This window comes from Cetorhinus maximus, chromosome 9 (genome assembly GCF_964194155.1).
Source record: "Cetorhinus maximus chromosome 9, sCetMax3.hap1.1, whole genome shotgun sequence".
NCBI lineage: Eukaryota > Metazoa > Chordata > Chondrichthyes > Lamniformes > Cetorhinidae > Cetorhinus > Cetorhinus maximus.
This window is the reverse complement of record NC_135887.1, coordinates 67,815,100-67,885,388: the sequence shown is the minus strand read 5'-3', so window position 1 is coordinate 67,885,388 and position 70,289 is coordinate 67,815,100. Positions and strand designations below refer to the sequence as shown.

The 70,289-nt window shown below is 47.4% G+C and overlaps 1 protein-coding gene across 1 annotated transcript; it reads right to left on the bottom strand.

Annotated features, from left to right (window-relative positions):
• Positions 1 to 35,081: 35,081 nt before the first annotated feature.
• On the bottom strand, positions 35,082 to 36,388 carry c1qtnf4 (C1q and TNF related 4). The gene has a single exon (XM_078547849.1). It carries the CDS (start codon positions 36,384 to 36,386, stop codon positions 35,217 to 35,219), a length of 1,170 nt encoding a protein of 389 aa, XP_078403975.1. The 5' UTR covers positions 36,387 to 36,388; the 3' UTR covers positions 35,082 to 35,216.
• Between the last annotated feature and the right edge of the window lie 33,901 nt (positions 36,389 to 70,289).

Genomic DNA, 70,289 nt, shown 5'->3' with positions numbered 1-70,289 from the left:
AGTGAGGTAACATTAACCCCTCAGTGAGGGAGAGTCTGTAAGTGAGGTAAAATTAACCCCACAGTGAGGCGGAGTCTCTGAAAGAGGTAACATTAACCCCTGAGTGAGGGGGAGTCTCTGAGTGAGGTAACATTAACACCTCAGTGAGAGACAGTCTCTGAGTGAGGTAACATTAAACCGTCAGTGTGGGAGAGACTATGAGTGAGTGAACATTAACCCCGAGTGAGGTAACATTAACACCTCAGTGAGGGAGAGGCTCTGAGTGAGGTAACATTAAAACCGCATTGAGGGTGAGACTCTGAGTGAAGTAAGATTAACCCCTCAGTGAGGCACAGTCTCTGAGTGAGGTAACATTAAACCGTCAGTGTAGGGGAGTGTCTGATGAGGTAACATTAACCCCTCAGTGAGGGAGAGACTATGAGTGCATAAACATTAAACCGTCAGTGTGGGGTAGTGTCTGATGAGGTAACATTAACCCCTCAGTGAGGGAGAGATTTTGAGTGAGTAAACATTAACCCCTTAGAGAGGGGGTGTGTCTGAGTGAGTTAACATTAACACCTCAGTTAGGGAGAGACTCTGAGTGAGGTAACATTAACCCCTCAGTGAGGCAGAGACTATGAATGAGGTAACATAAACCCCTTAGTGAGGGAGAGTCTCTGAGTGTGGAAACATTAACCCCAGAGAGAGGGAGAGGCTATGAGTGAGTTAACATTAACCCCTCAGTGAGGGAGAGAATCTGAGTGAGGTAACATTAACCCTACAGAGAGAGAGAGTCTCTGACTGAGGTAATATTAACCCCGCGGTGAGGGAGAGTCTCTGAGTGAGGTAATTTTAACCCCTGAGTGAGGGGGATCCTCTGAGTGAGGTAAAATTAACACCTCAGTGAGGGGGAGTCTCTGAGTGAGGTAATTTTAACCACTCATTGAGGGGGAGTCTGTGAATGAGTTAACATTAACCACTCAGTGAGGGAGAGACTCTGAGTGAGGTAACATTAACCCCTTAGTAAGGGGGAGTCTGTGAGTGAGGGAAAATTAACGCTTCAGTGAGGCAGAGAATCTGAGTGAGGTAACATTAACCCCACAGAGAGGGAGAGTCTCTGAGTGAGGTAAAAAAAAACCCTCATTCAGGGAGAGTCTCTGAGTGAGGTAACATTAACCCCTCAGTGAGGGAGAGATTCTGAGTGAGGTAAAATTAACCCCTCAGTGAGGGAGAGTCTCTGAGTGAGGTAACATTAACCCCTTAGTAAGGGGGACTCTCTGAGTGAGGGAAAATTAACACCTCAATGTGGGAGAGTCTCTGAGTGAGGTGACATTAACCCCTCAATGATGGGGAGTCTCTGATTGAGGTAACATTAACCCCTTAGTGAGGGAGAGTCTCTGAGTGAGGTAACATTAACCCCTCAGTGAAGGGGAGTCTGTGTGAGGTAACATTAACACCTCAGTGAGGGTGAGATTCTGAGTGAGGTAACATAAACCCCTAAGTGAGGGAGAGTCTGTGTGACGTGATGTGAGAGTGTGAGAGTGTGAGAGATTGTGTGAATGTGAGAGTGTGAGAGTCGTTGTTTGAGTGTGAAAGTGTGAGAGTGTGAGAGTGATTGTTTGAGTGTGAGAGTGTGAGAGTGATTGATTGAGCGTGAGAGCGCGAGAGTGATTGTTTGAGTACGAGATTGTGAGAATGATTGTTTGTGTATTAGAGTGTGAGAGTGTGAGAGAGTGTGACAGTGTGACAGTGATTGTTTGAGTGTTAGAGTGCGAGAGTGATTGTTTGAGTGTGTGAGTTTGAGGCTGATTGTTTCAGTGAGAGAGTGTGCGAGTGTGAGACTGTGAGTGTGATTGTTTGAGTGTGAGAGTGTGAGAGAGTGAGAGATTGTGAGAGTGTGAGTGTGTGAGATTGATTGTTTGAGTGTGTGAGCGTGAGAATGTGAGAGTGATTGTTTGAGTGTCTGATTGTGACAGTGTGAGAGTGTGAGAGTGATTGTTTGACAGTGAGGGTGTGAAGTAATTGTTTGAGTGTGAGAGTGTGAAAGAGTGAGAGAGTGTAAGAGTGTGAGTTTGTGAGAGTGATTGTTTGAGTGTGAGATTGTTTGAGTGTGAGAGCGTGAGAGTGATTGTTTGAGTGTGAGTGTCTGAGAGTGATTGTTTGAGTGTGAGAGTGATTGTTTGAGTGTGAGAGTGTGAGAGTGATTGTTTGAGTGTGAGAGTGTGAGAGTGAATGTTTGAGTGTGAGATTGTGAGAGTGATTGTTTGAATGTGAGAGTGTGAGATTGTGAGAGTGATTGTTTCAATATCTGAGTGTGAGAGTGATTGTTTGAATGTGAGAGTGATTGTTTGAGTGTGAGAGTTGAGAGTGATTGAGTGTTTGAGAGTGTGAGAGTGTGAGATAATGTGAGAGTATGAGAGTGATTGTTTGAGTATGAGAATGTGAGAGTGATTGTTTGAGTGTGATAGTGTGAGAGTGTGAGAGAGTGAGGCAGTGTTAGATTGTGAGAGTGATTGTTTGAGTGTGAGAGTATGAGATTGATTGTTTGAGTATGAGAGTGTGAGAGTGATTGTTTGAGTGTGAGATTGTGACAGTGTGAGAGCGTGAGAGTGATTGTTTGAGTGTGAGAGTCTGAGAGTGATTGAGTGTGAGAGTGATTGAGTGTGAGAGTGTGAGAGTGAATATTTGCGTGTGAGATTGTGAGAGTGATTGTTTGAGTTTGAGAGTGTGATAGTGATTGATTCAGTGTGTGACAGTGCGAGAGTGTGAGAGTTTGAGGGTGATTGTTTGTGTGTGAGAGTGTGAGAGTTTGAGATTGTGAGGGAGTGTGAGAGTGTGAGATATTGTGAGAGAATGAGAGTGATGGTTTGAGTGTAAGAGTGTGAGTGTGTGAGAGTGATTCTTTGAGTTTGAGAATGTGAGAGTGTGAGAGTGATTGTTTCAGTGTGTGAGAGTGAGAGTGATTGAGTGTGAGAGTGATTGTTTGAGTGTGAGAGTGATTGTTGAGTGTGAGACTGTGAGAGTGATTGTTTGAGTGTCAGAGTTGAGAGTGATTGTTTGAGTGTGTGAGAGTGTGAGAGTGTGAGATAGTGTGAGAGCGTGAGAGTGATTGTTTAAATGTTAGAGTGTGAGAGTGATTGTTTGAGTGTGAGAATGTGAGAGTGATTGTTTGTGTGTGAGAGTGTGAGATTGATTGTTTGAGTGTGAGAGTGTGAGATTGATTGTTTGAGTGTGAGAGTGTGAGAGTGATTCTTTGAGTATGAGAGTGTGAGATTGATTGTTTGAGTGTGAGAGTCTGAGAGTGATTGTTTGACTTTGAGAGTGTGAGAATGATTGTTTGAGTGTGAGAGGGTGAGAGTGTGAGAGTGATTGTTTGATTGTGAGAGTTATTGTTTGATTGTGAGAGTGTGAGACTGAGAGAGTGATTGTTTGAGAGTGTGAGTTTGAGAGTGCGAGAGTGTGATATTGTGAGAGAGTGTGATAGATTGTGAGAGAATGAGAGTGATGGTTTGAGTGTAAGAGTGTGAGTGTGTGAGAGTGATTGTTTGAGTGTGAGAGTGTGAGACTGTGTGAGAGTGTGAGAGTGATTCTTTGAGTGTGTGTGTGTGAGAGTGATTGTTTGAGTGTGAGGGTGTGAGAGTGAGAGAGTGATTGTTTGAGTGTGAGACTGTGAGAGTGTGAGAGTGATTGTATTAAGTGTTTGAGTGTGAGAGTGATTGTTTGAGAGTCTGATAGTGTCAGAGTGTGAGAGTGATTGTATGAGTGTGAGAGTGTGAGAGTGATTGTTTGAGTGTGAGAGTGTGAGAGTGACTGTTTGAGTTTGAGAGTGTGATAGTGATTGAATCAGTGTGAGTGTGTGAGAGTGTGAGAGTGTGAGAGTTTGATAGTGATTGTTTGAGTGTGAGAGTGTGAGAGTGATTGTTTGAGTGTGAGAGTGTGAGAGTTATTGTTTGAGTGTGAGAGTTATTGTTTGATTGTGAAAGTGTGAGACTGTGAGAGTTATTGTTTGAGTGTGAGAGTTTGAGATTGTGAGGGAGTGTGAGAGTGTGAGAGATTGTGAGAGAATGAGAGCGATGGTTTGAGTGTGAGAGTGTGAGAGTGATTGTTTGAGTGTGGTAGTATGACGGTGTGTGAGTTTGAGAGTGATTGATTGAGTGTGAGAGTGTGAGTGTGATTGTTTGATTGCGAGATTGTGATTGTTTGAGCGTGATTGGTTCAGTGTGAGAGTGTGATTGTTTGAGTGTGAGAATGTGAGAGTGATTGTTGAATTGTGAGAGTGTGAGAGTGTGAGAGGTTGAGAGTGTGAGATTGTGAGATTGATTGTTTGAGTGTGAGAGTGTCAGATTGATTGTTTGAATGTGAGAGTGTGAGAGTGATTGTTTGAGTGTGAGAGTGTGCCAGTGTGAGAGTTTGAGAGTGATTGTTTGAGTGTGAGTGTGTGAGAGTGATTGTTTGAGTGTGAGAGTGATTCTTTGAGTGTGAGAGTGTGAGAGTGATTATTTGAGTGTGAGAGTTATTGTTCAATTGTGAGTGTGTGAGACTGTGAGAGTGATTGTTTGTGTGTGTCAGTGTGAGAGTGTGAGAGTTTGAGATTGTGAGAGAGTGTGAGAGTGATTGTTTGAGTGTGAGAGTGTGAGTGTGTGAGAGTGATTGTTTGAGTGTGAGAGTGTGAGATTGTGAGAGTGATTGTTTCAGTATCTGAGTGTGAGAGTGATTGTTTGAATGTGAGAGTGATTGTTTGAGTTTGAGAGTGTGATAGTGATTGATTCAGTGTGTGACAGTGCGAGAGTGTGAGAGTTTGAGAGTTATTGTTTGAGTGTGAGAGTTATTGTTTGATTGAGAGAGTGTGAGACTGTGAGAGTGATTGTTTGAGTGTGAGAGTTGAGAGTGATTGAGTGTTTGAGAGTGTGAGAGTGTGAGATAATGTGAGAGTGTGAGAATGATTGTTTGAGTGTGATAGTGTGAGAGTGTGAGAGAGTGAGGGAGTGTTAGATTGTGAGAGTGATTGTTTGAGTGTGAGAGTATGAGATTGATTGTTTGATTATGAGAGTGTGAGAGTGATTGTTTGAGTGTGAGATTGTTTGAGTGTGAGAGCGTGAGAGTGATTGTTTGAGTGTGAGAGTGTGAGATTGATTGTTTGAGTGTGAGAGTGATTGTTTGAGTGTGAGAGTGTGAGAGTGATGGTTTGAGTGTGAGAGTGTGAGAGTGAATGTTTGAGTGTGAGATTGTGAGGGTGATTGTTTGTGTGTGAGAGTGTGAGAGTATGAGATTGTGAGGGAGTGTGAGAGTGTGAGATATTGTGAGAGAATGAGAGTGATAGTTTGAGTGTAAGAGTGTGAGTGTGTGAGAGTGATTCTTTGAGTTTGAGAATGTGAGAGTGTGAGAGTGATTGTTTCAGTGTGTGAGAGTGAGAGTGATTGTTTGAGTGTGAGAGTGATTGTTTGAGTGTGAGAGTGATTGTTGAGTGTGAGACTGTGAGAGTGATTGTTTGAGTGTGTGAGAGTGTGAGATAGTGTGAGATAGTGTGAGAGCGTGAGAGTGATTGTTTAAATGTTAGAGTGTGAGAGTGTGAGAGTGATTGTTTGTGTGTGAGAGTGTGAGAGTGTGAGAGAGTGAGAGAGTGTGATAGTGTGAGAGTGATTGTTTGAGTGTGAGAGTATGAGATTGATTGTTTGAGTGTGAGATTGATTGTTTGAGTGTGAGAGTGTGAGAGTGATTGTTTGAGTATGAAAGCGTGACAGTGTGAGAGTGAGAGAGTGTGAGAGTGTGAGAGTGATTGTTTGAGTGTGAGAGTATGAGATTGATTGTTTGAGTGTGAGAGTGTGAGATTGATTGTTTGAGTGTGAGAGTCTGGGAGTGATTGTTTGAGTGTGAGAGTATGAGATTGATTGTTTGAGTGTGACAGTGTGAGATTGATTGTTTGAGTGTGAGAGTCTGAGAGTGATTGTTTGAGTGTGAGAGTGTGAGATTGATTGTTTAAGTGTGAGAGTCTGAGAGTGATTGTTTGACTTTGAGAGTGTGAGAATGATTGTTTGAGTGTGAGAGGGTGAGAGTGTGAGAGTGATTGTTTGATTGTGAGAGTTATTGTTTGATTGTGAGAGTGTGAGAGTATGAGATTGTGAGGGAGTGTGAGAGTGTGAGATATTGTGCGAGAATGAGAGTGATAGTTTGAGTGTAAGAGTGTGAGTGTGTGAGAGTGATTCTTTGAGTTTGAGAATGTGAGAGTGTGAGAGTGATTGTTTCAGTGTGTGAGAGTGAGAGTGATTGTTTGAGTGTGAGACTGTGAGAGTGATTGTTTGGGTGTGTGAGAGTGTGAGAGTGTGAGATAGTGTGAGAGCGTGAGAGTGATTGTTTAAATGTTAGAGTGTGAGAGTGTGAGAGTGATTGTTTGAGTGTGAGAATGTGAGAGTGATTGTTTGTGTGTGAGAGTGTGAGAGAGTGAGAGAGTGTGATAGTGTGAGAGTGATTGTTTGAGTGTGAGAGTATGAGATTGATTGTTTGAGTGTGAGGGTGTGAGATTGATTGTTTGAGTGTGAGAGTGTGAGAGTGATTGTTTGAGTATGAAAGCGTGACAGTGTGAGAGTGAGAGAGTGTGAGAGTGTGAGAGTGATTGTTTGAGTGTGAGATTGATTGTTTGAGTGTTAGACTGTGAGATTGTGAGAGTGTGTAAGTGCAAGAGTGATTGTTTGATTGTGAGAGTGTGAGAGTGATTGTTTGAATGTTAGTGTGTGAGATTGTGAGAGTGTGTAAGTGCAAGAGTAATTGTTTGATTGTGAGAGTGTGAGAGTAATTGTTTGAGTGTGAGAGTGTGAGAGTGACTGTTTGAGTGTGAGAGTGTGAGTGTGTGAGAGAGTGAGAGAGTGTGAGAGTAATTGTTTGAGTGTGAGAGTGTGAGAATGGTTGTGTGAGTGTGAGAGTGTGAGAGTGATTGCTTGAGTGTGAGAGTGAGAGTTTGAGTGTGAGAGTGTGAGAGTGATTCTTTGAGTGTGAGAGTGATTGAGTGATTGAGTGTGAGAGTGATTGTTTGAGTGTGAGAGTGTCAGAGTGTGAGAGTGTGAGAGTGTGAGAGTGCTTGTTTGAGTGTGAGGATGTGAGAGTTATTTTTTGAGTGTGGGAGTGTGAGAGTGTGAGAGTGTGAGGGTGTGAGAGTGATAGTTAGAGTGTGAGAGTGTGACAGTGATTGTTTGAGTGTGTGAGTGTGAGAGTGATTGTTTGAGCGTGAGTGTGAGTGATTGTTTGAGTGTGAGAGTGTGAGTGTGTGAGAGTGATTCTTTGAGTTTGAGAATGTGAGAGTGTGAGAGTGATTGTTTCAGTGTGTGAGAGTGAGAGTGATTGTTTGAGTGTGAGATTGATTGTTTGAGTGTGAGAGTGATTGTTGAGTGTGAGACTGTGAGAGTGATTGTTTGAGTGTGTGAGAGTGTGAGATAGTGTGAGAGCGTGAGAGTGATTGTTTAAATGTTAGAGTGTGAGAGTGTGAGAGTGATTGTTTGAGTGTGAGAATGTGAGAGTGATTGTTTGTGTGTGAGAGTGTGAGAGTGTGAGAGAGTGAGAGAGTGTGATAGTGTGAGAGTGATTGTTTGAGTGTGAGAGTATGAGATTGATTGTTTGAGTGTGAGATTGATTGTTTGAGTGTGAGAGTGTGAGAGTGATTGTTTGAGTATGAAAGCGTGACAGTGTGAGAGTGAGAGAGTGTGAGAGTGTGAGAGTGATTGTTTGAGTGTGAGAGTATGAGAGTGATTGTTTGAGTGTGAGAGTCTGAGAGTGATTGTTTGATTGTGAGAGTGTGAGATTGATTGTTTGAGTGTGAGAGTGTGAGAGTGATTGTTTGAGTGTGAGAGTGTGAGATTGATTGTTTGAGTGTGAGAGTCTGAGAGTGATTGTTTGACTTTGAGAGTGTGAGAATGATTGTTTGAGTGTGAGAGGGTGAGAGTGTGAGAGTAATTGTTTGATTGTGAGAGTTATTGTTTGATTGTGAGAGTGTGAGACTGTGAGAGTGATTGTCTGAGAGTGAGTTTGAGAGTGCGATAGTGTGATATTGTGAGAGAGTGTGATAGATTGTGAGAGAATGAGAGTGATGGTTTGAGTGTAAGAGTGTGAGTGTGTGAGAGTGATTGTTTGAGTGTGAGAGTGTGAGAGTGTGTGAGAGTGTGAGAATGATTCTTGGAGTGTGTGTGTGTGAGAGTGATTGTTTGAGTGTGAGGGTGTGAGAGTGAGAGAGTGATTGTTTGAGTGTGAGAGTGATTGAGAGTCAGAGTGATTGTTTGAGTGTCTGAGTGGGGAGTGTGAGAGTTTGTGAGAGTGTGAGAGCATGAGAGTGTGAGAGTGATTGAGTGTGAGAGTGTGAGATTGTGAGATTGTGAGAGTGATGGTTTGAGTGTGAGAGTGTGAGAGAGTGAGGGAGTGTGAGAGTGTGAGAGTGGGAGAGTGATTGTTTGAGTGTGAGACTGTGAGAGTGTGAGAGTGATTGTTTGAGTGTGACAGTGTGAGAGTGATTGTTTGAGTATGAGAGTGTGACAGTGTGAGAGTGTGAGAGTGAACGTTTGAGTGTGAGAGTGTGAGAGTAATTGTTTGAGTCTGAGAGTGTCAGAGTGTGAGAGTGATTGATTGAGTGCGAGAGTGATTGTTTAAGTGTGAGAGTGATTGTTTGAGTGTGAGAGTGATTGTTTGAGTGTTAGACTGTGAGATTGTGAGAGTGTGTAAGTGCAAGAGTGATTGTTTGATTGTGAGAGTGTGAGAGTGATTGTTTGAATGTTAGTGTGTGAGATTGTGAGAGTGTGTAAGTGCAAGAGTAATTGTTTGATTGTGAGAGTGTGAGAGTAATTGTTTGAGTGTGAGAGTGTGAGAGTGATTGTTTGAGTGTGAGAGTGTGAGTGTGTGAGAGAGTGTGAGAGTAATTGTTTGAGTGTGAGAGTGTGAGAATGGTTGTGTGAGTGTGAGAGTGTGAGAGTGATTGTTTGAGTGTGAGAGTGAGAGTTTGAGTGTGAGAGTGTGAGAGTGATTCTTTGAGTGTGAGAGTGATTGAGTGTGAGAGTGATTGTTTGAGTGTGAGAGTGTCAGAGTGTGAGAGTGTGAGAGTGCTTGTTTGAGTGTGAGGATGTGAGAGTTATTTTTTGAGTGTGGAAATGTGAGAGTGTGAGAGTGTGAGGGTGTGAGAGTGATAGTTAGAGTGTGAGAGTGTGACAGTGATTGTTTGAGTGTGTGAGTGTGAGAGTGATTGTTTGAGTGTGAGTGTGAGAGTGATTGTTTGAGTGTGAGAGTGTGAGAGTGATTGTTAGAGTGTGAGAGTGTGAGAGTGATTGTTTGAGTGTGAGAGTGTGAGTGTGTGAGAGAGTGAGAGAGTGTGAGAATGATTGTGTGAGTGTGAGAGTGATTGTTTGAGTGTGAGAGTGTCAGAGTGTGAGAGTGTGAGAGTCTGAGAGTGTGAGAGTGTGAGAGTGATTGTTTGAGTGTGAGAGTGAGTGTTCGAGTGTGAGTGTGAGAGTGATTGAGTGTGAGATTGATTGAGTGTGAGAGTGTGAGAGTGATTGTTTGAGTGTGTGAGTGTCAGAGTGTGAGAGTGTGAGAGTCTGAGAGTGTGAGAGTGTCAGATTGTGAGAGTGATTGTTTCAGTGTGAGGCTGTGAGAGTTATTTTTTGAGTGTGAGAGTGTGAGAGTGATTGTTAGAGTGTGAGAGTGTGACAGTGATTCTCTGAATGTGAGAGTGTGACAGTGATTCTTTGAGTGTGAGTGTGTGCGAGTGTGAGAGTGTGAGAGTGATTGTTTGATTGTGAGAGTTTGAGAGTGATTTTTTGAGTTTGAGAGTGTGAGAATGATTGTTTGAGTGTGAGAATGTGATATTGATTGTTTGAGTGTGAGAGTGTGAGACTGTGAGAGTGTGAGAGACTGAGAGATTGTGAGAATGTGAGAGTGTGAGAGTTTTTGTTTGAGTGTGAGATGGTGAGAATGATTATTTCAGTGTGAGACTGTGAGTGTATTTGTTTGAGTGTGAAAGTGTGAGAGTGATTGTCCGAGTGTGAGCGTTTGAGAGTCTGAGAGTGATTGTTTGAGTGTGTGTGTCTGAGAGTGATTGTTTGAGTCTGAGAGTGTGAAAGTGATTGTTTGAATGTGGGAGTGATTGTGTGAGTGTGAGAGTGATTGTTTGAGTGTGTGAGTGTGAGAGTGTGTGAGAGTGTGAGAGTGATTTTTTGATTGTGAGAGTGTGAGAGTGAGATAGTGATTGTTTGAATGTGAGAGTGTGAGAGTGATTGTTTGAGTGTGAGAGTGTGCCACTGTGAGAGTGTGAGAGTTTGAGAGTGATTGTTTGAGAGTGAGAGTGTGAGAGTGATTGTTTGAGTGTGAGAGTGTGAGAGTGATTGTTAGAGTGTGAGAGTGTGAGAGTGATTGTTTGAGTGTGAGAGTGTGAGTGTGTGAGAGAGTGAGAGAGTGTGAGAATGATTGTGTGAGTGTGAGAGTGATTGTTTGAGTGTGAGAGTGTCAGAGTGTGAGAGTGTGAGAGTCTGAGAGTGTGAGAGTGTGAGAGTGATTGTTTGAGTGTGAGAGTGAGTGTTCGAGTGTGAGTGTGAGAGTGATTGAGTGTGAGATTGATTGAGTGTGAGAGTGTGAGAGTGATTGTTTGAGTGTGTGAGTGTCAGAGTGTGAGAGTGTGAGAGTCTGAGAGTGTGAGAGTGTCAGATTGTGAGAGTGATTGTTTCAGTGTGAGGCTGTGAGAGTTATTTTTTGAGTGTGAGAGTGTGAGAGTGATTGTTAGAGTGTGAGAGTGTGACAGTGATTCTCTGAATGTGAGAGTGTGACAGTGATTCTTTGAGTGTGAGTGTGTGCGAGTGTGAGAGTGTGAGAGTGATTGTTTGATTGTGAGAGTTTGAGAGTGATTTTTTGAGTTTGAGAGTGTGAGAATGATTGTTTGAGTGTGAGAATGTGATATTGATTGTTTGAGTGTGAGAGTGTGAGACTGTGAGAGTGTGAGAGACTGAGAGATTGTGAGAATGTGAGAGTGTGAGAGTTTTTGTTTGAGTGTGAGATGGTGAGAATGATTATTTCAGTGTGAGACTGTGAGTGTATTTGTTTGAGTGTGAAAGTGTGAGAGTGATTGTCCGAGTGTGAGCGTTTGAGAGTCTGAGAGTGATTGTTTGAGTGTGTGTGTCTGAGAGTGATTGTTTGAGTCTGAGAGTGTGAAAGTGATTGTTTGAATGTGGGAGTGATTGTGTGAGTGTGAGAGTGATTGTTTGAGTGTGTGAGTGTGAGAGTGTGTGAGAGTGTGAGAGTGATTTTTTGATTGTGAGAGTGTGAGAGTGAGATAGTGATTGTTTGAATGTGAGAGTGTGAGAGTGATTGTTTGAGTGTGAGAGTGTGCCACTGTGAGAGTGTGAGAGTTTGAGAGTGATTGTTTGAGAGTGAGAGTGTGAGAGTGATTGTTTGAGTGTGAGAGTGTGAGAGTGATTGTTTGAATGTGAGATTGTGACAGTGTGACAGCGTGAGAGTGATTGTTTGAGTGTGAGAGTCTGAGAGTGATTGTTTGAGTGTGAGAGTGATTGTTTGAGTGTGAGAGTGTGAGAGTGATTATTTGAGTGTGAGAGTTATTGTTTGATTGTGAGTGTGTGAGACTGTGAGAGTGATTGTTTGTGTGTGTGAGTGTGAGAGTGTGAGAGTTTGAGATTGTGAGAGTGGTTGTTTGAGTGTGAGAGTGTGAGAGTGACTGTTTGAGTGTGAGAGTGTGAGTGTGTGAGAGAGTGAGAGAGTGTGAGAGTAATTGTTTGAGTGTGAGAGTGTGAGAATGGTTGTGTGAGTGTGAGAGTGTGAGAGTGATTGCTTGAGTGTGAGAGTGAGAGTTTGAGTGTGAGAGTGTGAGAGTGATTCTTTGAGTGTGAGAGTGATTGAGTGATTGAGTGTGAGAGTGATTGTTTGAGTGTGAGAGTGTCAGAGTGTGAGAGTGTGAGAGTGTGAGAGTGCTTGTTTGAGTGTGAGGATGTGAGAGTTATTTTTTGAGTGTGGGAGTGTGAGAGTGTGAGAGTGTGAGGGTGTGAGAGTGATAGTTAGAGTGTGAGAGTGTGACAGTGATTGTTTGAGTGTGTGAGTGTGAGAGTGATTGTTTGAGCGTGAGTGTGAGTGATTGTTTGAGTGTGAGAGTGTGAGTGTGTGAGAGTGATTCTTTGAGTTTGAGAATGTGAGAGTGTGAGAGTGATTGTTTCAGTGTGTGAGAGTGAGAGTGATTGTTTGAGTGTGAGATTGATTGTTTGAGTGTGAGAGTGATTGTTGAGTGTGAGACTGTGAGAGTGATTGTTTGAGTGTGTGAGAGTGTGAGATAGTGTGAGAGCGTGAGAGTGATTGTTTAAATGTTAGAGTGTGAGAGTGTGAGAGTGATTGTTTGAGTGTGAGAATGTGAGAGTGATTGTTTGTGTGTGAGAGTGTGAGAGTGTGAGAGAGTGAGAGAGTGTGATAGTGTGAGAGTGATTGTTTGAGTGTGAGAGTATGAGATTGATTGTTTGAGTGTGAGATTGATTGTTTGAGTGTGAGAGTGTGAGAGTGATTGTTTGAGTATGAAAGCGTGACAGTGTGAGAGTGAGAGAGTGTGAGAGTGTGAGAGTGATTGTTTGAGTGTGAGAGTATGAGAGTGATTGTTTGAGTGTGAGAGTCTGAGAGTGATTGTTTGATTGTGAGAGTGTGAGATTGATTGTTTGAGTGTGAGAGTGTGAGAGTGATTGTTTGAGTGTGAGAGTGTGAGATTGATTGTTTGAGTGTGAGAGTCTGAGAGTGATTGTTTGACTTTGAGAGTGTGAGAATGATTGTTTGAGTGTGAGAGGGTGAGAGTGTGAGAGTAATTGTTTGATTGTGAGAGTTATTGTTTGATTGTGAGAGTGTGAGACTGTGAGAGTGATTGTCTGAGAGTGAGTTTGAGAGTGCGATAGTGTGATATTGTGAGAGAGTGTGATAGATTGTGAGAGAATGAGAGTGATGGTTTGAGTGTAAGAGTGTGAGTGTGTGAGAGTGATTGTTTGAGTGTGAGAGTGTGAGAGTGTGTGAGAGTGTGAGAATGATTCTTGGAGTGTGTGTGTGTGAGAGTGATTGTTTGAGTGTGAGGGTGTGAGAGTGAGAGAGTGATTGTTTGAGTGTGAGAGTGATTGTTTGAGTGTGAGAGTGATTGAGAGTCAGAGTGATTGTTTGAGTGTCTGAGTGGGGAGTGTGAGAGTTTGTGAGAGTGTGAGAGCATGAGAGTGTGAGAGTGATTGAGTGTGAGAGTGTGAGATTGTGAGATTGTGAGAGTGATGGTTTGAGTGTGAGAGTGTGAGAGAGTGAGGGAGTGTGAGAGTGTGAGAGTGGGAGAGTGATTGTTTGAGTGTGAGACTGTGAGAGTGTGAGAGTGATTGTTTGAGTGTGACAGTGTGAGAGTGATTGTTTGAGTATGAGAGTGTGACAGTGTGAGAGTGTGAGAGTGAACGTTTGAGTGTGAGAGTGTGAGAGTAATTGTTTGAGTCTGAGAGTGTCAGAGTGTGAGAGTGATTGATTGAGTGCGAGAGTGATTGTTTAAGTGTGAGAGTGATTGTTTGAGTGTGAGAGTGATTGTTTGAGTGTTAGACTGTGAGATTGTGAGAGTGTGTAAGTGCAAGAGTGATTGTTTGATTGTGAGAGTGTGAGAGTGATTGTTTGAATGTTAGTGTGTGAGATTGTGAGAGTGTGTAAGTGCAAGAGTAATTGTTTGATTGTGAGAGTGTGAGAGTAATTGTTTGAGTGTGAGAGTGTGAGAGTGATTGTTTGAGTGTGAGAGTGTGAGTGTGTGAGAGAGTGTGAGAGTAATTGTTTGAGTGTGAGAGTGTGAGAATGGTTGTGTGAGTGTGAGAGTGTGAGAGTGATTGTTTGAGTGTGAGAGTGAGAGTTTGAGTGTGAGAGTGTGAGAGTGATTCTTTGAGTGTGAGAGTGATTGAGTGTGAGAGTGATTGTTTGAGTGTGAGAGTGTCAGAGTGTGAGAGTGTGAGAGTGCTTGTTTGAGTGTGAGGATGTGAGAGTTATTTTTTGAGTGTGGAAATGTGAGAGTGTGAGAGTGTGAGGGTGTGAGAGTGATAGTTAGAGTGTGAGAGTGTGACAGTGATTGTTTGAGTGTGTGAGTGTGAGAGTGATTGTTTGAGTGTGAGTGTGAGAGTGATTGTTTGAGTGTGAGAGTGTGAGAGTGATTGTTAGAGTGTGAGAGTGTGAGAGTGATTGTTTGAGTGTGAGAGTGTGAGTGTGTGAGAGAGTGAGAGAGTGTGAGAATGATTGTGTGAGTGTGAGAGTGATTGTTTGAGTGTGAGAGTGTCAGAGTGTGAGAGTGTGAGAGTCTGAGAGTGTGAGAGTGTGAGAGTGATTGTTTGAGTGTGAGAGTGAGTGTTCGAGTGTGAGTGTGAGAGTGATTGAGTGTGAGATTGATTGAGTGTGAGAGTGTGAGAGTGATTGTTTGAGTGTGTGAGTGTCAGAGTGTGAGAGTGTGAGAGTCTGAGAGTGTGAGAGTGTCAGATTGTGAGAGTGATTGTTTCAGTGTGAGGCTGTGAGAGTTATTTTTTGAGTGTGAGAGTGTGAGAGTGATTGTTAGAGTGTGAGAGTGTGACAGTGATTCTCTGAATGTGAGAGTGTGACAGTGATTCTTTGAGTGTGAGTGTGTGCGAGTGTGAGAGTGTGAGAGTGATTGTTTGATTGTGAGAGTTTGAGAGTGATTTTTTGAGTTTGAGAGTGTGAGAATGATTGTTTGAGTGTGAGAATGTGATATTGATTGTTTGAGTGTGAGAGTGTGAGACTGTGAGAGTGTGAGAGACTGAGAGATTGTGAGAATGTGAGAGTGTGAGAGTTTTTGTTTGAGTGTGAGATGGTGAGAATGATTATTTCAGTGTGAGACTGTGAGTGTATTTGTTTGAGTGTGAAAGTGTGAGAGTGATTGTCCGAGTGTGAGCGTTTGAGAGTCTGAGAGTGATTGTTTGAGTGTGTGTGTCTGAGAGTGATTGTTTGAGTCTGAGAGTGTGAAAGTGATTGTTTGAATGTGGGAGTGATTGTGTGAGTGTGAGAGTGATTGTTTGAGTGTGTGAGTGTGAGAGTGTGTGAGAGTGTGAGAGTGATTTTTTGATTGTGAGAGTGTGAGAGTGAGATAGTGATTGTTTGAATGTGAGAGTGTGAGAGTGATTGTTTGAGTGTGAGAGTGTGCCACTGTGAGAGTGTGAGAGTTTGAGAGTGATTGTTTGAGAGTGAGAGTGTGAGAGTGATTGTTTGAGTGTGAGAGTGTGAGAGTGATTGTTAGAGTGTGAGAGTGTGAGAGTGATTGTTTGAGTGTGAGAGTGTGAGTGTGTGAGAGAGTGAGAGAGTGTGAGAATGATTGTGTGAGTGTGAGAGTGATTGTTTGAGTGTGAGAGTGTCAGAGTGTGAGAGTGTGAGAGTCTGAGAGTGTGAGAGTGTGAGAGTGATTGTTTGAGTGTGAGAGTGAGTGTTCGAGTGTGAGTGTGAGAGTGATTGAGTGTGAGATTGATTGAGTGTGAGAGTGTGAGAGTGATTGTTTGAGTGTGTGAGTGTCAGAGTGTGAGAGTGTGAGAGTCTGAGAGTGTGAGAGTGTCAGATTGTGAGAGTGATTGTTTCAGTGTGAGGCTGTGAGAGTTATTTTTTGAGTGTGAGAGTGTGAGAGTGATTGTTAGAGTGTGAGAGTGTGACAGTGATTCTCTGAATGTGAGAGTGTGACAGTGATTCTTTGAGTGTGAGTGTGTGCGAGTGTGAGAGTGTGAGAGTGATTGTTTGATTGTGAGAGTTTGAGAGTGATTTTTTGAGTTTGAGAGTGTGAGAATGATTGTTTGAGTGTGAGAATGTGATATTGATTGTTTGAGTGTGAGAGTGTGAGACTGTGAGAGTGTGAGAGACTGAGAGATTGTGAGAATGTGAGAGTGTGAGAGTTTTTGTTTGAGTGTGAGATGGTGAGAATGATTATTTCAGTGTGAGACTGTGAGTGTATTTGTTTGAGTGTGAAAGTGTGAGAGTGATTGTCCGAGTGTGAGCGTTTGAGAGTCTGAGAGTGATTGTTTGAGTGTGTGTGTCTGAGAGTGATTGTTTGAGTCTGAGAGTGTGAAAGTGATTGTTTGAATGTGGGAGTGATTGTGTGAGTGTGAGAGTGATTGTTTGAGTGTGTGAGTGTGAGAGTGTGTGAGAGTGTGAGAGTGATTTTTTGATTGTGAGAGTGTGAGAGTGAGATAGTGATTGTTTGAATGTGAGAGTGTGAGAGTGATTGTTTGAGTGTGAGAGTGTGCCACTGTGAGAGTGTGAGAGTTTGAGAGTGATTGTTTGAGAGTGAGAGTGTGAGAGTGATTGTTTGAGTGTGAGAGTGTGAGAGTGATTGTTTGAATGTGAGATTGTGACAGTGTGACAGCGTGAGAGTGATTGTTTGAGTGTGAGAGTCTGAGAGTGATTGTTTGAGTGTGAGAGTGATTGTTTGAGTGTGAGAGTGTGAGAGTGATTATTTGAGTGTGAGAGTTATTGTTTGATTGTGAGTGTGTGAGACTGTGAGAGTGATTGTTTGTGTGTGTGAGTGTGAGAGTGTGAGAGTTTGAGATTGTGAGAGTGGTTGTTGGAGTGTGAGTGTGAGAGAGTGATTGTTTAATTGTGAGAGTGTGAGAGTATGAGAGTGTGAGAGTGTCAGATTGATTGTTTGAATGTGAGAGTATGAGAGTGATTGTTTGAGTGTGAGAGTGTGCCAGTGTGAGAGTGTGAGAGTTTGAGAGTGATTGTTTGAGTGTGAGAGTATGAGATTGATTGTTTGATTATGAGTGTGAGAATGATTGTTTGAGTGTGAGATTGTGACAGTGTGAGAGCGTGAGAGTGATTGTTTGAGTGTGAGAGTCTGAGAGTGATTGTTTGAGTGTGAGAGTGATTGTTTGAGTGTGAGAGTGTGAGAGTGATTGTTTGAGTGTGAGAGTGTGCCAGTGTGAGAGTGTGAGAGTTTGAGAGTGATTGTTTGAGTGTGAGAGTGTGAGAGTGATTGTTTGAGTGTGAGAGTGATTCTTTGAGTGTGAGAGTGATTATTTGAGTGTGAGAGTTATTGTTCGATTGTGAGTTTGTGAGACTGTGAGAGTGATTGTTTGTGTGTGTCAGTGTGAGAGTGTGAGAGTTTGAGATTGTGAGAGAGTGTGAGAGTGATTGTTTGAGTGTGAGAGTGTGAGTGTGTGAGAGTGATTGTTTGAGTGTGAGAGTGTGAGATTGTGAGAGTGATTGTTTCAGTATCTGAGTGTGAGAGTGATTGTTTGAATGTGAGAGTGATTGTTTGAGTGTGAGAGTTTGAGAGTGATTGTTTGAGTGTGAGACTGTGAGAGTGATTGTTTCAGTGTGAGAGTTGAGAGTGATTGAGTGTTTGAGAGTGTGAGAGGATGAGATAATGTGAGAGTGTGAGAGTGATTGTTTGAGTGTGATAGTGTGAGAGTGTGAGAGAGTGAGGGAGTGTTAGAGTGTGAGTGTGATTGTTTGAGTGTGAGAGTATGAGATTGATTGTTTGATTATGAGAGTGTGAGAATGATTGTTTGAGTGTGAGATTGTTTGAGTGTGAGAGCGTGAGAGTGATTGTTTGAGTGTGAGAGTCTGCGAGTGATTGTTTGAGTGTGAGAGTGATTGTTTGAGTGTGAGAGTGTGAGAGTGATTGTTTGAGTGTGAGAGTGTGAGAGTTATTGTTTGAGTGTGGGAGTGTGAGAGTGACTGTTTGAGTTTGAGAATGTGATAGTGATTGAATCAGTGTGAGTGTGTGAGAGTGTGAGAGTGTGAGAGTGATTGTTTGAGTGTGAGAGTGTGAGAGTGATTGTTTGAGTGTGAGAGTATGACAGTGATTGTTTGAGTGTGTGAGTGTGAGAGTGTGATAGTGTGACAGTGATTGTTTGATTGTGAGAGTGTGAGACTGTGAGAGTGATTGTGTGAGTGTGTGAATGAGAGAGTGTGAGATTGTGATATTGTGAGAGAGTGTAATTGTGTGAGAAATTGTGAGAGTATGAGAGTGATTCTTTGAGTGTGAGTGTGTGAGAGTGATTGTTTGAGTGTGAGAGTGTGAGATTGTGTGAGAGTGTGAGAGTGATTGTTTGAGTGTGAGAGTGTGAGAGTTATTGTTTGAGTGTGAGAGTTATTGTTTGATTGTGAAAGTGTGAGAATGTGAGAGTGACTGTTTGAGTGTGAGAGTTTGAGATTGTGAGGGAGTGTGAGAGTGTGAGAGATTGTGAGAGAATGAGAGCGATGGTTTGAGTGTGAGAGTGATTGTTTGAGTGTGAGAGTGTGAGAGTGAATGTTTGAGTGTGAGATTGTGAGTGACTGTTTGAGTTTGACAGTGTGATAGTGATTGAATCAGTGTGAGTGTGTGAGAGTGTGAGAGTGTGAGAGTGTGAGAGTGAATGTTTGAGTGTGGTAGTGTGACAGTGTGTGAGTTTGAGAGTGATTGATTGAGTGTGAGAGTGTGAGTGTGATTGTTTGTTTGCGAGATTGTGATTGTTTGAGCGTGATTGGTTCAGTGTGAGTGTGATTGTTTGAGTGTGAGAATGTGAGAGTGATTGTTGAATTGTGAGAGTGTGAGAGGTTGAGAGTGTGAGATTGTGAGATTGATTGTTTGAGTGTGAGAGTGTCAGATTGATTGTTTGAATGTGAGTGTGAGAGTGATTGTTTGAGTGTGAGAGTGTGCCAGTGTGAGAGTGTGAGAGTTTGAGAGTGATTGTTTGAGTGTGAGAGTGTGAGAGTGATTGTTTGAGTGTGAGAGTGATTCTTTGAGTGTGAGAGTGATTATTTGAGTGTGAGAGTTATTGTTCGATTGTGAGTTTGTGAGACTGTGAGAGTGATTGTTTGTGTGTGTCAGTGTGAGAGTGTGAGAGTTTGAGATTGTGAGAGAGCGTGAGAGTGATTGTTTGAGTGTGAGAGTGTGAGTGTGTGAGAGTGATTGTTTGAGTGTGAGAGTGTGAGATTGTGAGAGTGATTGTTTCAGTATCTGAGTGTGAGAGTGATTGTTTGAATGTGAGAGTGATTGTTTGAGTGTGAGAGTTTGAGAGTGATTATTTGAGTGTGAGACTGTGAGAGTGATTGTTTCAGTGTGAGAGTTGAGAGTGATTGAGTGTTTGAGAGTGTGAGAGGATGAGATAATGTGAGAGTGTGAGAGTGATTGTTTGAGTGTGATAGTGTGAGAGTGTGAGAGAGTGAGGGAGTGTTAGAGTGTGAGTGTGATTGTTTGAGTGTGAGAGTATGAGATTGATTGTTTGATTATGAGAGTGTGAGAATGATTGTTTGAGTGTGAGATTGTTTGAGTGTGAGAGCGTGAGAGTGATTGTTTGAGTGTGAGAGTCTGAGAGTGATTGTTTGAGTGTGAGAGTGATTGTTTGAGTGTGAGAGTGTGAGTGTGTGAGAGTGATTGCTGGAGTGTGAGAGTGTGAGATTGTGTGAGAGTGTGAGAGTGATTGTTTGAGTGTGAGAGTGATTGTTTGTGTGTGAGATTGTGAGAGTGTGACAGTGTGAGAGCTAAGAGATGGTGAGAGTGTGAGAGTGTGAGGGCGATTGTTTGAGTGTGAGAGTGTGAGAGTGATTGTTTGAGTGTGAGAGTTATTGTTTGAGTGTGAGAGTTATTGTTTGATTGTGAAAGTGTGAGACTGTGAGAGTGATTGTTTGAGTGTGAGAGTATGACAGTGATTGTTTGAGTGTGTGAGTGTGAGAGTGTGATAGTGTGACAGTGATTGTTTGATTGTGAGAGTGTGAGACTGTGAGAGTGATTGTGTGAGTGTGTGAATGAGAGAGTGTGAGATTGTGATATTGTGAGAGAGTGTAATTGTGTGAGAAACTGTGAGAGTATGAGAGTGATTCTTTGAGTGTGAGAGTGTGAGTGTGTGAGAGTGATTGTTTGAGTGTGAGAGTGTGAGATTGTGTGAGAGTGTGAGAGTGATTGTTTGAGTGTGAGAGTGTGAGAGTTATTGTTTGAGTCTGAGAGTTATTGTTTGATTGTGAAAGTGTGAGAATGTGAGAGTGATTGTTTGAGTGTGAGAGTTTGAGATTGTGAGGGAGTGTGAGAGTGTGAGAGATTGTGAGAGAATGAGAGCGATGGTTTGAGTGTGAGAGTGATTGTTTGAGTGTGAGATTGTGAGAGTGACTGTTTGAGTTTGAGAGTGTGATAGTGATTGAATCAGTGTGAGTGTGTGAGAGTGTGAGAGTGTGAGAGTGAATGTTTGAGTGTGGTAGTGTGACAGTGTGTGAGTTTGAGAGTGATTGATTGAGTGTGAGAGTGTGAGTGTGATTGTTTGATTGCGAGATTGTGATTGTTTGAGCGTGATTGGTTCAGTGTGAGAGTGTGATTGTTTGAGTGTGAGAATGTGAGAGTGATTGTTGAATTGTGAGAGTGTGAGAGTGTGAGAGGTTGAGAGTGTGAGATTGTGAGATTGATTGTTTGAGTGTGAGAGTGTCAGATTGATTGTTTGAATGTGAGTGTGAGAGTGATTGTTTGAGTGTGAGAGTGTGCCAGTGTGAGAGTGTGAGAGTTTGAGAGTGATTGTTTGAGTGTGAGAGTGTGAGAGTGATTGTTTGAGTGTGAGAATGATTCTTTGAGTGTGAGAGTGATTATTTGAGTGTGAGAGTTATTGTTCGATTGTGAGTTTGTGAGACTGTGAGAGTGATTGTTTGTGTGTGTCAGTGTGAGAGTGTGAGAGTTTGAGATTGTGAGAGAGCGTGAGAGTGATTGTTTGAGTGTGAGAGTGTGAGTGTGTGAGAGTGATTGTTTGAGTGTGAGAGTGTGAGATTGTGAGAGTGATTGTTTCAGTATCTGAGTGTGAGAGTGATTGTTTGAATGTGAGAGTGATTGTTTGAGTGTGAGAGTTTGAGAGTGATTATTTGAGTGTGAGACTGTGAGAGTGATTGTTTCAGTGTGAGAGTTGAGAGTGATTGAGTGTTTGAGAGTGTGAGAGGATGAGATAATGTGAGAGTGTGAGAGTGATTGTTTGAGTGTGGTAGTGTGAGAGTGTGAGAGAGTGAGGGAGTGTTAGAGTGTGAGTGTGATTGTTTGAGTGTGAGAGTATGAGATTGATTGTTTGATTATGAGAGTGTGAGAATGATTGTTTGAGTGTGAGATTGTTTGAGTGTGAGAGCGTGAGAGTGATTGTTTGAGTGTGAGAGTCTGAGAGTGATTGTTTGAGTGTGAGAGTGATTGTTTGAGTGTGAGAGTATGACAGTGATTGTTTGAGTGTGTGAGTGTGAGGGTGTGATAGTGTGACAGTGATTGTTTGATTGTGAGAGTGTGAGAGTTATTGTTTGAGTGTGGGAGTGTGAGAGTGTGAGAGTGATTGTTAGAGTGTGAGAGTATGACAGTGATTGTTTGAGTGTGTGAGTGTGAGGGTGTGATAGTGTGACAGTGATTGTTTGATTGTGAGAGTGTGAGACTGTGAGAGTGATTGTTTGAGTGTGTGAGTGTGAGAGTGTGAGATTGTGACATTGTGAGAGAGTGTAATAGTGTGAGAAATTGTGAGAGTATGAGAGTGATTGTTTGAGTGTGAGAGTGTGAGTGTGTGAGAGTGATTGCTGGAGTGTGAGAGTGTGAGATTGTGTGAGAGTGTGAGAGTGATTGTTTGAGTGTGAGAGTGATTGTTTGTGTGTGAGATTGTGAGAGTGTGACAGTGTGAGAGCTAAGAGATGGTGAGAGTGTGAGAGTGTGAGGGCGATTGTTTGAGTGTGAGAGTGTGAGAGTGATTGTTTGAGTGTGAGAGTGATTGTTTGAGTGTGAGAGTGATTGTTTGAATGTGAGAGTGTGAGTGTGTGAGAGAGTGTGAGAGTAATTGTTTGAGTGTGAGAGTGTGAGAATGATTGTGTGAGTGTGAGTGTGTGAGAGTGATTGTTTGAGTGTGAGAGTGTGAGAGTGATTGTTTGAGTGTGAGAGTGTGAGAGTGATTGTTTGTGTGTGAGAGTGATTGTTTGAATGTGAGAGTGATTGAGAGTGTGTGAGTGTAACAGTGAGAGAGTGTGTGAGAGTGTGAGACTGTGAGAGCGTGAGAGTGTGAGAGTCTGAGAGTGTGAGAGTGAGAGAGTGATTGTTTGAGTGTGAGAGTGTGAGAGTTATTGTTTGACTGTGGGAGTGTGAGAGTGTGAGAGTGATTTTCAGAGTGTGAGAGTGCGACAGTGATTGAGTGCGAGAGTGATTGTTTGAGTGTTAGAGTGTGAGATTGCGAGAGTGTGTGAGTGTAAGAGTGATTGTTTGATTGTGAGAGTGATTGTTTGAGTGTGAGAGTGTGAGAGTGATTGTTTGTGTGTGAGATTGTGAGAGTGTGAGAGTGATTGTTTGAGTGTGAGAGTATGAGAGTGATTGTTTGAGTGTGAGAGTGTGAGAGTGATTGTTTGAGTGTGAGAGTGTGGGAGTGATTGCTTGGGTGTGAGAGTGTGAGTGTGTGAGAGAGTGAGAGGTATTGTTTGAGTGTGAGAGTGTGGGAGTGTGAGAATGATTGTGTGAGAGTGAGAGTGTGAGAATGATTGTTTGAGTGTGAGAGTGTGAGAGTGATTGTTTGAGTGTGAGAGTGTGAGAGTGATTGTTTGAGTGTGAGAGGGTGAGAGTGATTCTTTGAGTGTGAGAGTGATTGAGTGTGAGAGTGATTGTTTGAATGTTAGAGTGTGAGATTGTGAGAGTGTGTAAGTGCAAGAGTAATTGTTTGATTGTGAGAGTGTGAGAGTGATTTTTTGGGTGTGAGAGTGTGAGAGTGATTGTTTGAGTGTGAGAGTGATTGGTAGAGTGTGAGAGTGTGAGGGTGATTGTTTGAGTGTGTGAGAGAGTGAGAGAGTGTGAGAGTAATTGTTTGAGTGTTAGAGAGTGAGAATGATTGTGTGAGTGTGTGAGTGTGTGAGTGTGATTGTGAGAGTGTGATAGTGTGAGAGTTTTTGTTTGAGTATGATAATGTGAGAGTGATTGTTTGAGTGTGTGATTGTGAGAGTTTGAGACTGATTGTTTGAGTGTGAGAGTGTGAGAGTGATTGTTTGAGTGTGAGTGTGTAAGAGTGATTGTTTGAGTGTGAGAGTGTGAGATTGTGTGAGAGTGTGAGAGTGATTCTTTGAGTGTGAGAGTGTGAGAGGGTGAGAGTGTGAGATTGTGAGAGTGTGAGAGTGTGAGAATGATTGTTTGAGTGTGAGAATGTGAGATTGATTGTTTGAGTGTGAGAGTGTGAGACTGTGCGAGCGTGAGAGAGTGAGAAATTGTGAGAATGTGAGAGTTTGAGAGTGATTGCTTGAGTGTGAGATTGTGAGATTGATTGTTTGAGTGTGAGAGTGTGAGACTGTGAGTGTGTTTGTTTGAGTGTGAAAGTGTGAGAGTGATTGTTTGAGTGTGAGAGTGATGGTTTGAGTGTGAGAGTGATTGTTTGAGTGTGAGAGTGTGAGAGTGATTGATTGAGTGTGAGAATGATTGTGTGAATGTATGAGTGTGATAGTGTGAGAGTGTGTGTGTGTGTTTGAGTGTGAGAGTGATTGTTTGTGTGTGAGAGTGTGAGACTGATTGTTTGAGTGTGAGAGTGAGAGAGTGATTGTTTGAGTGTGAGAGTGTGAGAGTGTTTGAGTGTGAGAGTGTGAGAGTGATTGTTTGAGTGTGAGAGTGTGAGACTGATTGTTTGAGTGTGACATTGTGAGAGTGATTGTTTGAGTGTGTGAGTGTGAGAGTGATTGTTTGACTCTAAGAGCGTGAGAGTGATTGTTTGAGTGTGAGAGTGTGAGAGTGATTGTTTGAGTGTGAGAGTGTGAGAGTGATATTTTGTGTGTGTGATTGTGAGAGTTTGAGACTGATTGTTTGAGTGTGAGAGTGTGAGAGTGATTGTTTGTGTGTGTGTGTGTGTGAGTGCGATTGTGAGAGTGTGAGAGTGTGAGAGATTGAGAGAGTGAGAGTGTGAGAGTGATTGTTTGAGTGTGAGAGTGTGACAGTGTGTGAGTGTGTAAGAGTGATTGTTTGAGTGTGAGAGTGTGAGATTGTGTGAGAGTGTGAGAGTGATTCTTTGAGTGTGAGAGTGTGAGAGGGTGAGAGTGTGAGATTGTGAGAGTGTGAGAGTGTGAGAATGATTGTTTGAGTGTGAGAATGTGAGATTGATTGTTTGAGTGTGAGAGTGTGAGACTGTGCGAGCGTGAGAGAGTGAGAAATTGTGAGAATGTGAGAGTTTGAGAGTGATTGCTTGAGTGTGAGATTGTGAGATTGATTGTTTGAGTGTGAGAGTGTGAGACTGTGAGTGTGTTTGTTTGAGTGTGAAAGTGTGAGAGTGATTGTTTGAGTGTGAGAGTGATGGTTTGAGTGTGAGAGTGATTGTTTGAGTGTGTGTGTGAGAGTGTGAAAGTGTGAGAGTTTGAGAGAGTGTGAGCGTGATTTTTTGATTGTGAGAGTGTGAGGGTGTGAGAGTGATTGTTTGAGTGTCAGAGAGTGAGAGTGATTTTTTGAGTGTGTGAGTGTGAGAGTGTTAGAGTGTGAGTGTGATTGTTTGAGTGTGAGAGTGATTGTTTGAGTGTGAGAGTGATTGTTTGAGTGTGGGAGTGTGAGAGTGATTGTTTGAGTGTGTGTTTGTGATTCTGAGAGTGTGAGAGTGTGAGAGATTGAGTGAGTGAGTATGTGAGAGTGTGAGTGTGATTGTTTGAGTGTGAGAGTGTGAGAGTGATTGTTTGAGTGTGAGAATGAATGTGTGAATGTATGAGTGTGAGAGTGTGAGATTGTGTGAGTGTGTGAGTGTGAGAGTGATTGCTTGAGTGTGAGACTGTGAGAGTGATTGTTTGAGTATGAGAGTGTGAGAGTGACTGAGTGTGAGAGTGTGAGAGTGATTGCTTGACTCTAAGAGTGTGAGAGTGATTGTTTGAGTGTGAGAGTGATTGTTTGAGTGTGAGAGTGTGAGAATGATTTTTTGTGTGTGTGTGATTGTGAGAGTTTGAGACTGATTGTTTGAGTGTGAGAGTGTGAGAGTGATTGTTTGTGTGTGTGTGTGAGTGTGATTGTGAGAGTGTGAGAGATTGAGAGAGTGAGAGTGTGAGAGTGATTGATTGAGTGTGAGAATGATTGTGTGAATGTATGAGTGTGAGAGTGTAAGAGTGTAAGAGTCTGAGATTGTGTGAGTGTGTGTTTGAGTGTGAGAGTGATTGTTTGTGTGTGAGTGTGAGACTGATTGTTTGAGTGTTAGAGTGATTGATTGAGTGTGAGAATGATTGTGTGAATGTATGAGTGTGAGAGTGTGAGAGTGTGTGAGTGTTTGTTTGAGTGTGAGAGTGATTGTTTGTGTGTGAGAGTGTGAGACTGATTGTTTTAGTGTGAGAGTGAGAGAGTGATTGTTTGAGTGTGAGAGTGTGAGAGTGTTTGAGTGTGAGTGATTGTTTGGGTGTGAGAGTGTGAGAGTGACTGCTTGTGTGTGTGTGTGTGTGTGTGTGTGTGAGTGCGATTGTGAGAGTGTGAGAGAGTGAGAAATTGTGAGAATGTGAGAGTTTGAGAGTGATTGTTTGAGTGTGAGACTGTGAGATTGATTGTTTGAGTGTGAGAGTGTGAGACTGTGAATGTGTTTGTTTGAGTGTGAAAGTGTGAGAGTGATTGAGTGTCAGAGTGATGGTTTGAGTGTGATAGTGATTGTTTGAGTGTGTGTGTGAGAGTGTGAAAGTGTGAGAGAGTGTGAGAGTGTGGGAGAGTTTGAGAATATGAGAGTGATTGAGTGTGAGTGTGAGAGTGTGAGAGTGATTGTTTGAGTGTGAGAGTGATGGTTTGAGTGTGAGAGTGATTGTTTGAGTGTGTGAGTGTGAGAGTGTGAGAGTGTGGGAGAGTTTGAGAATATGAGAGTGATTGTTTGAGTGTGAGAGTGTGAGAGTGATTGTTTGACTGTGTGAATGTGTGAATGTGAGAGTATGAGAGTTTGAGAGAGTGTGAGAGTGATTTTTTGATTGTGAGAGTGTGAGGGTGTGAGAGTGATTGTTTGAGTGTGTGAGTGTGAGAGTGTGAGAGTGATTGTTTGAGTGTGGGAGTGTGAGAGTGATTGTTTGAATGTGTGTTTGTGAGAGTTTGAGACTGATTGTTTGAGTGTGAGAGTGATTGTTTGAGTGTGTGAGTGTGATTATGAGAGTGTGAGAGTGTGAGAGATTGAGAGAGTGAGTGTGTGAGAGTGTGAGAGTGATTGTTTGAGTGTGAGAGTGTGAGAGTGATTGGTTGAGTGTGAGTATGATTGTGTGAATGTATGAGTGTGAGAGTGTGAGATTGTGTGAGTGTGTGAGTGTGTGAGTGTGAGAGTGATTGTTTAAGTGTGAGACTGTGAGAGTGATTGTTTGAGTATGAGAGTGTGAGAGTGACTGTTTGAGTGTGAGAGTGTGAGAGTGATTGTTTGACTCTAAGAGTGTGAGAGTGATTGTTTGAGTGTGAGAGTGTGAGAGTGATTGTTTGATTGTGAGAGTGTGAGAGTGATTTTTTGTGTGTGTGATTGTGAGAGTTTGAGACTGATTGTTTGAGTGTGAGAGTGATTGTTTGTGTGTGTGTGTGAGTGTGATTGTGAGAGTGTGAGAGTGTGAGAGATTGAGAGAGTGAGAGTGTGAGAGTGATTGTTTGAGTGTGAGAGTGTGAGAGTGATTGATTGAGTGTGAGAATGATTGTGTGAATGTATAAGTGTGATAGTGTGAGTGTGTGAGTGTGTGTTTGAGTGTGAGAGTGATTGTTTGTGTGTGAGAGTGTGAGACTGATTGTTTGAGTGTGAGAGTGAGAGTGTGAGAGTGTTTGAGTGTGAGAGTGTGAGATTGATTGTGTGAGTGTGAGAGTGTGAGACTGATTGTTTGAGTGTGACATTGCGAGAATGATTGTTTGAGTGTGTGAGTGTGAGAGTGACTGTTTGAGTGTGAGAGTGATTGTTTGACTCTAAGAGTGTGAGAGTGATTGTTTGAGTGTGAGAGTGTGAGAGTGATTGTTTGAGTGTGAGAGTGTGAGAGTGATATTTTGTGTGTGTGATTGTGAGAGTTTGAGACTGATTGTTTGAGTGTGAGAGTGTGAGAGTGATTGTTTGTGTGTGTGTGTGTGAGTGCGATTGTGAGAGTGTGAGAGTGTGAGAGATTGAGAGAGTGAGTGTGAGAGTGATTGTTTGAGTGTGAGAGTGTGAGAGTGATTGATTGAGTGTGAGAATGATTGTGTGAATGTATGAGTGTGAGAGTGTGACAGTGTGTGAGTGTGTGAGTGTGTGTTTGAGCGTGAGAGTGATTGATTGTGTGTGAGAGTGTGAGACTGATTGTTTGAGTGTGAGAGTGAGAGAATGATTGTTTGAGTGTGAGAGTGTGAGAGTGTTTGAGTGTGAGAGTGTGAGAGTGATTGTTTGAGTGTGAGAGTGTGAGACTGATTGTTTGAGTGTGACATTGCGAGAGTGATTGTTTGAGTGTGTGAGTGTGAGAGTGACTGTTTGAGTGTGAGAGTGTGAGAGTGATTGTTTGACTCTAAGAGTGTGAGAGTGATTGTTTGAGTGTGAGAGTGTGAGAGTGATTGTTTGAGTGTGAGAGTGTGAGAGTGATATTTTGTGTGTGTGATTGTGAGAGTTTGAGACTGATTGTTTGAGTGTGAGAGTGTGAGAGTGATTGTTTGAGTGTGAGAGTGTGAGAGTGATTGTTTGTGTGTGTGTGTGAGTGCGATTGTGAGAGTGTGAGAGTGTGAGAGATTGAGCGAGTTAGAGTGTGAGAGTGATTGTTTGAGTGTGAGAGTGTGAGAGTGATATTGTGTGTGTGATTGTGAGAGTTTGAGACTGATTGTTTGAGTGTGAGAGTGATTGTTTGTGTGTGTGTGTGAGTGCGATTGTGAGAGTGTGAGAGTGTGAGAGATTGAGCGAGTTAGAGTTTGAGACTGATTGTTTGAGTGTGAGAGTGTGAGAGTGATTGTTTGTGTGTGTGTGTGTGAGTGCGATTGTGAGAGTGTGAGAGTGTGAGAGATTGAGCGAGTTAGAGTGTGAGAGTGATTGTTTGAGTGTGAGAGTGTGAGAGAGATTGATTGAATGTGAGAATGATTGTGTGAATGTATGAGTGTACAACTCGTGGTATCATCACCTCACTATCTGCAATCCAATGACAAACAGAATGCCGTACAGACTGTTAACGATGATTCACAAAATGCAGGAGGAGTCTGGTTGATCAGAGTTTCTGGCTATGTTAGATTGGTGTAACATATTGAGTGAAGCTGTAGGTACAAGACTTGCACAGAGATTTATAGGTTTTAGGCACAAGACATGATTTCCCATAGCGGGAACATGCCTGTCGCCTAGATATCCGACTGAGGAAGGCACGTGGACATTTGTTGGTATGAAGCAACATCAGTATAACTATGATAAAAACAAAAAACTGCGGATTCTGGAAATCCAAAACAAAAACAAAAATACCTGGAAAAACTCAGCAGGTCTGGCAGCATCTGCAGAGAGGAGCACAGTTAACGTTTCGAGTCCGTATGACCCTTCATCAGAACTAAGGAAAAATAGAAAAGAGAAAAATAGAAAAATAACCAGCTTATATTTCACCTCTTTTCTATTTTTCATTAGTTCTGTTGAAGGGTCATTAGGACTCGAAATGTTAACTGTATTCCTCTCCGCAGATGCTGTCAGAGCTGCTGAGTTTTTCCAGGTATTTTTGTTTTTGTTTTGTGATCAGTATAACTATGATAGGAATGCCAAGTCACTTGAAGAAATACACTTGGTGATACAGTGTGGATGAAACTCGGTGGCTAGGGTACTTGGAGTGCTGGAACGTGTAACCGTAAGACCATAAGACATAGGAGCAGAAATTAGGCCATTCGGCCCATCAAGTCTGCTCCGCCATTCAATCATGGCTGATAAGTTTCTCAACCCCATTCTCCCGCCTTCTCCCCGTAACCTTTGATCCCCTTACCAATCAAGAACCTATCTATCCCGGTCTTAAATACGCTCAATGACCTGGCCTCCACAGCCTTCTGTGGCAATGAATTCCATAGATTCACCACTCTCTGGCTAAAGAAGTTTCTCCTCATCTCTGTTCTAAAAGGTCTTCCCTTTACTCTGAGGCTGTGCCCTTGGGTCCTAGTCTCTCCTACTAATGGAAACATCTTCCCCACGTCCACTCTATCCAGGCCTTTCAGTATTCTGTAAGTTTCAATCAGCTCCCCCTTCATCCTTCTAAACTCCATCGAGTATAGACCCAGAATCCTCAAACGTTCCTCATATGTTAAGCCTTTCATTCCTGGGATCGTTCTCGTGAACCTCCTCTGGACCTCTCCAGGGCCAGAATATCCTTCCTGAGATATGGGGCCCAAAATTGCTCATAATATTCTAAATGTGGTCTGACCAGAGCCTTATAAAGCCTCAGCAGTACATCCCTGCTTTTATATTCTAGTCCTCTCGAAATAAATGCCAACATTGCATTTGCCTTCCTAACTACCGACTCAACCTGTAAGTTAACCTTAAGAGAATCCTGGACTAGGACTCCCAAGTCCCTTTGCACTCCAGATTGCTGAATTCTCTCCCCATTTAGAAAATAGTCTATGCCTCTATTCTTTCTACCAAAGTGCATGACCTCACACTTCCCCACGTTGTATTCCATCTGCCACTTCTTTGCCCATTCTCCCAAAATGTCTAAATCCTTCTGCAGCCTCCCCACCTCCTCAATACTACCTGTCCCTCCACCTATCTTTGTATCATCTGCAAACTTAGCCAGGATGCCCTCAGTTCCTTCATCTAGATCATCAATGTATAAAGTGAAAAGTTGAGGTCCCAACACTGACCCCTGGGGAACTCCACTAGTCACTGTCCGCCATCCTGAGAAGGACCCCTTTATCCCCACTCTCTGCCTCCTGCCAGACAGCCAATCTTCTATCCATGCTAGTACCTTGCCTCTAACACCATGGGCTCTTATCTTACTGAGCAGCCTCCTGTGCGGCACCTTGTCAAAGGCCTTCTGGAAGTCCAAGTAGATAACAGCCATCGGCTCTCCTTTGTCTAACCTACTCGTTACCTCCTCAAAGAATTCTAACAGATTTGTCAGGCATGACCTCCCCTTGATGAAACCATGCTGACTTTGCCCGATTTTACCATGCACTTCCAAGTATTCTGAAATCTCATCCTTAATAATGGACTCTAAAATTTTACCAACGACTGAGGTCAGGCTAATCGGCCTGTAATTTCCCGTCTTTTGCCTCACTCCCTTCTTAAACAGGGGGGTTACATTAGCGATTTTCCAGTCCTCTGGGACCCTCCCTGATTCCAGTAATTCCTGAAAGATCACCACTGACGCCTCCACTATCTCTTCAGCTATCTCCTTCAGAACTCTGGGGTGTAATCCATCTGGTCCAGGTGATTTATCCACCTTCAGACCTTTCAGTTTTCCTAGCACCTTCTCCTTGGTAATGGCCACCATACTCACCTCTGCCCCCCGACTCTTTTGAACTTTGGGGATGTTACTCATGTCTTCCACCGTGAAGACTGACGCAAAATACCTATTCAGTTCCTCCGCCATTTCTTTGTTCCCCACTACTACTTCTCCAGCATCATTTTCCAGCGGCCCAATGTCCACTTTTGCCTCTCTCTTACCCTTTATATATCTAAAAAAAACTTCTTTTATATTACTGGCTAGTTTACCCTCATATTTAATCTTCTCCCTCCTTATTTCTTTTTTAGTTGTCCTCTGTTGGTCTTTGTAGGCTTCCCAATCCCCTGGTTTCCCACTGCTCTTCGCCGCATTGTATGCTTTCTCTTTAACTTTTATGCTGTCCCTGACTTCCCTTGTCAGCCATAGTTGCCTCGTCCTCCCTTTAGTATGCTTCTTCTTCCTAGGGATGAATTTTTGCTGTGTCTCCCAAATTACTCCCAGAAACTCCTGCCATTGCTGTTCCACTGTCTTTCCTGCTAGGTTCATTTCCCAGTCAATTCTGGCCAGCTCCTCCCTCATGCCTCTGTAGTTGCCTTTATTCAACTGTAATACCGTTACATCTGATTCCAGCTTTTTCCTCTCAAATTGCAGGGTAAATTCTATCATATTATGGTCACTTCCTCCTAAGGGTTCCTTCACCTTAAGCTCCCTTATCAAATCTGTCTCATTACACATCACTAAATCTAGAATTACCTGTTCCCTAGTGAGCTCCACCACAAGCTGCTCCAAAAAGCCATCTCGTAGACATTCCACAAATTCCTTTTCTTGGGATCCACTACCAACCTGATTTTCCCAGTCTACCTGCATATTGAAATCCCCCATGATCACTGTAACCTTGCCTTTCTTACACGCCTTTTCTATCTCCTGGTGTATCTTGTGCCCCACATCCTGACTACTGTTCGGAGGCCTGTACATAACTCCCATTATGGTTTTTTTACCATTGTGGTTCCTCAACTCTACCCACACAGATGCACATGTGGTGGGTTCTACAGGTTACAATGTGCATGTCAGAGATTCATCGGAATGCAGGAATCATCAGTTGATTTCTACTGATGAGTCACCGTGAACAAAACTTGTGAGATTGAAATGCAGCTTTCCAGTCACCCACTGAACTGTCCAGTCTCCAAACAGTGAGCAAAGACCTACACCTGGAATATCTGCTAGTTAAACACAAATTCACAGGGTTGGAAGACAGTTTCAGCTTCTGATCTGAATTGAAAGACTACTTATTGTTATAATGCTTGTGATCATGAGTCCCCATTTGGCTAACTTTCAGAGTTCCCCTCTCAGTGGTTTTTGTTTCAATTTGGGTAGACAGAAGGCCCTTATCTTTTACAGATACAATGTGAGGTGCATGTTGGCTGTGAGTCATCATTGTCCGATTTATCATGTGACTCGTCAGGTGATGAGTCAGCTGATTATTTTGATATTTTTTTCTCACTCCTGTGTGTGAGATGCAGTAAAGCAGCAGATATTTGGATCTCCTGAACCTATTGGAAGTTAACGTGATGTTATCTGTTTAAATAAATCATTGTATTAACTCATTGCCACGCCTCACGCCTGCTATTTAAAGAGGTATTAACATGTACCCACCTTGGAGTCATTATCATCATGACTGATTGGGACTCCAGGTTGTTCGGGTGACTGGATCCATTAACATTCACACCAGACTGCTGAGAATCATGAGAAAAGGATCATACAAGCCATTGGCTCATTTGTTTAGCAGCCCATTTCCATCAACACATTTGGGTCTAGTGTTTAAGAACAGCAAGAAGACAGGCCCTAAGAAAATGTGTCCAGTTAGTTTGATGATTGTGATGAAGATCCCAAAGATATTTACCTGGATCTCTGAAGAGTGGAGATGAAGGAGGCAGCTGTGGGCATGTACCCTAATATTTGGGCAGTAACTGTTGGATGATCCCAGTTTGGAGATTGGAGGTTAGTCTGCAAGAGGTCTTTGAAGAGCTGACAATACTGATGGATGATGGCAGCCACCTCGCCCTATGGGATTGGTGTTCAGATTTTACACTGAGTCAATGGGTTCCGGGCTGGGGGACAGAGTATATTATTCACCGGAAGTAGATCCATGTGGATCAATCAGAATTGGAGGAATATAGGGACTTCTTCAACGTCCAAACTGAATTGGACCAAGACATTACTGAAGGCATTAACAAGGACGGGCACAGGCAGTTCAAATTTGACCAGTGAAACAGTTGGAGTTACCATGGGATCGTGCCTCTCACTCTGGATAAGTAAAGAGTTATGATTTGGGTGTTTGGGTGACTAAAGCTTGTGAAAAAATAGATGGGTATCTGCTAAAAGTTCCAAGCAGGAATAGTGACCTGTGGGTAAACGTCAATAAATACTGAAGGTCCAAATATTGGCCTTGCCAGTGACGCCCACATTCCCAATACAAAATCAGAGTGGCGATGCTATTGGGAAAACCAATCAGGTTTCTAATAGTCCTACTCGAGTAGAAAAATATAAATGCAGGAATGTTACACTTCGGTTGTCCAGCTGCATTTAGAGGATTTTGTCCAGCATTAATGCCAAAGGATCACAAGGAGGCAGTTCACAGGAGGGTGAGTTGACAATAAGGTCTCAGCCATTTCGGGACTAGGATGAGGGGGAATATCTTCACCCTGAGCTTTGGACATTCAGTCCTTGTGTATATTCAAGATGGAGGTAGATGGGTTTCTGGATATTAAGCACAATGTGGTGAGTTATTTTAATTCAATGTCCACTTGTCGGAGGTGACCTGGGTGGCCTCCTGCACATGTTATGCCCCAGGGCGTGGCATTGGAAGTGGTTAATTGTCCCTGAGATTGAGTGAGGCTGAGCCTGGGACACTGGACAGTCTGCATCATTCCATTCCCAAATGGTAGTGAATGGGAATGTACCAGACTCTGCTGCCACTATGAAGCTGTCTGAGAGTGAGCAGGAAGGAGAGAAGTAGACCAGTTACTCTCTTTACACCATTCCTTACAAAAGGAATGTCCCAAATCCCAGCCACCCAAATGAGGTCCCAACATGTTCACCCAGATTATTTCCACTTACAGCGCACAGTTTGGGCTTTGGACCTACCTCCCAACACAAAGGGGTTTAAAGGGTTAAATTATGAGGGCAGTTTACAGAAAATTGGTGTGGATTCCTTTAGATTTGGAAATTTGGGGGTGGGGGGTAGTTGGAGAAAGTGGGCATGGGAGAATTGGGGTGGAGGGCAATTGGGGGATTTGATTAGGGGGAATTGGGGTGGGGGCAGTTGGGAGTGGGGAAGTTGGGCAGGGGAGAATTGTAATTGGGGGGAGTGGGGGTGGGGGGAATTGGGGGGAGTTGAGCAGTGGGAATTGGGGGCGGGGTAGTTGGGAGTCGGGGTTGGGAAGTTGGGTCGGGGAGAGTTGGACTGGGGTTAGTTGGAAGTGGGGGTGGGAAGGAGGATTTGGAATGGGGGTAGTTGGAAGTCAGGGTGTAGGGTAAGAAGGAGTTGGGCAGGGGGAATTTGGAGTGGGGGTAGATGTGGGGATGGGGGAGCCGGGTGGGTAGAGCATCAGAGTGGGAATTCAGGCTGGGGGGAGTTGACCAGGGGCGGGGGGGAAATGGGGTATTTGGGGTGGGGGAAGATTGGGCGGGAGTGGAGTTTGGATGGGGTATTTGGTGGGGGGTGGTTAAATTGGATTGGGGGGGTGTGGTCCAAGTTGGCAAATTTGTGGTGGGGAGGGAATTTAAATTGGGGGTGGGGACTGTGTGGTCAAGCCTCCCTCAACAGCACCTTCCAAACCTGTGACCTCTACCACCTGGAAGGATAAGGGCAGCAGACAGATGGGAACACCACTGCCTGGAAGATCCCCTTTAAGCCACTCACCTTGGAAATATATCGCTGTTCCTTCACAGTCGCTGGGTCAAAATCCTGGAACTCCCTCCCTAACAGCACTGTGGGTGTACTTACACCACATTGACTGCAGCGGTTCAAGAAGGCAGCTCACCAACACCTTCTCAAGGGCAATTCCTGCCAGCAATGCTCACATCTCAAGAATGAATAAAAAATACTCTTCACTTTCTTGGTGCAGTGCCCCTGGTCATTATCTGGGTGCTGATCTCTCTTATGGCCTCTACCTCTGCAGTTCATAGGACACACTAGGTACTGGGGAGTGCGGATAGCCTTTCCCTCTCCCCTTCCTGCTCCGAGGTCTCCAGTGCAGTGTCAGGGAACTTTAATGCCCACTCTCTCCCTCTTGCTGCCATTTGAATGACAAAAATTGTTCTTGGAGCTGGGATATCTCTTTAAGAAAGGTTGATTACTTTGATGACCCCATCCTCCCCCTCATTAGGGCTATTGATATTCCAGACCAACATGTGCTCATTGTGGGGTGTGTGGAATATCAGGATCAGTGACTAACCCACACGCTGTCCAGAAAGATCAGGGAGAGTATCAGTGTTGAAGCTCTGCTGCCAAAGGCCCACTCCTCTAAGTCCCTAACTCTGCTGTTTCCTCTTGTCACTAACCTATCCGGCTCCGGCCCACCCCTGGTCTAAACCAATCATGTATTTTGCCTCTGTTCAATGTCTATAGTTTGTTTCTCTGATAAAGTTAACTCACTGTGCTGCTTGGTTAGTGACCGTGGGACCCTTACCCGAGTGTTACCTCCCCTAGCTCACTATCCAATCCTTGCCCCTGCTCACACTCCAGCTCTCAGCACCATTGAAACCACACACAAACAAGCTGTTTGTTTCAATAAAATATTAATGACACTTCTGCAGCTGTTTTTCCACCAGTTTGAACTGATACCAGACATTTGTACAATGACATAATTACACACAGAACGACACACGGTTATGTGTTATGCATCACGACAGTTTAAATTCTCGTTATTTAACTGCAAGTTATCTTCATGCAGTTGGGTGGGATTGTGTTGTCACAGTTTGTTAGTCTTGGGGTCTGTTTTCCAATTGAGCGCCTGGAGCTCTGGGTAGATGAGGAACCCAGTGAAGGTGATGTATTTGCCATGGTTGCTGTAAGCTCCGTAACCATCGTGCTGGTAGCTGTAAAGCCACACACGGTCTCCTCTCTGCAGTGATAGCATCAAGCTCTGACTCTGCATCTCTCTCCGTTTGGAATGGCTGTCATCATAGATCATGGCCTGTACCTCATCCTCATTCTTCATTAATTTGACTGACATGGTTTTGTAAGGCAGCTTACCAATATTGAAGGAGAAGTAATAGGCCCCAGGCACACGACAAGTGAACACCCCCAGGGAGGCGTTAAAATCCCCGCCAATGTTGACGAACTCTGTGTCAAAGGGCATGGGGTCATGCTTGTACCTATCGTCATTGTCTCCCAGGAGGCTCTCTGTCCTGGCAGCGGAAAAGGCCGAGCGTGGAGCCTGCCACTTGCTCAGGGCGGGCCCTTCAGTGGCCGGCTGCTCCTCTCCTACCGGGGCCAGCTGATCGCCCAGAATTGGTGAGTCCTCCTGCGGGCGGCTCATGGCTGGTTCAATGCCATTCCCTTCCTCGCTCTTGTGCCAGGGCTCCAGTGGGTGAGGGGTCTGGGTCTGCCAGGTGCTGTCACTCTTTTCGGAGTAGGAGGGCTCACTGTCAGGGTAGATCAGGTAGCCATTGAAGGTGGTGTAAGGTCCCGTGTTGCTATACAGTGCGTACTTAGGGTCACCGTGCAACCGGAGCCACACAGTGTCTCCCTGCTCCAGCTGCAGCATGGCACTCTGACTCTGGACCTTACGCTCCTGCCGATGATGTTCGTCATAGACAATGACCTGTACCTCCTTCCGGTTCTTCATCAACATCACAGAGAGGCTCTTCCTGGGGAACTTGCCCACAGTGAAGGAGAAGTAATAGGCTCCGGGCACACGGCAGGTGAAGAGGCCCGTGCGGGGGTCAAAGTCGTGGCCGATATTCACATATACCTTGTCAAAGGTCACCACCATCTGGGCCCCCCCCACCATGCTGTTGGTCCTGGCTGCTGAGAAGGCAGACCTCGTCTCTGCCGCCGGCTCCATTGGCATATTCAACACCTCCCAGTACATCACATGACACAGCAAACCAATCAGCAGCTGTGCTCGCGGCAACATTATTTCCTGCAAAATATAGACAGCTCAAGTTAGATTTCTCTGCATTAGAACAAGGAGTGGGCCTAGACCAGGGAGCCTGGGCACTAGGCCCACCACACTCTTTAACGCAGGCCCTCTTTATTCAGCTTCCTTAGTGCAGTGTCCGCTAAAGCTCAGTGGCAGCATTCTCACCTCGGAGTCACAGAGGTTGTGGGTTCAAGCCCTACGCTACAAACTTCAGCTCATAATCCAAGCTGACACAGCCAGTACAGTACTGAGGGAGTGCTGCACTGTCGGAGGGTCAGTACTGAGTGAGTGCTGCACTGTCGGAGGGTCAGTACTGAGGGAGTGCTGCACTGTCAGAGGGTCAGTGCTGAGGGAGTGCTGCACTGTCGGAGGGTCAATGCTGAGGGAATGCTCCACTGTCAGAGGGTTTGTATTGAAGTAGTGCTGCGCTGTTGTAGGGCCAGTACTGAGGGAATGCAAAACTGTCAGAGGATCAGCACTGAGGGAGTGCTGCACTTAAACCAACAGTACTGAGGGAGTGCTGCACTGTCAGAGGGCAGTAGTGAAGGTACGCTGCACTGTCAGAGGGTCAGAACTTAGGGAATGCTGCACTTTCAGAGGTCAGTACTGAGGGGGCGCTGCACTGTCAGAGATTCTATACTGAGGGAGTGCTTGTATTGTCAGGGGGTTAGTTCTGACGAAGTGCTGCACTGTCGGAGTGTCAGTACTGAGGGAGTGCTGTACTGTCGGAGTGTCAGTACTGAAGGAGTGCTGCACTGTTGGAGGGTCAGTACTGAGGGAGTGCTGCACTGTTGGAGGGTCAGTACTGAGGGAGTGCTGCACTGTTGGAGGGTCAGTACTGAGGGAGTGCTGCACTGTTGGAGGGTCAGTACTGAGGGAGTGCTGCACTGTTGGAGGGTCAGTACTGAGGGAGTGCTGCACTGTTGGAGGGTCAGTACTGAGGGAGTGCTGCACTGTTGGAGGGTCGGCACTGAGGGAGCGCTGCACTATCAGACTTTCCATCTTTGAAAGAAGTGCTTAAGCTCTCTCAGGTGGACGTAAAGGATTCCATTGCACGATTTCAAAGAATTCTGACATCAACCTGACACAAGAAATCGTTGAATTCCTTGTCCATCTGTTAATGGGATCCTGCTGTGTGCATTTTGATTGATGCATTTGCCCAGAGAACAATAGTGAGTTCACTTCAATATAATTCAGTGGATGTGAAGTGCTTTGGGATATCTCGAGGATGCGGTAAATGGTGTTGTAAAAGAAAACTCTGTCTTTGTATTTTAATGGTGCTTCATTCTAGGGGCTGTCTGCAAATGCTGAAAAATTCAAAGTGTACACAAGGTATCAGGGGGCTAATAAAAACGGCAAATGCTGGAAAAACTCAGCAGGTTAACTCTTTCTCTCTCCACAGATGCTGTCAGACCTGCTGAGTTTTTCCAGCATTTTCTGTTTTTGTTTTAAATTTACATCATCTGTAGTATTTTCCTTATTCAGGGGAGGGTAATGTCCTCTTCAGAATGGAAACCGATCCTAGTAACTTCTTGTGATCTAAAGCAGAGAAATAGATGTTACAGAGGTTCTGATCAGACCCCATTTTACTATCGTTGAACTGAGTGGTCTTCATGAATATAAAGCCTGGAAAAACTCAGGAGGTCTGGCAGCATCTGCGGAGAGGAGCACAGTTAATGTTTCGAGTCCGCATGGCTCTTCAACAGAACTAAGGAAAAATAGAAAAGCGGTGAAATATAACACCTTGTCAAACACCAGGAGAGAAATGGAAAGCAATGAAGGTGAACAAGGCAAAAGAGAGATTCGAAAATCCTGACGGAGAGAAGAACAAAACTTCTTCAAGGTGGGCATTCCTTGAAGAGTGGTGGCAGTCAATTAAAAACAAAAAACTGCGGATGCTGGAAACCCAAAACAAAAACAAAAATACAAAAATACCTGGAAAAACTCAGCAGGTCTGGCAGCATCTGCGGAGAGGAACACAGTTAATGTTTCGAGTCCTCTCTTCAAGGAATGCCTACCTTGAAGAAGTTTTGCTTCATCCCCAAACTCCTTATCCCAAAACCCCGTCATCCCCAAGCCTCCTCATCCTGAAACCCTGTCATCCTGAAACCCCCTCATCCCTAAGCCTCTTCATCCTGAAACCTCCTGACTAACAACTCCTCATCTCAAACCTCCACATTCCAAAACCCACTGACTGTGATATCTGAAACATTTTCTGTTTTAACCTTTCAAACACAAGGGGCTTTTCTAAACTCACTCTGGTGTCAAATCTGAAGCTGAAAACCAGGCAGTTTCTGTAACTGGAGGCATGTCCCCAATCTCAGTCTTAACCCCAGTTTAGAAGATGCAATTGGTGAGAGCCTCAACATGTTCTGTCCCCACTCCCACACTAAACCCCTACATCCAAACAGTGGACACAGCAATGTGACACAAACTCACCCAGCACGCTTCCAACACTCACCCCCAACTGCTTCCGGCCAGAGATCAAGGGACTGGAGTTCCAATTAATTATAACAAAAAGATTTATTAATAATCTATCAATTGTATATATCAATAGTACAATCTCTAGATTTGTTAATCTTATTTTAAAGAGCCTATATTTATTATCAACTGAACACGAATGACAGTTCAAAACTGGAGATACAGAATTGGGTTTCCTTTCGCTCTCTAGTTGAGCTTTTTGAAAGCTTGTTATGTTAAGGATGCTGCTGTTCTGGGTTCTGCTTTATCCTGACTGGCTCTGTTTGAAGTTGTAATCCATTATTGCTCACAGGGTTGACTTGTCACAGCATGACATCCTGCTGACATTGGCTGAAATGGAATTGTATAGAGCACAGAGGCTGCTCAGCACTCCCTGTGGAGAAGCTATCAGCACGGGAGTGCTTCCCAGCAGAGAGGGCACACAGTCAGCACTGGCTCTTATTGTTACAATCCTCTTTTACCTGGGATGCCACAAGCTCAACCCCTCTCAAAGTCTACAGAGTGGGATTTACTGGAGGCTCCCAGGGGACGAGACAGCAACAATGCTGAATAAGGTGCAGACCGGGGTCTAGTCAGGGGCTCTGATCGCTCCCATAATGTCACGTGGGAAATCATGATGATGTTAACGAACTGGAACAAGCACAGAAGATTATAAAACAGGGCTTCTTTAATCCACTGGTATCAGATCATTATAAGCAGAAGAGCTTAGCTCAGAGACATGAGCTATGCACAACGGACAGTAATAAACGACGCTCCAGATCCACCAGCTTATTGTCAAGAGCTTAACTGTTGACAAGTACTCAACTGAGCAGCAATTTCAGGTGCTCCTTCAGCCTGCACTCCTAGCTCCTCCCCTCCTTCAGCCTGTACTCCTAGCACTGCCCCTCCTTCAGCCTCTGCTCCTAGCTCCAGCACCCCCTCAACCTGTACTCCTGGCTCCAGCCCTCCTTCAGTCTGTGCTGCTGGCCCTGTCCCTCCTTCAACCTGAACTCCTGGCTCCAGCCCTCCTTGAGACTGTGCTCCTGACTATGCCGATCTTTCATCCTGTACTCCTGACTCCGCCCTTTATTCAGCAGTTACTCCTGTCTCCATCACTCCTCAGCCTGTACTCTTGGCTCCACCCCTCCATCAACCTGCACTCCTGGCTCCACCCCTCCTTCAGACCGTGCTCCTAGCTCCACCCCTCCATCAACCTGCACTCCTGACTTCGCCCCTCCTTCAGCCCGTGCTCCTAGCTCCGCCCCTCCTTCAGCCTGCGCTCCTAGCTCTACCCCTCCTTCAGCCTGTGCTCCTGGCTCCGCCCCTCCTTCAGCCCGTGATTCTGGCTCCGCACCTCCTTGAACTGGACTCCTGGCTCCACCCCTCCTTCAGCCTCTGCTCCTAGCTCCTCCCCTCCTTCAACCTGTACTCCAGGCTCCGCCCCTCCTTCAACCCTTGCTCTTGGCTCCGCCCCTCCTTCAGCATGCTCTCCTGGCTCCGCCCCTTCTTCAGCCTCTGCTCCTGGCTCCTCCCCTCCTTCAGCCCGTGCTCCTGGCTCCACCACCTCCTTCAACCTGTACTCCTGGCTCCACCCCTCCTTCAGCCTGTGATCCTGGTTCTGCCCCTCCTTCAGCCTGTACTCCTGCCTCCAGCCCTCCTTCACACTCTTCTCCAGACTCTGCCCATCCTTCAGACTGTTCTCCTGACTCTGCCCCTCCTTCAGCCTGTACTCCTGACTCCGCCCCTCATTCAGCAGGTAATCCTGGCTCCACCCCTCCTGAGCCTGTACTCTTGGCTCCACCACTCCTTCAACCTGTGCTCCTGGGTCCACCCCTCCTTCATCCAGTGCTCCTGGCTCCACCCCTCTGTTAGGCTGTGCTCCTAGCTCCACCTCTCCTTCAACCTGTACTACTGGCTCCAGCCCTCCTTCAGTCTGTGCTCCTGGCACTGTCCGTCCTTCAACCTGTGCTAGTTGATCCGTCCCTCCATCAGCCTGTACTCCTGGCTCCAGCCCTCTTCAGACTGTGCTCCAGACTCCGTCCCTCCTCAGCCTGTGATCACCTTCAAACTGTGCTCCTCGCTCCGCCCCCCGTCAACCTGTACCCGAGGCTCCACCCCCTCCTTCAGCCTGCGCTCCTGGCTCCGCCCCCTCCTTTAGCCCGCGTTCCTGGCTCCGATCCTCCTTCAGCCCGCGCTCCTGGCTCCGCCCCCTCTTTCAGCCTGCGCTCCTGGCTCCGCCCCCTCCTTCAGCCCGCGCTCCTGGCTCCGCCCGCTCCTGGCTCCGCCCCCTACTTTAGACCGCGCTCCTGGCTCCGATCCTCCTTCAGCCCGTACTCCTGGCTCCGCCCCCTTCAGCCCGCGCTCCTGGCTCCGCCCCCTCCTTCAGCCTGCGCTCCTGGCTCCGCCCCCTCCTTCAGCCTGCGCTCCTGGCTCCGCCCCCTCCTTCAGCCTGCGCTCCTGGCTCCGCCCCCTCCTTCAGCCTGCGCTCCTGGCTCCGCCCCCTTCTTCAGCCCGTGCTACTGGTTCCGCCCCTCCTTCAGCCCGTACTCCTGCATCCACCCCTCCGTCAATCTGTGCTCCTGCATCCAAGTCTCCTTCATCCTGTGCTCCTGGCTCCCCCCCTCCTTCAACCTGTACCCGCTCCTGGCTCCCCCCCTCCTTCAACCTGTACCCGAGGGTCCACCCTTGCTTCAGCCTGCTCTCCTGGCTGCGCCTCCTTAATCCTGTGCTCCAAACTACGTCCCTCCTCCAGCCTGCACTCCAGGCTCCATCCCTCATTCAGCCCGTGCTCCTGGCTCTGACCCTCCTTCAGCCTCTACTCCTGGCTCCACCACTGCTTCAGCCTTTGCTCCTGGCTCCGCCCTTCCTTCAAACTGTACTACTGGCTCCAGCACTCCTTCAGTCTGTGCTCCTGGTACTGTCCGTCCTTCAACCTGTGCTACTTGATCCGCCCCTCCTTCTGCCTGTACTGGCTCCAGACCTCCTTTAGCCCGTGCTCCTGGCTCCACCACCTCATTCATCCTGGACTCCTGTCTTCACCCCACCTTCAGCCTGTGCTACCAACTCCACCTCTCCTTCAACCTGTACCCGAGCCTCCACCCTGCTTCAGCCTGTGATCCTGGCTCCACCCCTACTTCAGTCTGGGCTCCTGGCCCTGTCCCTCCTTCAACTGGTGTTCCTGGATCTGCCCCTCCTTAGCCTTTGCTCCTGGCTCCACCACCTCCTTCAACCGGTGTTCCTGGATCCGCCCCTCCTTAGCCTTTGCTCCTGGCTCCACCACCTCCTTCAACCTGTGTTCCTGGCTCCACCCCTCCTACAGCCTGTGATCTCCTTCAGCCTGTGCTCCTCGCTCCGCCCTCCTTCAAACTGTATTCCAGGCTATAGCCCTACTTCAGTCTGTGCTCTTGGCTCCGCCCCTCCTTCAGCCCGAGCTCCTGGCTCCGCCCCTCCTTCAGCCCGTGCTCCTGGCTCCGCCCTTCCTTCAGTCCGAGCTCCTGGCTCCGCCCCTCCTTCAGCCCGTGCTCCTGGCTCCGCACTTCCTTCAGCCCTTGCTCCTGGCTCCACCCTACCTTCAACCTGTACTTAAGGCTCCACCCCTCCTTCATCCTGTGCTTCTGGCCCTGCCCCTTCTTCCGCACGTGCTCCTGGCCTTGTCCCTCATTCAACCTGCGCTCCTTGCTCCGCCCCTCCTTCTGCCTGTACTTCAGACTCTCGCCCTCCTTCAGACTGTGCTCCTGGCTCCAATCCTCCTTCAGTTCATGCTCCTGGCTCTGCCCCACCTTCTGCCCGTGCTCCTGGCTCCAGCACCTCATTCAACCTGTATCCGAAGCTCCACCACTGCTTCAACCTGTGCTCCTTGCCCGGACCCTCCTTCAGCCCGTGCTCCTGGCTCCGCCCCTCCTTCAGCCTGTGCTCCTGGCTCCACCCTTCCTTCAACCTGTACTCCTGCATCCACCCCTCCTTCAGCCCGTGCTCCTGGCTACCCCCCTCCTTCAGCCTGTGCTCCTGGCTCCACCCTTCCTTCAACCTGTACCCGAGGGTCCACCCTTGCTTCAGCATGCTCTCCTGACTGCGCCTCTCCTTAATCCTGTGCTCCAAACTATGTCCCTCGTTCAGCCGGTTCTCCTGGCTCTGCCCCTCCTTCAGACTGTGCTCTCGGCTCCACCACCTCCTTCAACCTGTACTCCTGGCTCCACTACTCCTGTGCCTGTGATCACCTTCAAACTGTGCTGCTCGCTCCGCCCTCCTTCAACCTGTACTCGAGGCTCCACCCCCTCCTTCAGCCTGCGCTCCAGGCTCCGTCCCTCCTTCAGCTTGAGCTCCGGGCTCCGCCCCTCCTTCAACCTCTACCCCTGGCTCCACCACTGCTTCAGCCTGTGCTTGAGGCTCCACCCCCTCCTTCAGCCAGCGCTCCGGGCTCCGCCCTTCCTTCAACCTGTACTACTGGCTCCAGCACTCCTTCAGTCTCTGCTCCTGGCGCTGTCCGTCCTTCAACCTGTGCTACTTGATCCGCCCCTCCTTCTGCCTGTACTGGCTCCAGACCTCCTTTAGCTCGTGCTCCTGGCTCCACCACCTCATTCAAGCTATACTCCTGGCTTCACCCCACCTTCAGCCTGTGCTCCCAACTCCACCCCTCCTTCAACCTGTACCCGAGCCTCCACCCTGCTTCAGCCTGTGATCCTGGGCCTGCCCCTTCTTCAGCACGTGCTCCTGGCCTTGTCCATCCTTCAACCTGTGCACCTGGCTCCACCCCTACTTCAGTCTGTGCTCCTGGCCCTGTCCCTCCTTCAAGCTGTGTTCCTGGATCCGCCCCCTCCTTCAGCCCCTGCTCCTGGCTCCGATCCTCCTTCAGCCTGTACTCCTGGCTCCGCCCCTCCTTCAGCCCGTGCTCCTGGCTCCAGCACCTCATTCAACCTGTACTCCTGGCTCCACCACTCATTCAACCTGTACTCATGGCTCCACCACACCTTCAACCTGTATCCGAGGCTCCACCACTGCTTCAACCTGTGCTCCTTGCCCGGCCCCTTCTTCAGCCCGTGCTCCTGGTTCCGCCCCTCCTTCAGCCTGTACTCGAGGCTCCAACCCCTCCTTCAGCCTGCGCTCCTGGCTCCGCCCCTCCTTCAGCTTGAGCTCCGAGCTCTGCCCCCTCCTTCAGTCTGTGTTCCTGGCCCTGCCCCTTCTTCCGCACGTGCTCCTGGCCTTGTCCCTCCTTCAACCTGTGCTCCTTGCTCCGCCCCACCTTCAACCTGTACTTGAGGCTCCACCCCTCCTTCATCCTGTGCTTCTGGCTCCACCCCTCCTTCTGCCTGTACTCCAGACTCTGCCCCACCTTCAGACTGTGCTCCTGGCTCCGTCCCTCATTCAGCAGGTATTCACGTCTCCGCCCCTCCTCAGCCTGTACTGCTGGCTGCAGCCCTCCTTCAGTCTGTGCTCCTGGCACCGCCCCTCTTTTAGCCCATGCTCCTGGCTCTGCCCCTCCTCAGTCTGTGCTCCTGTCTTCGCTCCTCCATCAACCCGGGCTCCTGGCTCGGCCCCTCCTTCAGCCTGTGTTCCTGGCTCCACCCCCTCCTTCAGCCTGTGCTCCTGGCTCCACCCCCTCCTTCAGCCTGCGCTCCTGGCTCCGCCCCTCCTTCAGCCTGTGATCCTCGTTCCGCCCCTCCTTCAGCCTGTACTCCTGCCTCCAGCCCTCCTTCACACTATTCTCCTGACTCTGCCCCTCCTTCAGAATGTTCTCCTGACTCTGCTCCTCCTTCAGCAGGTAATCCCGACTCCAGCGCTCCTGAGCCTGTACCCTTCGTTCCACCCCTCCTTTCGCCTGTGCTCCTGGCTCCTCCCCCTCCTTCAGCTTGTGCTCCTAGCTCCACCCTTCCTTCACCCTGTTCTCGCGGCTCCACCCCTCCTTGAGCCCGTGCTTCCAGCTCCGCCCCTCCTTCAGCCGGTGATCCTGGCACCACCTCTCCTTCAACCTGTTCTCCTGGTTCCACCCCTCCTTCATCCTGTGCTCCTGGCTCCACCCCTCCTTTAGCCCATGTTCCTGGCTCCGCGTCTCCTCAGCCTTTGCTCCTGACTCCACCCCTCCTTCAGCCCTGCTCCTGGCTCCGCCCCTCCTCAGTCTGTGCTCCTGACTTCACTCCTCCGTCAACCCGTGCTCCTGGCTCCACCCCTCCTTTAGCCCATGTTCCTGGCTCCGCGTCTTCTCAGCCTTTGCTCCTGACTCCACCCCTCCTTCAGCCCGTGCTCCTGACTCCACCCCTCCTTCAGCCTGTGCTCCTGACTCCACCCCTCCTTCAGCCCGTGCTCCTGACTCCACCCCTCCTTCAGCCTGTGCTCCTGGCTCCACCCTTCCTTCAGCCCATTCCCATTGCTCCGCCCCTCCTTCAGACTATGATACTGGCTCCGCCCCTCCTTCAGACCATGATACTGGCTCCGCCGCTCCTTCAGACCATGATACTGGCTCCGCCCCTCCTTCAGACCATGATTATGGCTCCGCCCCTCCTTCAGCCTGTGCTCCTGGCTCCGCCCCTACTTCAGCCCATACTCCTGGCATTGCCCCTCCTTCAGCCTGTGCAACTGGCTCCATCACCTCCTCCAACCTGTACTCCTGACTCCGCCCCCTCCTTCAGCCCGTGAGACTGGCTCGACCACCTCTTTCAACCTGCACTCCTGGTTCCGCCCCCTCCTACAGACTGTGCTCCTAGCTCCACCCCTCCTTCAATCTGTACCCGAGGCTCCACCCCTCCTTCAGCCTGCTCTCCTGACTGCGCCCCTCCTTAATCCTGTGCTCCTGGCTCCGCACCTCCTTCAACCTGTACTCCTGGCTCCGCCCCTCCTTCAGCCTGTGAATTCCTTCAACCTGTGCTCCTCAATTCGCCCTCCTACAACCTGTACTCGAGGCTCCACCCCTCCTTCAGACTGTTCTCCTGACTCTGCCCCTCCGTCAGCCTGTGCTCCTGTCTCCGCCCCTCATCAGCAGGTACCACTGGCTCCGCCCCTCCTCAACCTGAACTCCTGGCTCTGCCCATCCTCAGCCTGTGCTCCCGGCTCCACCCCTCCTCCAATTTGTAATCGAGGCTCCTCCCCTCCTTCAACCTGTACTCCTGGCTCCAGCCCTCCTTCAGTCGGTGCTCCTGGCCCTGTCTCTCCTTCAAACTGTACTCCTGGCCCCGCCCCTCCTTCAGACCGTGCTCCTGGCTCCACCACCTCCTTCATCCTTTACTCCTGGCTCCGATCCTCCTTCTGCCCATGCTCCTGGCTCCACCAGCTCATTCAACCTGTACTCCTGGCTCCGACACCTCCTCCAGCCTGTGCTCCTGGCTCTGCCCCCCTCCTGCAGCCTGTGCTCCTGGCTCCGCCCCCTCCTGCAGCCTGTGCTCCTAGCTCCACCCCTCCTTCAACCTGTACCCGAGGCTCCACCACTCCGTCAGCCTGCCCTGCTGACTGCGCCCCTCCTTAATCCAGTGCTCCAAACTACACCCCTCCTTCAGCCTGTGCTCCTAGCTCCATCCCTCCTTCAACCTGTACTCGAGGTTCCACCCACTCCTTCAGCATGCGCTCCTGACTCCGCCCCTCCTTCAGCCTGTGCTCCTGGCTCCACCCGTCCTTCAGCCTGTGATCTCATTCAACCTGTGCTCCTCGCTCCGCCATCCTTCAACCTGTAATCGAGGCTCCACCCCTCCTACAGCCTGGACTCCTGAATCCGCCCCTCCTTAATCCTGTGCTGCTAACTCCGTCCCTCCTTCAGCCTGCACTCCTGAATCCGCCCCTCCATAATCCTGTGCTGCTAACTCCATCCCTCCTTCAGCCCGTGTTCCTGGCTCCACCACCTCCTTCAACCTATACTCCTGCCTCCAGCCCTCCTTCAGTCTATGCTCCTGGCCCTGTCTCTCCTTCAACCTGTACTCCTGGCTCCACACCTCCTTCAGCCCATGCTCCTGACCCCGCCCCTTCTTCAGACTGTGCTCCAGGCTCCGCCCCTCCTTCAGCCCGTGCTCCTGGCCCCGCTTCTCCTTCTGTCTGTACTCCTGGCCCCGCCCCTCCTTCAGTCTGTGTTCCTAGCCCCGCCCCTCCTTCAACCCGTGCTCCTGGCCCCACCCCTCCTTCAGCCCATGCTCCTGGCCCCGCCCCTCCTTCAGCCCGTGCTCCTGGCCCCGCCCCTCCTTCAGCCCGTGCTCCTGGCCCCGCTTCTCCTTCTGTCTGTACTCCTGGCCCCGCCCCTCCTTCTGTCTGTCCTCCTGGCCCCGCCCCTCCTTCAGTCTGTGCTCCTAGCCCCGCCCCTCCTTCAGCCCGTGCTCCTGGCCCCGCTTCTCCTTCTGTCTGTACTCCTAGCCCCGCCCCTCCTTCAGCCTGTGCTCCTGGCCCCGCCCCTCCTTCAGCCCATGCTCCTGGCCCCGCCCCTCCTTCAGCCCGTGCTCCTGGCCCCGCCCCTCCTTCAGCCCGTGCTCCTGGCCCCGCTTCTCCTTCTGTCTGTACTCCTGGCCCCGCTTCTCCTTCTGTCTGTACTCCTAGCCCCGCCCCTCCTTCAGTCTGTGCTCCTAGCCCCGCCCCTCCTTCAGCCTGTGCTCCTAGCCCCGCCCCTCCTTCAGTCTGTGCTCCTAGCCCCGCCCCTCCTTCAGCCTGCCCTCCTGACTGCGCCCCTCCTTAATCCTGTGCTCCAAACTACGCCCCTCGTTCAGCCTGTGCTCCTGGCCCCGCCCCTCCTTCAGTCTGTGCTCCAGGCTCCACCCCTCCTTCAGCCCGTGCTCTTGGCTCCGCCCCTCCTTCAGCCCGTGCTCCTGGCTCCGCCCCTCCTTCAGCCCGTGCTCCTGGCTCCGCCCCACCTTCAGCCCGTACTCCTGGCTCCACCCCTCCTTCAGTTTGTGCTCCTGGCTCCACCCCTCCTTCAGCCTGTGATCCTGGCTCCACCCCTCCTTCAGCCGTGCTCCTGGCTCCACCCCTCCTTCAGCCTGTGATCTCCTTCAACCTGTGCTCCTCGCTCCGCTCTCCATCAACCTGTAATCGAGGCTCCACCCCCTACTCCTGGCCCGCCCCTCCTTCAGCCCATGCTCCTGGCTCCACCCCTCTTTCAGCCCGTGCTCCTGGCTCCACCCCTCTTTCAGCCCGTGCTCCTGGCTCCACCACGTCCTTCAACCTGTACTCCTGGCTCCGCCCCTCCTTCAGCCCGTGCTCCTGGCTCCGCCCCTCCTTCAGCCCGTGCTCCTAGCTCCATCCCTCCTTCAGCCTGCGCTCCTGACTCAGCCCCTCCTTAATTCAACCTGTACTCCTGACTGCACCCCTCCTTCAGCCTGTACTCCTAGCCCCGCCCCTCCTTCAGTCTGTGCTCCTAGCCCCGTCCCTCCTTCAGTCTGTGCTCCTAGCCCCGCCCCTCCTTCAGTCTGTGCTCCTGGCACCGCCCCTCCTTCAGCCTGTGTACCTGGCTCCACCCCTCCTTCAGCCTGTGATCCTGGCTCAACCCCTCCATCAACCTGTACTCATAGCTCCACCCCTCCTTCAGCCGGTGATCACGTTCAACCTGTGCCCCTTCCTCCGCTCTCCTTCAACCTGCAATCGAGGATCCACTCCGTCCTTCAGCCTGCGCACCTGGCTCCGCCCATACTTCGGTCTGTGCCTCTGGCTCCGCCGCTACTTCAGCCCGTGCTCCTGGCTCCGCCCCTCCTTCAACCTGTACTCCTGACTGCACCCCTCCTTCAGCCTGTACTCCAGGGTCCACCCCTCCTTCAGCCTATGCTCCTGGCTCCGTCCCTCCATCAACCTGTACTCCTGATCTCAGCCCTCCTTCAGTCTGTGCTCCTGGCCCTGTCCATCCATCCACCTGTGCTCTTGGCTCCACCACCTCCTTCAGCCCGTGCTCCTGGCTCCGCCCCTCCTTCAACCCGTGCTCCTGGAACCGCCCCTCCTTCAGCCCGTGCTCCTGGCTCCGCCCCTCCTTCAGCCCGTGCTCCTCGCTCCGCCCCTCCTTCAACCCGTGCTCCTGGAACCGCCCCTCCTTCAGCCCGTGCTCCTGGCTCCGCCCCTCCTTCAGCCCGTGCTCCTCGCTCCGCCCCTCCTTCAGCCCATGCTCAAGGCCCCACCACCTCCTTCAACCTGTACTCCTGGCTCCGCCCCCTTCTTCAGCACATGCTCCTGACTCCGCCTTTCCATCAAACTGTACTCCTGCCTCCAGCCCTCCTTCAGCCTGTACTCCTGGCTCCGCCCCTCCTTCAGCCTGTACCCGAGGCTCAACCCTCCTCCCGCCTGCCCTCCTGACTGCGCCCCTCCTTAATACTGTGCTCCAAACTCCGCCCCTCCTTCAACCTGTGCTCCTGCTCCATCCCCTCCTTCAGCCTGTGCTCCTGGCTCCACCCCTCCTTCAACCTGTACTCAAGGCTCCACCACCTCCTTCAACCTATCATCCTAGCTCCACCCCTCTTCAGCCTGTACCCGAGGCTCCAGCCCTCCTTCAGCCTGTGCTCCTGGCCCCGCCCCTTCTTCAGCACATGCTCCTGGCTCCGCCCATGCTTCAACCTGTACTTCTGCCTCCAGCCCTCCTTCAGTCTGTGCTGCTTGGTCCGCCCTTCCTTCAGCCTGTACTTTTGGCTCCAACCCTCCTTCACACTGTTCTCCTGACTCTGCCCCTCCTTCATCCTGTGCTCCTGACACCGCAACCTCCTTCAACCTGTACTCCTGGCTCTACCCTCCTTCAGCCTGTGCTCCGGGCACAACCCCTCCTTCAGCCTGTGTTCCTAATTCCGCCCCTCCTTCAACCCGTACTCCTGGCTCCACCCCTCCTTCAGTTTGTGCTCCTGGCTCCACCCCTCCTTCAGGCTGTGCTCCAAACTACGCCCGTCCTTCAGCCTGTGCTCCTAGCTCCACCCCTCCTTCAACCTGTGCTCCTGTCTCCACCCCACCTTTTGCCTGTGCTCCTGTCTCCACCCCTCCTTCAGCCCGAGCTCCTGGCTCCACCACCTCATTCAACCTGTACTCCTGGCTCCACCCCTCCTTCTGCCTGTGCTCCTGGCTCCGCCCCCTCCTTCAGCCTTTGCTCCTAGCTCCACCCCTCCTTCAACCTGTACCTGAGGCTCCAACCCTCCTCCAGCCTGCACTCCTGACTGCGCCCCGCCTTAATACTGTGCTCCAAACTACGCCCCTCCTTCAGCCTGTGCTCCTTGCTCCAGCCCTCCTTCAGTCTGTGCTCCTGGCTCCACCCCTAGTTCAGTCTGTGCTCCTGGTTCCACCCCTCCTTCAGCCTGTGAACTCCTTCAACCTGTGCTCCTCACACCGCCCTCCTTCAACCTGTACTTGAGGCTCCACCCCTCATTCAGACTGTTCTCCTGACTCTGACCCTCCTTCAACCTGTGCTCCTGGCTCCGCCCTCTCCTTCAGCCTGTGCTCCTAGCTCCACCCCTCCTTCAACCTGCACTTGAGGCTCCACCACTCCTTCAGCCTGGGCTCCTGACGGCGCCCCGCCATTAGCTTGGGCTCCGGGCACCACTCCTCCATTAGCCTGTGCTCCTAACTCTGCCCCTCCTTCAGCCCGTGTTCCTGGCTCCGCCCCTCCTTCAGCCCGTTTTCCTGGCTCCGCCCCTCCACCAGCCCGTACTCCTGTCTCCGCACCTCCACCAGCCTGTACTCCTGCCTCCGCCCCACATTCAGCAGGTACCACTGGCTCCGACCCTCCTCAACCTGCACTCCTGGCTCTGCCCCGCCTTAATACTGTGCTCTAAACTACGCCCCTTCCTTCAGCCTGTGCTCCTGCCACCGTCCCCTCATTCAGACTGTGCTGCTAGCTCCACCCCTCCTTCAACATGCACCCGGGCTGCACACCTCCTTAAGTCTGCCCTCCTGTCTGCGCCTCTCCTTAATCCTCTACTCCTGGCTCCAGCCCTCCTTCAGCCACTGATCTCCTTCAACCTGTGCTCCTCGCTCCGCCCTCCTTCAACCTGTACTCGAGGCTCCACCCCTCATTCATCCTGTGCTCCTGGCTCCGCCCCTCCATCCTGTGCTCCTGGCTCCGCCCCTCCTTTAGCCTGTGCTTCTGGCTGCGCCCCTCCTTCAGCCTGTGCTCCTGGCTCTGCGCCACCTTCAGCCTGCGCTCCTGGCTCCGCCCCTCCTTCAGCCTGTGCTCCTGGCTCCGCCCCACCCTTTGCCTGTGCTCCTGGCTCCGCCCCCTACTTCAGCCTGTGCTCCTGGCTCCGTCCCCTCATTCAGCCTGTACTCCTGGCTGTGCCCCTCCTTCCGCCTGTGCTCCTGGCTCCACCACCTCCTTCAACCTGTACTCCTGGCTCCACCACCTCCTTCAACCTGTACTCCTGGCTCCACCCCTCCTTCAGCCTGTGCTCCTAGCTCCACCCCTCCTTCAGCCTGTACCCGAGGCTCCACCTCTCCTTTAGCCCATGCTCCCGGCTCCACCACGTCCTTCAACCTGTACTCCTGGCTCCGCCCCTCCTTCAGCCTGTGCTCCTGGCTCCACCATCTCCTTCAACCTGTACTCCTGGCTCCACCCCTCCTTCAGCCTGTGCTCCTGGCTCCGCCATCTCCTTCAGCCTGTGCTCCTAGCTCCACCCCTCCTTCAGCCTGTACCCGAGGCTCCACCTCTCCTTTAGCCCATGCTCCCGGCTCCACCACGTCCTTCAACCTGTACTCCTGGCTCCGCCCCTCCTTCAGCCTGTGCTCCTGGCTCCGCCCTCTCCTTCAGCCTGTGCTCCTAGCTCCACCCCTCCTCCCGCCTGCCCTCCTGACTGCGCCCCTCCTTAATACTGTGCTCCAAACTCTGCCCCTCCTTCAACCTGTGCTCCCGCTCCATCCCATCCTTCAGCCTGTGCTCCTAGCTCCACCCCTCCTTCAACCTGTACCCGAGGCTCCACCCCTCCTTCAGCCTGTGCTCCTTGGTCCACCCCTCCTTCAGCCTGTACTTTTGGCTCCAACCCTCCTTCACACTGTTCTCCTGTCTCCGCCCTTCATTCAGCAGGTACCACTGGCTTCGCCCCTCCTCAACCTGAACTCTTGGCTCCACCCCTCCTTCAACCTGCACTCCTGGCTGTGCCCATCCTCATCCTGTGCTCCTGGCTCCGCACCATCTTCAGCACGTGCTCCTGGCTCCGGCCCTCCTTCAACCTGTACTCTAGGCTCCACCCCTCCTTCAGCCTGTTATCTCCTTCAACCTGTAATTGAGGCTCCACCCCCTCCTTCAGCCTGTGCTCCTGGCTCTGCCCCGCCTTAATACTGTGCTCTAAACTACGCCCCTTCCTTCAGCCTGTACTCCTGGCTCCGCCCCTCCTTCAGCCTGTACCCGAGGCTCAACCCCTCCTCCCGCCTGCCCTCCTGACTGCGCCCCTCCTTAATACTATGCTCCAAACTCCGCCCCTCCTTCAACCTGTGCTCCCGCTCCATCCCCTCCTTCAGCCTGTGCTCCTGGCTCCACCATCTCCTTCAACATGTACTCCTGGCTCCACCCCTCCTTCAACCTGTACTCAAGGCTCCACCACCTCCTTCAACCTATCATCCTGGCTCCACCCCTCTTCAGCATGTGCTCCTGGCTCCACCCCTCCTTCAACCTGTGCCCGAGGCTCCAGCCCTCCTTCAGCCTGTGCTCCTGGCTCCGCCCCTGCTTCAACCTGTACTTCTGCCCCCAGCCCTCCTTCAGTCTGTGCTCCTTGGTCCGCCCTTCCTTCAGCCTGTACTTTTGGCTCCAACCCTCCTTCACACTGTTCTCCTGACTCTGCCCCTCCTTCATCCTGTGCTCCTGACACCACAACCTCCTTCAACCTGTACTCCTGGCTCCACCCCTCCTTCAGTCTGTGCTCCTGGCTCCACCCCTCCTTCAACCTGTGCTCCTGGCTCCGCCCCACCTTTTGCCTGTGCTCCTGGCTCCTCCCCTTCCTTCAGCCCGAGCTCCTGGCTCCACCACCTCATTCAACCTGTACTCCTGGCTCCACCCCTCCTTCTGCCTGTGCTCCTGGCTCCGCCCCCTCCTTCAGCCTTTGCTCCTAGCTCCACCCCTCCTTCAACCTGTACCCGAGGCTCCAACCCTCCTCCAGCCTGCACTCCTGACTGCCCCCCGCCTTAATACTGTGCTCCAAAGTACGCCCCTCCTTCAGTCTGTGCTCCTGGCTCCACCCCTCCTTCAGCCTGTGAACTCCTTCAACCTGTGCTCCTCGCACCGCCCTCCTTCAACCTGTACTTAAGGCTCCACCCCTCATTCAGACTGTTCTCCTGACTCTGACCCTCCTTCAACCTGTGCTCCTGGCTCCGCCCTCTCCTTCAGCCTGTGCTCCTAGCTCCACCCCTCCTTCAACCTGCACTTGAGGCTCCACCACTCCTTCAGCCTGGGCTCCTGACTGCGCCCCTCCATTAGCTTGGGCTCCTGGCACCACTCCTCCATTAGCCTGTGCTCCTAACTCTGCCCCTCCTTCAGCCCGTGCTCCTGGCTCCGCCCCTCCACCAGCCCGTACTCCTGGCTCCGCCCCTCCACCAGCCCGTACTCCTGTCTCCGCCCCTCCACCAGCCTGTACTCCTGTCTCCGCCCCACATTCAGCAGGTACCACTGGCTCCGACCCTCCTCAACCTGCACTCCTGGCTCTGCCCCGCCTTAATACTGTGCTCTAAACTACGCCCCTTCCTTCAGCCTGTGCTCCTGCCACCGTCCCCTCATTCAGACTGTGCTGCTAGCTCCACCCCTCCTTCAACATGCACCCGGGCTGCACCCCTCCTTAAGTCTGCCCTCCTGTCTGCGCCTCTCCTTAATCCTCTACTCCTGGCTCCAGCCCTCCTTCAGCCACTGGTCTCCTTCAACCTGTGCTCCTCGCACCGCCCTCCTTCAACCTGTACTCGAGGCTCCACCCCTCATTCAGACTGTTCTCCTGACTCTGACCATCCTTCAGCCTGTGCTCCTAGCTCCACCCCTCCTTCAACCTGCACTTGAGGCTCCACCACTCCTTCAGCCTGGGCTCCTGACTGCGCCCCTCCATTAGCTTGGGCTCCTGGCACCACTCCTCCATTAGCCTGTGCTCCTAACTCTGCCCCTCCTTTAGCCCGTGTTCCTGGCTCCGCCCCTCCTTCAGCCCGTTTTCCTGGCTCCGCCCCTCCACCAGCCCGTACTCCTGTCTCTGCACCTCCACCAGCCTGTACTCCTGCCTCCGCCCCACATTCAGCAGGTACCACTGGCTCCGACCCTCCTCAACCTGCACTCCTGGCTCCGCCCCTCCTTCATCCTGTGCTCCTGGCTCCGCCCCTCCTTTAGCCTGTGCTCCTGGCTCCGCCCCTCCTTCAACCCACGCTCCTGGCTCCTCTCCCTCCTTCAGCCCGTGCTTCTGGCTCCACCCCTACTTCAGCCTTTGCTCCTGGTTCCACCACCTCATTCAGCCTGTGACCTCCTTCAGCTTGTACTCGAGGCTCCACCCCTTCTTCAGCCTGTACTCGAGGCTCCACCCCTTCTTCAGCCTGCGCTCCTGACTGTGTCCGTCCTTCACCCTGTGCTCCTGGCACCACCCCTCCATTAGCCTGCACTCCTAACTCTGCCCCTCCTTCAGCAATTGCTCCTGGCTCCGCCCCTCCTTCAGCAATTGCTCCTGGCTCCGCCCCTCCTTCAGCAATTGCTCCTAGCTCCACACCTCCTTCAACCTGTACTCGAGGCTCCACCCCTCCTTCCTCTTGCCCTGCTGACTGCACCCCTCCTTAATCCTGTGCTCCGAACTCCGCTCCTCCTTCAGCCTGTGCTCCTGCCTGGCCCATCCTCACCCTTACTCCTGGTTCCACCCCACCTGCAGCCTACGTTCCTGTCTCCGCCCCTTCTTCAGTCTCTGCTCCTGGCTCTGGCTTAACCCCAGTTTGCCAAGGATTTTTCCTCTTTTTTCAAGGAGGTCCCTGGTTCAACCAATTCCCTGGCCTGGCTTTCTCCTGGGCCCTTTTGGGGGTGCACCTAATGCCCCACAGGGAATGCCCGGCAGTAGGTAGAGCCCGGCATGTGGCCTCGCGTCAAGGTCCTGTTCATATTCCTCCTCTACTTAAATATGGGCTGTGATTGGCTGAATTATTCCCTGATCACAGATACAGACAGGCACACACACACGTACACGCACAGATGGTGACACACGCACACAGATACAGACACACACACAGATACAAATACAGATGCACACACACAGGTGGTGACACACCCACACACACACAGATACAGACACACACATAGATACAGATGCACCCACACACACAGTTACAGACACACATGCCCACACACACACACAGTATAGACACACACAGAGAGACAGACACACATACACACAGATACTGACACACGCACACACTTAGATACAGACACACACACAGATATAGGCACACACACACGCACGCAAACACACAGATATAGATACACACAGAGATACAGATACACACACACAGATACAGACAGACAGACACACACACACAGATACAGACACACACACATGCACACAGATACAGGCACACATACACACACACTCACCACACACACACACAGATACAAACATACCCATATACACCCACACAGAGGGACACACACAGATACAGACATGCAGACGTACACAGGTAAAGACCCACACACACAGAGATTCAGACACATCCACCCACACCCAAAAACAGATACAGACACACACACGCGCACACACAGATATAGATACACACAGAGATACAGATACACACACACACACAGATACAGACACACACACACAGATACAGACAGACAGACACACACACGCACACAGATACAGATGCACACACAATCACGCAAACACACACACACAGATTCAGACACGCACACACACACGCGCGCGCACACAGATTCAGTCACACCCACACACAGATATTGACACACACACACCCGCACGCAAATACAGGTACACTGACACACACACACACAGATACAGACACACCCACACACACACATACAGACACAACCACCACACCCAGACCCACACACACACAGATACACGCACAACCACACACAAACATATGCAGACACACACCCGCACACAGATACAGACACTAACACACATACACACACACATACAGGCACATCCTTCCAGCCCCGCAACAGATACACACAGTTATAGACACACACACATCCACACACACAGATACAGCCACACCCACCCACACACACAGATACAGACACACCCACACACACACAGATACAGACACATCCACACACACACACCCTGATCCAGACACACACACGTGGACACCCTGAAAGCTGGTCCATTTGTCTTGCACTGCTTCTATTGACCAGAAGGTGGCAGCAGCTCACAGAGTCTGGCTGTACCTCCTGATGATTGTGCAAGGAATAGAAAATCAAGAGGAAGGAAACAGACAGCAGCATTTCCCTCTGTAACAGAATAACTTTCAAAACGGCTTCACCCAGCTTCTTCCTAAGGGTACAGGACCTACACCACCACTGACATGTCTGGCAGACTGAGTACGGACCATTCATTTTACCTCTGGTATACAACCAGAACCATGGACTGAATCAAACAATGCAAGCAACAGTAACCACACGAGAAACAACTTTCGAGTGATAATAATAAAGCAGTCTTGGACAACTCAAAGTAATGCAGCCTGTAACTCACTCCAGGGTATCTGTTATTCTATATATAAACCACCCCGAACCCCTCGAGTAGATTCTAGTCTGTAACACGCTCCTGGGTATCTGTTATTCTATATATAAACCCCCTCGAGTAGATTCTAGTCTGTAACTCACTCCCGGGTATCTGTTATTCTATATATAAACTCCCTCGATTAGATTGCAGTCTATAACTCACTCCCGGGTATCTGTTATTCTATTAATAAACACCCCAAAACCCTTCTTTAGATTCCAGCCTGTAACTCACTTCTGGGTATTTGTTATTCTATATATAAACAATCCCAAACCCTCGATTAGATTCCAGTCTGTACGTCACTCCCGGGTGTCTGTTATTCTATATATAAACCCTCAAAACCCTCGATTGGATTCCAGCCTGTACCTAACTCCCACGTACCTGTTACTCTACATATACACCACAGAAATCCCTCGATTAGATTCCAGTCTGTAACTCACTCCTGGGTATCTGTTATTCTATACATAAAGCCCCAAACTCCTCAATTAGATTCCAGTCTGTAACTCACTCCTGGGTATCTGCTGCTATATATATATAAACACCCCAAAACGCTTGATTACTTTCCAGTCTGTGTCTCACTTGCTGGTATCTGTCATTCTATATATAAACCCCCAAACTCCTCGATTAGATTCCAGTCTGTATCTCACTCTCGTGTATAGTTATTCTATATATAAACGCCCCAAACACCTCGATTAGTTCCCAGTCTGTATCTCACACCCCAGAATCTGTTAATCTATATATAAAAAAACACCCAAAACCCTCAATTAGATCCCATTCTGTAAGTCACTCCCGGGTATCTCTTATTCTGTTATTCTATATTTAAACCCCAAGATTAGATTCCAGTCTGTAACTGACATCTGGGTATTTGTTATTCTATTTATAAACCCCCAAAATCTTTGATTAGATTGCAGCCTGTGACTCACTCCCGGGTATCTGTTATTCTACATATAAACAATCACGAATCCCTCGATTAGATTCCAGCCTGTAACTCACTCCCGGGTATCTGTTGTTCTACATATAAACCATCATGAACCCCTCAATTAGATTCCAGCCTGTAACTCATTCCCGGGTATCTGTTATTCTATTTATAAACCACCCGAACCGCTCAATTAGATTCCAGTCTATAACTCACTCCCGGGTATCTGTTATTTTATATATACACCACCTAAATCCCTCAATCAGATTCCAGACTGTAACTCACTCCCAGGTATTTGTTATCCAATATTTAAACCATGACGAGTCCCTCGATTAGATTCCAGCCTGCAACGCACTCCCGGGTATCTGTTAATCTATATATAAACTCCCCAAACCCCTTGATTAAATTCCAGCCTGTAACTCATTCCTGGGTGCTTGTTATTCTATATATAAATCCACCTGAACCCCTCAATTAAATTCCAGTCTGTAACTCACTCCCAGGTATCTGTTAATCTATGTATAAACAATCCTGAACTCCTTGATTAGATTCCAGCCTGTAACTCACTCCCGGGTATCTGTTGTTCTATTTCTTAATCAGCCTTGATGGGATGGTATTTGGACCAAGGGGGATGGTGTAGGTGAGTTGATAACTAATCACCCTAACTGGGGGGTCTTTGGCCTCCTGGCATGGGATTCCCGCGGCCCTGCCTATACTGTGCCCCTGCTGACACTGTAACTCAAGAGCTACTTAATGAACCTTAACCATCCATTCCAGGAAAGAATGTGACAAATCCAATCACAAATCCCTGACTGTCTTCAACATTGCATTGGTTATTTTTTCTCATTTTCTTTATTTCATCGAAGTTAACCTCTGAAGCTCGGAGGCAATCCACGTTGTTTCTTGGTTAGGTCAGGGCAGCACACAGACCCAGGGAAGATAAAGAGGTTAAAGGGCGAAGACAAAAAGTTGATGGAGAGTGACAGAATGCAGGAAGAACCAGGCATGAGACCAAGACTCCTTCAGGATGGTTTCATGTCTGATGCACATCATAATCATGGACAGACCTAGAATATGCTATTGGCTTTGTGAATATTGTTGTGCCAAACAGTGACAAAAAGAGCTGCCTTCGCTGCATTGTGCAAATGGTAAATGAATGTTCTTCATATGGGGACAGCAACAAGATCTAAACACTCCCTGAAAAACATCAGAAAATATAACAGCTGAGTTGCATTGTCAAGAAATCTCTTATTCTGGATGAAAAAGGAAGAATTTCTAATGCGGATTATCATGAAATATTTAATGTTTCAACAAACAGTGAAAATGCAGAGGGTGAGGCTGAAATTGTGAAGCGTGATACTACAGATGTTGTCTTTGACACTGATGATGAAATATTCGGAGTGTTAACAAACATCGAAGAAATAGGTGTAGATGTGGATTTTGATCTATACCACGTGGAGAGTTAAGGCAAGTAGTCCAGATGCATTTAAGGGGAAGCTAGCTAAGCACATGAGGGAGAACAGAAAAAAGGGAAATATTGATTAGCTGAGGTAAGGTAGGATAGGAAGAGGATTGTGTCGACTATAAACTGTGACACAAACCATTTGGGCTGAATGGCCTGTTTCTGTGGTGTAAATTCTATGATTAAAGTTGGCAGCACTTACCAGAGAACATGGTTTGGATGTGATCTAGAAACCAGTGAACTTCAGTAATTTTCAAAAAAACTTCATGTGGAGTCAGGAGACAATTGCTTTTTTACTGATTCCATAGTAACTCCCACCTCCTTCAACAGCACCTCCCAAACCCATGACCACAAAGAAGGACAAGGGCAGCAGAAAACATGGGAATGCCACCACCTGCAAGTTCCTCTCTTTTATGTCTTAGGTAAATGAGTTCGTTGGCCAATCGAACACTAACTGCATGCCTTCCTATGTTCTCTTCAGTTACTGACTGCAATCAATAATGGAGAGAGACTGATGGAAGAATAAACAGTGATATTTTATTGAGACATAGGGCAGAGCACCAGATCATACATACTCACTCAGAAACCTCCAGAACTAGACCTACAGTTCCCACTTGCCCGCATTGTACAGTGGTTCATCAGTGCTATCACATAATCAGTACAATTGCATTCTCTTAAAGGGACAGGGTACCTCACTTTACCACACTCTCCAAGCCACTCATCATCCTGACTTGGAAATATATTGCTGTCCTTTCACTGTCGCTGGGTCAAAATCCCAGAATGCCCTTCCTAACAGCAATGTGGGTGTACCTACACCACATGGACTGCAACGGTTCAAGAAGGCAGCTCATCATCACCTTCTCAAGGCAATTAAGAATATGCAATAAATGCTGGCCTAGCCAGTGATGCCCACATCCCATGAAAGAATAAATAAAGATCCTGCTGTCAGCACTGATCAACCCACTGCCCCCCGCAGTGCTCAGCTGAGGTCACTGCTAATAAGCCAGGCAGGCCTTGCCTCATTCATGTACACTGTCTGTGGAGGCAGGAGAGGCATTGGTACCTCATCCAGCCTTGGGCCTAGGTGTTCAAGAGCATGTTACAACCTCCTCACTGCCTTCAAACCCAATGCTGGGCAACAAACATTTTCTACCTGATTTTTGTTAATTATTTCATGGGTTGTGGGGATTGCTGACAGGACCAGCATTCATTGCCCATCCCCAGTTGCCATTGAACCGAGTGGCTTGCTAGGCCTTTTCAGAGGGCAGTTCAGGCTCAACCACATTGCTGTCACATGGAGGCCAGACTGGGTAAGGACAGCAGGTTTCTTTTCCTAAAGGATGTTAGTGAATCAAGTGGATTTTTACAACAATTGTTGGTTGTTATGGCCACCATTACTGAGACTAGCTTTGTAATTCCAGATTTTATTAACTGAATTTAAATTCCACCAGCTGCCATGGTGGGATTTGAACCCGGTCCACATAGCATTAGCTTGGACCTCTGGATTACTAATTCAATGACATTACCACTGTGCAATCACCTCCCCCCACATAAGAAGGTAAATGGTATGTTGGCCTTCATTGCAAGAGGACTTGAGTACAGGAGCAAGGATGTCTTACTGCAGCTGTACAGGGCCTTAGTGAGACCACACCTGGAGTATTGTGTGCAGTTTTGGTCTCCTTACCTAAGAAAGGATATACTTGCCATAGAGGGAGTGTAACCAAGGTTCACCAGACTGATTCCTGGGATGGCAGGATTGTCCTATGAGGAGAGGTTGGGCGACTAGGCCCAAATTCACTGGAGTTTAGAAGAATGAGAGGGGATCTCATTGAAATGTATAAAATTCTGTGAGGGATGGACAGACTGGATGCAGGGATAATGTTTCCCCTGGTTGGGAGTGTGGTGTCTAGAACAAGGGGTCACAGTCTCAGGATACGGGGTAGACCATTTAGGACTGAGATGAGGAGAAACTTCTTTACCTAGAAGGTGGTGAACCTGTGGAATTCTCTACCACAGAAGGCTGTGGAGATCAAGTCACTAAATAAATTTAAGAAGGAAATAGATAGCTTTCTGGACTCTAAAAGGGTCAAGGGGTATGGGGGGAGAGTGGGAATTTGGCATTGAGATAAAGGATCAACTTTAATCATATTGAATGGCGGAGCAGGTTTGAAGGGCTGAATGGCCTACTCCTGCTCCTAGTTTCTATGTTTCTATTATCAGTAACTGTTGCTAGGTTGAAAAGATAGTGTCCAAACTGAAAAAAAGAGAAACAACTGAAAACTGGGGCACCATAGATTCATTCTTATTCATCAATTAACACCAAAGAATGAAGGGAATTGGCAAGACCACAATTAAAGATTAACAGTTCTATAATAGTCAAGTAAACAGCAGCAATATAGCTGCAGCAAGAAAAATAGAACCACACAGCACACTGGTTAGGGTCTGTAACTATTGGGGTGCAGAGCTTTCACAAGTGCTAAAGGTGAATGGTCATCCTGGTCTCAGGGTAAAGGGACACCCCAGCTGACAGTGGGGTACTTTGAGAAATTCCATCGCTAGAGGCAGCAATTGTGGCTGAGCTTGGTGGATTACACAGCCAGCTGTGAATTAGCGGCGGGTAGATGTTAGGGCAGCTATGGGGATGCGGGGGGTGGCAGAGAAGGATTGGTGTGAGCAGCCCCTCCCCCATCCTGAAAGGTGTATCAATATGGGATTGAATACAGACAGGTGGCAGGGGGGATCTGAAGTGCACTTTGGGGCAGGACCGGGGGCTAGGTGGACAGAACACAATCAGCTACTGCTAAGGTGAAAGGATAAGGCCAACAAACAAACCCAAGATTAAAGAACAGTGCAAAACTCAAAGTAAACTGAGATATGTGATCATCTCTCGCTGATACCTGTTAACTCTCATTCCCACTATATAAATTGTATGCATTTCATATCCACTCGTCCGTTTCATACTATTTGTTACATTGTTGCTGAATAATTCCTGGGCTTCTGTCAAATTCATGCCAAAGTAACACTTAATGAATGTATGATTACTGAGCGATAACTGCCTAAATCGTTGCCCTATGCTTCACTGACTGCCTCCTCTTCACTGTACAATGCAAGTCGAGTTATCACACTATATTGTCCCAGTCCTGTCTTTTTCAGAATCAATTGCCACTTGTCTGCTAATCTGATATAATATCTAATTACTGCCAGGCTGACAACTGATCACCACTTCATTTCTATACCAACTATGTACAATAAAACATTCCCAATTCTCACACAAACTTATTATTTGCAACATTATAAACCTCATCTTTTAATCTAATACTATCTTTAGCTTCCTTAGTCAGCCAAAATTCTTCTTGAATTTTTGCTTTTTAATAAAACGCGTTTTTATTGAACATTTAAAACTGATTCTTGAAATGATTCCCATAGTCTATTGACCTAATTAACTTTAACCACCAGTTTTCTCCTCATATCCATGCATTGGCTTTGTTCAAGTTTAGGATTCTAGTTTGTGATTGGAGCATGTCGCTTTCAAACTTAATACAGATATCAATTGTATTATGATTACTATTTCCCAGTGAATATTTGACTATAAGATTATTAACTAACCATTGCATAATACTAGATCTCAAATAGCTTTATCCCTAGTTGGTTCCACAACAGTCCGAGAACTCCCCCTCCCCCCATCCCCGCCCCGTTTCTCCCCCCTCCCTTTTTTTTCAATAATTTATATAGATTCTTCTTTTCCCACCTATTTCCATTATTTATAAATCTAAAACTAAAACTTTGTTAGTCTTTCCACCCCACCCCCACTAGAGCTGTACCTTGAGTATCCTGTCTTCCATTCTTAATTAGCACTTTTCTTAGACAATATCACCACCTTCAACACCTCTTTGATCCTTTTGTCTGTGACATCTTTTGATTATCTGCTCCTATCACTGCTTGCTTATCTCCACAATCACCACACCCTCAACTTCTCTCTCCCCCCGCCCCCCCCCCACCCCCACCACCTTAGACCAGCTTATATTTCACTTTTCTCCTAACTATACTCAGTTCTGCCGAAGGGTCATGAAGACTCGAAACGTTAACTGATTTCTTCTCCACCGATGCTGCCAGACCTGCTGAGTTTTTCCAGGTAATTCTGTTTTTATTTTGGTTCCACAACATATTGTTTCAGGCAACTGTCACAAAAGCAATCTACAAACATACCTTCCAGTCTAAATCAGGATTAAAATCCCCCACAATTAGTACATTGCCTTTGTTACAAAGCAAAGCATATGGGCTTCATAAATAGAGGTATTGAGTACAAAAGCGGGGAAGTTATCCTGAACGGTTATGAAGCTCTGGTTAGGCAACAACTGGAGTATTGACCCTGTTCGGTCACCACATTTTATGGTCCCTTTGAGAAGGTGTGCAGGAGATTTAGCAGGATGGTTCCAGTGATGGGGGATTATAGCCACAAGGTTAGGTTGGAGAAGACAAAGGAGTTTAAGGAGAAATCTTCAATACATTTACAAGGTTATGACAGTTTCAATAAGTTAGGTAAAGAAAAGCTGCTCCCATTATTTGATTGCACAAGGTCTAGGGGACTCAGATTTCCGGTTTTGGACAAGAGATATGGTGGTGGGAGGGTGTGAGGAAGAACTTCTTTATGCAGCAAGTGGTAATGATCTGGAACTCACTGCCTACAAGAGCGGTGGAAGCAGAAACAATCAATGATTTCAAAAGGAAATTGAATAGGAACTTGAGGGAAATAAACTTGCAGGGACAAAGGGATAGAGCAAGGGGGGTGGGATTGATTAGATTGCTCTACAGGGAGATAGCATGGACTTGATGGGCCAAACCACTCCCTCTGTAATATCTCTACAACTCCATCACTTTCTCTCATTTATCCACAACCATCATTTAAGTCCTATCAAGTTACTACCCAATCATGTGCCATTGTCCTTAAATTGCTATCTGGTTCATTCACAATCAGCCATTGACTATTGTGTGATTACTGTACTATTCAGACTGAATTATTACTTTAATGCTATCGCGTTACTGTTTAATGTATGCCAGGAGATCGTTTTGTTACTATTTTGTTGCTGCCAATTTATGTTCAATAGTTAAATGGCTACTGTCTGATGTCTATGTCAAGCCTTCTAGATACTTGGCTAGTACTGTTTGTGTCGGGTCAATTATCACTTGATGATTACCATCTAATTTGAACTCAATTATCAAATCAGCAACTTGTATGTATATTTGTCTACTACCTTTGAAGTGCTAAAATGTTCCAAAGGTACTTCACAGAAGCATTATCAAACAAATTTAGACACTGAGTTACATAAGGTGATATTTGGAGAGATGACTAAATGCTTGGTCATAGAGGTGGGTTTTAAGAAGTATCCTACAGCTGGAGAGATAGATTGAAAGGTTTAGACACAGAATCCCAGAGTTTAGGGTTGAGGCAGCTGAAGACACAGCCACCAATGGTGGAACAAACCAAATCAAGGATATTCAAGATAATGGAATTAGAGGAGTGCAGATATTGCAGAAGGTTGTGGGGTAAGGAGACATTACAGAGTAGGTATGGTAGGACTTGAAAACAATGATGAGAATCTTAAAATTGAGGCATTAACAGATCAGGTCAGTGAGCATGGAGTTTTGGATATCCTCAAGTTTATGAAGGGTGGAAGAAGGGAGGCCAACCAAGACAGTATTGGAGCAGTCAAGGCTTGAGCTAACAAAGGCATGCATGAGGGTTTCAACAGCAGATGACCTGGGGCAGTGGCTAAGTTGGATGATGTTATAGAGATGGAAGTAGTCAGTCTTGGTGACAAAGTTGTTATTCATGGTCAGAAGCTTATCTCAGATTAAAATACACCAATGTTGCAAAAATAGGAGTCATAGGAGGACTCCAGCACAGAAAAAGGCCCTTCGGCCCATCAAGTCTGCACCGGTCAAACAAGTACCTAACTATTCTACTCCCATTTTACAGCACTAGGCCCACAGCTTTGTATGATATGGCATCACAAGTGCACATCCAAATACTTCTTAAATGTTATGAGGGTTTCTGCCTCTATCACCCTTTCAGGCAGTGAGTTCAGATTCCCACCACCCTCTGGGTAAAAAATTCTTCCTCATATCCCCTCTAAACCTCCTGCCCCTTAACTCTAGTCTATGCCCCCTGATTATTGATCCCTCCACCAAGGGGGAAAGTTCCTTCCTGTCTACCCTATCTATGCCCCTCAATTTGATACATCTCAATCATGTCCCTCCTCAATCTCCGCTGCTCCAGGAAAAATAACCCCAGTCTATCCAATCTCTCTTCATAACTAAAACTCTCCAACCCAGGCAATAACCTGGTAAATCTCCTCTCTCTCTAGTGCTGTAATGCGGATTCCAGAACTGCATGCAATACTCTAGCTGTAGCTGTGTTTTATACAGTTACAGCAGAACCTCCCTGCTCTTATATTCTAAGCCTCGGCTAATAAAGGCAAGTAGCCCATATGCCTTCTAAACCACCTTATCTACCTGTCCTGCTACCTTATGGGACCGGTGGACATGGACACCAAGGTCCCTCTGATCCTTGGTACTTCCCAGGGTCCTACCATTCATCGTGTATTCCCATGCCTTGTTTGTCCTGCCCAAGTGCATCACCTCACACTTAGCTGGATTAAATTCCATTTGCAACTGATCAGCCCCATCTGACCAGCCCGTCGCTATCCTCCTCACTATTTACCACCCCACCAATTTTCTTGTCATCCGCGAACTTATTGATCAACCCTCCTATATTCAAGTCTAATTCGTTTATATATACCACAAACAGCAAGGGACCCAACACTGATCCATGTGGAACCCCACTGGACACAGGCATCCAGTCACAAAAATACCCCTCGACCATCGCCCTCAACTTCCTGCCACTCAGCCAATTCACCAAACTGCCTTGGATCCCATGGGCTCTTACCTTCATTATCAGCCTCCCATGCGGGACCTTATCAAAAGCCTTGCTGAAGTCCACGTAGACTACATAGAATGCATTGCCCTCAGCTATGTACCTGGTTACCTCTTTGAAAAATTCAATCAAATTGGTCAGACATGACCTCCCCTTAACAAAACCATGCTGACTGTCCTTGATTAACCCCTGCCTCTCCAAGTGTAGATTAATTCTATCCCTCAGAATTGCTTCCAATAGTTTCCCCACTACTGAGGTTAGACTGATTGGCCTGTAGTGCCCTGGTTTATCCCTTCCTCCCTTCTTGAATAACGGGACCACATTGGCTGTCCTCCAGTTCTCTGGTACCTCTCCTGTGGCCAGAGAGGTATTGAAAATTATTGCCAGCCCCTGCTTTCTACTCCCTTGCCTCACTCAACAGCCTGGGATACATTTCATCCAGGCCTGGAGATTTATCTACTTTTAAGCCTGCTAGACGACTTAGAACCTCCTCCCTTCCTATGCTAATTTATTTAATTATATCATAGCCCTTCTGCCTGATTTCCATACCCACGTCGTCCCTCTCACTTGTGAACACCGACACAAAGAATTCATTTAGAGCCCTACCTACATCTTCCAGCTCCACACACAAATTACCACTATGGTCCTTAATGGGCCCTACTCTTTCCCTAGTTATCTTCTTAATCTTAATGTACTTGTTTGGATTTTCCTTTATTTTACCTGCCAATGTTTTTTCATGCCCCTTTTTGCTCTCTTAATTTCTTTTTTAAGCTCCCCCTTATAAATTCTATGCACCTCTAGGTCTTCCGTTGTTTTGAGCCCTCGGTATCTGCCATAAGCCTCCCTTTTTCACTTTATCCAATTCTGTATATCCCTCAACATCCAGGGTTCCCTGGATTTGTTGGTCCCACCCTTTGTCTTCACTGGAATATCTTGGCCCTGTACTCTCCCTATTTCTTTCTTGAATGAGTCCCATTGCTCTGATGCAGATTTACCTAAAAGTAGCTGCTCCCAGTCCACTCTGGCCAAATGATATCTGATCTTATTAAAATCAGCCTTCCCCCAATTTAGAACTCTGATTTCTTGCCCATCCATGTCTTTTTCCATAACAACCTTGAATCTAACAGAGTTATGATCGCTATCTGCAAAATGTTCCCCACTGATACCTCTACCGCTTGCCCGGTTTCATTCCCTAAAATTAAGCCCAGGACCGCCCCCTTTCCTGGATGCATTTTAAGAATTCTGCTCCCTCTAAATCTATCACACTATGATTAACCCAGTTAATGTTGGGGAAGTTGAAATCCCCCAATGCTACTTCCCTATTGTTTTTACACTTCTCTGAAATTTGCTTACATATCTGCTCTTCTATTTCTGTCTGAATGTTTGGGGGTATATAGTACACCCCCAGCAATGCGATTGCACCTTTTTTGTTTTTAAGTACTACCCATATGGCTTCATTTGAGGAGCCTTCTAATTGGCCACAAATGGACAGTGGTAATTTTACAATCATTAGACAGCAATCAAATAAAATTGGACATGACTTATGTTATGATCCCCAGCTGAGGTTACCACTGGACAAGCCTGATCCCAGGGTGGAGCCTAGCTTGATAGATCCTAACTTTTATTCTTTTTTGTTTAGGTACGTGAAGAGGGGCTGCTGAACAAGGTCACCAGAGTCAGCTAAGGTCCAGGGTCCACCTCAAGGGTTTTGACTTCTTCTTCCGGTGTTCCTCTCCCTGGGTCACCATATTCATTCAACCTTTCTTCAACACACTCTCTCTCTCCTTTGAGTAGAAGGTCTGCTTGGGACTTTCTCCTGTTCCACTCCAATGGATTTTGGGGTCTTTTTCACTTGGGACTGGCTATCTGTCCCCTTTGCTCCAGTCTCTCCTGGCAGCTACTTTCAAAACCAACTGAGCTCAAACAACTTCCAAATCAAAACTGCTGTTTTTAGTTTCTACTGTGTGTGTGTATCTGTGGGAGGGACCTGACTCTCTGGACCCTCGTTGCTAGGCAACAGCCCACTTTCTCAACTTTTGTTTGTTTAACTTAGTGCAGCAGTCATAAAACTCTCATTAAAAAAGCAGGCATCTTTTAAAGTGAAACTAAAACTCAATTTGACCTTTTCTTTACAGGCAGTGTAGAAATACACATCAAACTTAAGCTAAAACTCATTCCTAACATTCAAAAGTACAAATTTAACTTACTTAAAATATCTCCATTTCCTAACACTTGTGCAGTAATCACTAGTAATTAAAACATAACCCAGTGATGGTTGAGAATGATGGAAACAAGAAACAATCACTGGAGTGGACAATTGAAGAGATGATTGCACATCAAACAGGTACTGTTCAGTTGACCATTTGGCATGAACTGGACAGCAAACAGCCAGAATTAAGGTAATAATTACATTACCAAACATTATATCTGAAGAGATTGGACAGTAATGGGTTAGTAAATATCTCATTCTTCAGCATGAGCCATAACAGGGTGGCAAGGATGAAGTAATAACTCATATTAACATCAACATAACAACAAAATGATAACTGGAGTTGACACAGTTAATAACCATGAAGTGGTAAATGTATTTGAGCCTCAAGTAATCATCAAGTAAGAATTGTGTTTGACACAGTCAGTGAGCATCAATTAGTAATTGTGTTTGACACAGTGAGTAATAACCAAGTGATAATTGTGCCTCAGTCAGTAATCATCAACTAACAATGGTGTTTGACACAGTCAGTGATCATCAAGTGAAAATTGTGTTTGACAGTCAGAAATCATCAAACTATAATTGGGTCTCAGTCAGTAATCATCAAGTGATAATTCTGCCTCAGTTAGTAATCATCAAGTAATAGTTGTGTTTGACACAGTCAATAATCACCAAGTTGCCATTGTGTCTCAGTGAGCAATTATCAAGTGATAATCGTGGATCACAGTCAGTAATCATCAGTGGTAATTGTGATTGACACAGTCAGTAATCGTCAAGTGGTAATTGTGATTGACACAGTCAGTAATTGTCAAGTGGTAATTGTGATTGACACAGTCAGTTATCGTCAAGTGGTAATTGTGATTGACACAGTCAGTAATCGTCAAGTGGTAATTGTGATTGACACAGTCAGTAATCGTCAAGTGGTAATTGTGATTGACACAGTCAGTAATCGTCAAGTGGTAATTGTGATTGACACAATCAGTAATCGTCAAGTGGTAATTGTGATTGACACAGTCAGTAATCGTCAAGTGGTAATTGTGATTGACACAGTCAGTAATTGTCAAGTGGTAATTGTGATTGACACAGTCAGTAATCGTCAAGTGGTAATTGTGATTGACACAGTCAGTTATCATCAAGTAGTAATTGTGATTGACACAGTCAGTAATCGTCAAGAGGTAATTGTGATTGACACAGTCAGTAATCGTCAAGTGGTAATTGTGATTGACACAATCAGTAATCGTCAAGTGGTAATTGTGATTGACACAGTCAGTAATCGTCAAGTGGTAATTGTGATTGACACAGTCAGTAATTGTCAAGTGGTAATTGTGATTGACACAGTCAGTAATCGTCAAGTGGTAATTGTGATTGACACAGTCAGTTATCATCAAGTAGTAATTGTGATTGACACAGTCAGTAATCGTCAAGAGGTAATTGTGATTGACACAGTCAGTAATCGTCAAGTGGTAATTGTGATTGACACAGTCAGTAATCGTCAAGTGGTAATTGTGATTGACACAATCAGTAATCGTCAAGTGGTAATTGTGATTGACACAGTCAGTAATCGTCAAGTGGTAATTGTGATTGACACAGTCAGTAATTGTCAAGTGGTAATTGTGATTGACACAGTCAGTAATCGTCAAGTGGTAATTGTGATTGACACAGTCAGTTATCATCAAGTAGTAATTGTGATTGACACAGTCAGTAATCGTCAAGAGGTAATTGTGATTGACACAGTCAGTAATCGTCAAGTGGTAATTGTGATTGACACAATCAGTAATCGTCAAGTGGTAATTGTGATTGACACAGTCAGTAATCGTCAAGTGGTAATTGTGATTGACACAGTCAGTAATTGTCAAGTGGTAATTGTGATTGACACAGTCAGTAATCGTCAAGTGGTAATTGTGATTGACACAGTCAGTTATCATCAAGTAGTAATTGTGATTGACACAGTCAGTAATCGTCAAGAGGTAATTGTGATTGACACAGTCAGTAATCGTCAAGTGGTAATTGTGATTGACACAGTCAGTAATCGTCAAGTGGTAATTGTGATTGACACAGTCAGTAATCATCAAGTGGTAATTGTGATTGACACAGTCAGTAATTGTCAAGAGGTAATTGTGATTGACACAGTCAGTAATCATCAAGTGGTAATTGTGATTGACACAGTCAGTAATCGTCAAGAGGTAATTGTGATTGACACAGTCAGTAATTGTCAAGTGGTAATTGTGACTGACACAGTAAGTAATCGTCAAGTGGTAATTGTGATTGACACAGTCAGTTATCATCAAGTGGTAATTGTGATTGACACAGTCAGTAATC

What these genes read in the sequence shown, in the direction of transcription:
- c1qtnf4 (XM_078547849.1), bottom strand. Translation starts at nt 36,386, where the DNA reads ATGTTGCCGCGAGCACAGCTGCTGATTGGTTTGCTGTGTCATGTGATG.